Here is a 54,791-nt window from a genome sequence, read left to right on the forward strand (position 1 = left end):
TTGCACTCAGTGTGGGAAGAGTTTTAACTGCTCATCACACCTTAATAAACACACGAGGATCCACACTGGAGAGAAACCATTTACATGCACTTAGTGTGGGAAGAGTTTCAGCCAATTATCATCCCTTAATCTACACATGATGATCCACACTGGAGAGAAACCATTCACATGCACTCAGTGTGGGAAGAGTTTTAACTGCTTATCACACCTTAATAAACACATGAGGAATCACACTGGAGAGAAACCATTCACATGCACTCAGTGTGGGAAGAGTTTCAGCCAATTATCATCCCTTAATCTACACATGATGAGCCACACTGGAGAGAAACCATTCACATGCACTCAGTGTGGGAAGAGTTTCAGCCAATTATCATCCCTTAATCTACACATGAAGATCCACACTGGAGAGAAACCATTCACATGCACCCAGTGTGGGAAGAGTTTTAGCTGCTCATCACACCTTAATCAACACATGAGGATCCACACTGGAGAGAAACCATTCACATGCACTCGATGTGGGAAGAGTTTTAACTGCTTATCACACCTTAATAAACACATGAGGATCCACACTGGAGAAAAACCATTCACATGCACTCAGTGTGGGACGAGTTTCAGAAAATCATCATCGCTTTATAGACACATGAAGATCCACACTAGAGAAAAACCATTCACATGCACTCATTGTGGGAAGAGTTTCAGCCACTCATCACACCTTAATAAACACAAAGATCTACACTGGTGTGAGAGAGTATATGTGCTTGCAGTGTGAGAAGACTTTTATTACAGCTGCAGAATTGAAACGGCACCAGAGGATTCACACTGGAGAAAAAACATACAAGTGTTCACAGTGCAGTAAGAGGTTTACTCACTCAGGAAACCGTAGACATGATCAGTGTGTATAGAGTTTTATTCATTCAGGGCAGCTTAAGATACACAGGTGATGATTTCCGGTATGGCATCGACACGTGTAGCAGCATAGAAAGAGCATTCCCATACACACTGGTATAAATCCTCCTGTTTTTTTTTTTTTTTTTTTTTTTTGAAAATTAAAAAAATTTGAGAAGGACGGGATAGCTGATAGCCTGTCAGCTAGCATTGCAGCAATACATATACACATCAAAGCTTTACGGATGGATATTAAATCTGATTTAACCGCCTTCCAATATTCTATCGCAAAAGATGTGAAAATGGAACTAAGTTACTTTAAACAAGAAGTCAATAAAAAACTGGATGGCCTTATCACAGATCCTAAACGCAACGGCAGAAAAGGTCAACGAAGTGGAGCAGCGAGTTGGAGAATTGGTGGAGAACGTTGCTGAGATGAAAGAAATTCTCAATCAACCCATCCAAATTCAAGAAAATTTACATGAGAAACTGTTAGATCTAGAATCAGGCTCCCGTAGAAATAATATTACGATTTTTGAAATCCCGGAAGGAAGTGAAGGCAATAATATCCAAGACTTGGTCGAAATGATTATCAAAACGGAGCCACCGGTGGCACTCGTACCAAAACCACCCACTGACGCACACCCTAGATCAGTGGTGGTATTCTTCCTGGAATACAAAACGAAGAACTTGGTCCTCCGCTTTGCATGGAGAAAGAAAGTAATACATTGGAACGAATTAATAATTTGCTCTGATAAGAAAAATTCTGAAAGAAAAGGGGATTAAGTTCCAAACACCACCGCCGGCGAAACTTAGAATCTTTCTGGAAAATGGGCCGATCATGTACAATCCGATGACAGAAGAATCAAGAGATCTGAAAGAAAAAGGACTGATAAATGGTAAAGAAGAAACTGTTATAGGAATCTCTGGGAAAGTGAAACAAAGACCTTGGCAAATGGTTGGAGTGACATTGAAGAAAAGTAGGGAAAAACATCAAGCGAAGATCTGGGAACTACGTGAATTTCAAAGGGACAACACTAGCTCACCGTGATCTTCGCAATAACATCTGATTATAGTATATGCAAAAACAGGAGTATAGAGTGATTACTTTGAATATTAATGGGTTACTAAATCTGATTGAAAGAAGCAAACTCGTGACTAAAATGAAAAGAAATCTTCTGGCAATAGACACCTCTTTCTGATACAGAACATAAGAAATTAGAAAAAATGGGATTTAAGTTTTTTTTTTTCCTCATATAATAATGGTCGTAAACAAGGTGTAATGACATTAATCTAAAATAAAATCAACTTCCAATTAATTTCTAAGATTACTGATAAAGAAAGACGATATAACCTAATTAAAGGAACTATCGACCAAAACAAATATATATATATATATGTAGACCACCTGAAAAAGACACAGCATTTCTCAAAAAAAACATTTACTATCATAGCCAAGGAGGCCTCAGGTATGTTGATTTGTGGGGGAGATTGGAATGTACAACAAATAAGAAATATGATTGTAAAAATGGGTTTTAAAACCACAGCGGTTCGAACTGTAGTTCTGCCGAATGACTAAAATGTTATCAGCATTGATGGTAAAAAAACTACATTCTAGTCAAACCATTCTTCTGCAATCTAAGAATCAGTTTTATTGCCAAATGTGCTTCACTCACACAAGGAATTTGTTGTGGCTACAGAAGCTTCCAGTGTACATAAAGTGATAAGTGACAACACAAAATAAAAATGAAAAAAAAAAAAAAGATGATAAACATTAAACAGAGATGCATTTATTCAAAATAAAAATCTGAATGTTGAATTGTATGTACAGAATTGTTATAAATATACAGGTTATAAGGTGCTGTGTACAAATGCGAATAGATATAATTCATAATTGATATAAGGTGCTGTGTACAAGTGCAAAGCAGAAAGTATTGCACATGTTTATTGCACAGTAGGGGAATATTTAACTGTTCATAAGGTAGACAGCCTGAGGAAAGAAACTTTTCCTGTGTCTGGCTGTTTTTGTGCTTGGTGCTCTGAAGTGCCGACCAGACGGTAAAAGTTCGAACAGGAAGTGTGCTGGGTGTGAGGCGTCCAGAGTGATTTTGCGAGCCCTTTTACTCACTCTCAGAAGTCAAGAGCCAGAACCCAAAGGCCGCAACGGTTTGTCTTTACGCCGCTAACGACACACTTTGAATCCGGATAGTGGAATCAGAACGCTGCGCAATGTACAAAACGCCACATTTCGCTTTAGGAGATTGGGGAAGCCGGACTGTGTTAGCCGGCCGCCGGCATAACAACGCCCGCCACGGGACACTTTGTCCGATTAGACTGTAGTCGTCCGCTCCGCTGCGTATTGAGCCTTGAACCAGGACAGCACGCCGCTTTGCCCTTGCAATACTTGGGCCGAAGACGCTCTTTAGCCGGACCGCTAACAGTTTTTATTGGATTTAATCAGAACAACCAACAAAGACAGGCCTTCGTTTGGCCTTCAGCCCCGATCGCTGGTCTTCAACTGGTCATTTTGGCGCCTTAGACTTGATGGAAACCTAGAGCAGGGAGAGAGAACATGTTACCCAAAAACAGTGCACTCAAATCAGGAACAAACCCTGCAGTACTCACCCGTTGGGACTCGGCGCTCGCTGGTTCCCCATCCTTTGTAAAAGCCTGCTGAAACATTCTGCGATGTAACATCGCTTGATCTGGGCTTAAATGTAATGCATAATATCGGTCCGAAGTCTCAGAACTGTGGCCCATGAACGCGGAGAGCTTGCTCCGGTCGTCCACGGTATGAGCGTACTTCACGTGGGTTGCAATTGAAGAACGAACATCAGTATAGGTTGGAGTACCGCTCAGCCCCATCTCAGTCCATGAGCGCTGAAAGTAGTGATTTAAATTCTTACAATGGGTGGGGCGCGACGTGAAGAAAAAATATACGGCTCGCGGGCCCCCAGGCAGCGAGTGACGGAGTGCCATGAAACGCTCAAACCATTCGTACTCGCCGTGGGTCACGTAGATTTGAGCGGCGCCGAAAGCCTGACTGGTCTTGTGATGTTTCACCTTAGATACAGGTTAAAAAAGATGTGAGAAAACGTCCGAAATCAGAACCAACTCTACCAAGGCTACTCACGTCGATTACAATCGAAGAGCCGTCCGCTGACCGTCGCGTTCCAACCACGTCTTGTATGAGTAAGTTCTGAAACACTCCACACCGATGACCCGAGACCGATATTAAATAAGCCAGCAAGTAACCGTAGAAGTTCCACTGAACTCTTGTATTGGGAGACCTAGCCAAAGTATCTGTCCGGGAAAGCATAGCGGGGGTTGGGGTTATGTACATTGGCGCTCACCACCACCACCAAAAACAAGGAAAAATACATACCAAGGAGATGTGGTATTTTTTTACCCGCCGCTTCATGACAGCGAAGCAGGTCTAATTTGGATATGAGCCGGGCCTCCTTCCCACATTTGACGTCCATCTCATGGGCTATAACTTTGCGTCGCATACCCCGAAGAAGCGACCGCAGCTCGCGCTTTATGGAAATCAAAGACCGGTCGGATAGACGGGATGTGGCTGGTGGGGTTTCTGCAACGTAATCCACGAACTGAGCCGCATGTTTCACGTATTGATGCCGCGTTGATTCAACCATGGCGAAACGCCCGAGTAGCGAAACCCACGCCCGAATTCGAGGCAGGTTGTGCAGGAACAGGAGAGAATTCAGCTCGGTCATATTGGACGACATGTAAGCCAAAAATGATCGGATATGAGCGATTTTGGTGGCCCCGTTATTACGGAGCTTCGGGCTTGGCTCACTTCCAAGAACGTAAGCTCGGTATTCTGCGAGTAAATTGTCTGAAAAAGAGAGAGGGTAAGCGGTCAAAAACAGGTTTAGTGGGAGGGGGGAGGGGGGTTAGTGATAACTAAGGTCACGGACCCCGTATTTGACTCACTCAATTCGGGTATATTGTCCGGGAATGCGTAGTCGGCGGGGCTGGGTGTCGCGTTCTCCGTTGGGACATCGCTGGGGAGGGAGCAGCTGAAGGAATCACCGCCTGTTCAGTAGCTTTTGCGGGCCGGTGCCTTCGGAATTTGCGGGCCATGGTCGATAACGACAGCTTCAAGGAATTCACTTCAGCCGTCAAACACTCGACCTCCCCCCGCAATGAAGCTTTAGGCAGATGGCCGGTCGATAGGACCCTGTCGTCGCACGACAATTGAGTAACGACCGCCATCGCCGGATCGCTCGCCCTCAGCCTATTCAACTGACGCACCACCTCACGCCGTTTGCCTGCTTTTTCAGCCTGCTTGCGTTCGAGGATTGACTATTCCACATGCGATTTCAGATGACGATCCATACGCGCTGGTGTTTTAAAACATCCAACCACCGGGCACAGCGTTCGGTTTAAGTCGACGCGGCCCGAAGCCAGCGAGAGCAAAAGCCGCCTCTCGCTGGTATTACCGATCGAGTGGGTTTTCTTTAAATGCTGGGACAGATCACTATACACGCCGTCACAGATCATACACTCGGAGGCCATTCTGTCAATACACAAGCGGCCAAGCAGTGTTGACGTGGCAGCCTGCCTTTTATAGACATCCGAGACCTAGAGCACCACGCCCATTAAAGAAGATGCAGGGCCTCTGGGCAAATCCTTAGCAACCACCTAGCAACACCCCAGCAACAGCATAGCAACACCTTAGCAATCGCCTAGCAAAACCTTAGCAACTACCTAGCAACACCTTAGCAACCGCCTAGCAACACCTTAGCAACTGCCCAGCAACCACCTAGCAACACCTTAGCAACGGCCTAGCAACACTTTAGCAACCATCTAGTAATATCTTAGCAACCGTCTAGCAACACCTTAGCAACCACCAAGCAAATCCTTAGCAACCACCTAGCAACACCCCAGCAACAGCATAGCAACACCTTAGCAATCGCCTAGCAAAACCTTAGCAACTACCTAGCAACACCTTAGCAACCGCCTAGCAACACCTTAGCAACTGCCTAACAACACCTTTGCAACCGCCTAGCAACACCTTGGCGACCACCTAGCAACACCTCAGCAACCACCTAGCAACACCTTACCAACCAGCAACTGCCCAGCAACCACCTTAGCAACACCTTAGCAACCGCCTAGCAACACCTTAGCAACCACCTAGCAACACCTTAGCGACCACATAGCAACAACCTAGCAACCACCTAGCAACACCTTAGCAACCACCTAGCGACACCTTAGCAACCGCCTAGCAACACCTTAGCATTCACCTAGCAACAGCCTTACCAACCACCTAGCAAATATCTAAGCAACCGCCTAGCAACCACCTAGCAACACCTTAGCAACTGCCCAGCAACCACCTAGCAACACCTTAGCAACCGCCTAGCAAACCACCTAGCAACACCTTAGCAAACGCCTAGCAACATCCTAGAAACCACCTAGCAACACCTTAGCAACCGCCTAGCATCACCTTAGCAAAACCTTTTATGTTTTAGAATAGGATATGTCAGCATATTTCATAACACCTTAGCAACACTTAGCAACTACCTAGCAACCACCTTAGCAACACCTTAACAACCGCCTAGCAACACCTTAGCAACCACCTAGCAACACGTTACCAAGCACCTAGCAACCACATAGCAACAACCTAGAAACGCCTTAGCAACCACCTAGCAACACCTTAGCAACCACCTAGCAACAACTTAGCAACTGCCTAGCAACACTTTAACAACCCCCTAGCAACATCTTAGCAACCACCTTGCAACACCTTAGCAACTGCCCAGCAACCACCTAGCAACACCTTAGCAACCGCCTAGCAACACCATAACAACCACCTAGTAACGCCTTAGCAACCACCTAGCAACACCTTAGCAACCGCCTAGCAACACCTTAGCAACCACCTAGGAACACTTTAGCAAAACCTTTTATGTTTTAGAATAGGATATGTCATATTTTATATAATATTAGTAAAGCAAACACAGGCTCTATATGTGCCATTTACATATATTTCAGTTAATATGGATAACGAGTGCATGTTTTTACCAAAACTAATATTGGATTTTATTTTAAATGCTTGTGTAAAACAATATAGTTTGCACAAAGAAATGATGGGGTTCTTCTCTAAAGAAGTTTTATAGTCCACCCTGTTTAGAGTGTCATTATGGGCATTTTACGTTATAACTAACATGGTTCAAGTGATGGATCTGTGACAGAGAAACTAGGGGTTTTGGGAAACACTCCTCATTACATTACAACAATGCATCGTACTATGATAGTCAACCGCGAGTTGTTGTTTGGGAAACGCACCGCTGCCTAACTAACCTAATTAAGCTTTTATTGTCACTTTAAACTGTTTTAAAGTGTCTTGAAAATTATCTAGTAAAATATTATTTACTGTCATCATGGCAAAGAGAAAATAAATCAGTGATTAGAAATGAGTTATTAAAACTATTATGTTTAGAAATGTGTTGAAAAAATCTCTCCGTTAAACAGAAATTGTGGAAAAAACTAAACATGGGGGCTAATAATTTTGACAAACACCTTGGAACCATATGCTCAGTGTGAACATTGTAAAGATTGTTTTCACCCAAGGTGTGTGGGATTCAAAAGCATTGAGGATATTAAAGTTATTACTCCATGGCTGTGTCCTGACTGCTTCCCAAAAAACTCTGACGTCCATTACAGAGGACAAAGCTTTCCTTTGGGAATCCAGATTCACCTCACTTGCATGATGCTGAAGAGGCAGAGCTAGAGGAGGTTGAAGACAAATATGCTACCGCTGACGTTCATCCCAAAAAGTGCCCAAGTCAATTTGAGATAAATTTGTTTAAGGAGGAGTAGAACAAAATAAAACCAGGAGAAGGAAAAGGATACAGAAAACTGAAATATGGCATCTTCCTATAATAGAGCAATTAAAATGCAATGAAGAAAAAGACTTCGTCCATATTGGCATGGAAAGCCCACTTGTAAATTTCCTGGATGCACGAAGTTTAATTTGTTAATTTTGGAAGAACCAGAGGAAAATGCTAACTCTGTTATGGTTACTGTACAAGTGTCAGGCCAAGTGGACCATTTCAATGGGCTTACATTCCGAAGGCTTACCAGTGCAAGTGAAAGGGAAGCACTAAAGGGCAAGTTGGCTGTATTCGCACCCATTCATCTTCACACCAAAAAAAATGCTGCTGCTGATAAGCAAAAGCTAATTAAGGGAAACAAACGAGGTACCTCCACTCACTCACAGTACTGCAAAAGATTTCCAGCGAAATAAACCTTGAAAACAGAATGGACACAAATCCTTTTCTGGATTGCATGAAAATCCAAGAAGAACAAGACCTTAACCATGAGTTCAGTCATCTAAACCATTATTATCTGCAGTTTGTGGCACTTTCCCCATTCATCACTCACATGTACAGAACTGATCAGCTACAACTTTTAAATAACTTACAAAAAAAAGGCACTCTTCGCTTATACCTGGATGCAACAGGAACAGTTGTTGCTAATCCAAGGAATGTTAAGTATGTACTGTACTATGACCTTTGTTCTTCTGCAACATCAACAACAGGGCCAACAGTTGTTCCAGTTGCTGAAATGCTCTCATCTGACCAGAGCACACCATCCATTCAGCACTGGCTAACATGTCATTCACGGGAATTTTAAAAAATTGTTTAAAAAACAGCTACAACCGGAGAAAATTGAAACTGATTTCAGCTGGGCAACAATACATGCATGTGTAAATGCTGTCTGCCAGCAAACAATACACAAATACTTGCAGCAGTGTCTTCTGGTGTGTGATGGAAAATAACATTGCTCAATCCCTGTAGTGCACACATGCTCAAAATATTCTGCTGCAAGGTAGCCGGTATGAAAACATCAAAACCCACCAAACAGCTTTTTATATACTCTATGGTACTGATGCTGAATGCCACAACACTACAGGAGATTCAAGCACTGGTTAGGAACATTTCCACTGTTTTTACAGAGGAAAAAACAACATGCTGCCAGGATAGTCCAAAAAATCTGCAGGATGCAATCCAAAACCAGGCCATTGTTGTGGATTGGGAAACCTCAGAAGTGGAAGAGAAGGATTTCTATGCAGAGACATCACAAAAGACCATCAGGCATGACTCTCCCTTTGTTCAAGTGTTTGAATCTCTCCTCTCAGATAGGAGAAAACATTTGAAACATAAAACCGTTGCAACTCCCTCAAATCCCTACCACTGACCACTTTTAATTAATGTGCTTAGGTCATACATAGGCACATTAACCCTTTGTGTCAAGCATCAGGTTGAAACACCTTGGCCAGACTCGTGACACCAACGCAGCAACCGAAAATTGGTTCAGGACAACAAAAACAATAGTCTTGAAAAATAAACTACACAGGCGGCCAGGAGATTTCAATCAGGTAATGCATGAATTCATCTCTGGTCACCTGCGAGGTATTCGGATAACTGCAATCCAAAAAAATACTACTGAGGACAAAGAAATTGACCAAACACTGAGTCAGGAGGAGAAATCGAGAAGAAAGACACAGAAAAAAAATCTAAATACTACAACCCCCAAAAGACTCAAGAAGTGACAGTCAATGAAGAATCTTTCACATCTCCTCCATGGTCTTTGACACTGACCAACACATGTACCATTGATAATCTGTTGTACATCATGCACCTAACTTTCAGGGACAGACCTCTCATTCTTCACGAAGTTGAGGAAATAAAAACAAAAGACCAGTGGATAGATACATTGCTTGAGGTTCATCAGAAGTTCTTGGCAGGCCAGTGGTCTCAGGGGAAGCTCTTATGGCTAAAGGGAATGGAGGGTTTGAAGGAAAGGATCGATGGGATGCTTTTGGAACAGAAGATGACTTTGTTGTGTGTCGCCTTGACTACATTCATGCTACGGAAAGAATGTTTGTGTGTGATGCACCCAAATGCCCTTCTCCTCAAGTCCCAAAGCCTTCCTGGAATGTTGGTGTTGTGTAAGTCATTAAAAGCATTTTTAAACCAACAATTTTGGTTTTGTTATAATACCAATGGAAATGTTACTTCAAATATTAATAATTCATTTCTATTGTCTTTAAGATTCCATGACTTCTCTGAGCTGCAATTATCCATTGACAACTGGGGGGTTTATGGGAAGACATTCAAGTGTCAAGAAAAGCACAGGTATGCAAAACTTTTAGAAAGTTTCCTTCATTGGAATAACAGATTGCCTGCAAGAAAATGTCAAAATATATTTGACACATACAAACACCTATAAAGCATTGCACAGGATGACATCTATGGTTTTTTTATATTCAGTGTTTTTGATTGTTATTATAATAAAACAACATATTTAATGCTTCTGTTTCACTGTTTGTTTTTGACATGCACAGTAATGGTATGCCCAGGACGGAGAACCTACACAAACCAGAGGTTTATTCATGAAATTCTGCCTTTTGTGGTCATAGCAGTCTATTCTACAGTCTAAAGTAATGGTCATCCGGAACTGCAGCCACCAATGCTTCCTTCATTGGTGCTAAAATGTGGCGAAAGGCAAGACTCCTTTTGACTGACAGAGTATAAATTTGTAACAATAAAATTTTCAACATAAATATAAATAAATACATTTTTATTAACAATAAAAATGGCAATAATTACAAGTTATCTTGTACCTTTCTTTACAATCATTAATATAAAAAAGCTAATTATATAAAACTAAGGTACAATATTACATTTAAATCATATATATAATTATATGTAAATTTTCTATTGTTATAATTAGTAAATGATAACATTTATCAACACCAACTAACCTCCAATAAAAAAATACATTATGCAGCATTAACCTACCACTTATTGCTGCACGTCTCATGGAGCACAGTTGAACTCATCAGTGAACTCAACGGTGATGCAGTTTGACCAATAGCTGAGTGATGTTAAACTCTTCGTTGAATGATGTTGAACAGAGGACACTTTGAGCGGCTTATTCTTGTTTACAGTTTACAGATGCTTTGAACAAAACAAAAATTATATCTTTTTAAATAAGAAAACTGCGATAATAGGCGTAAATCAGGTTTAAAAAATGCATTGACATCTATACGAGGCTTCAAGCATCGTCAAGGGGCACCACGTCCTCATACTGATGCGCTAGGTGCTTGACCATGCTTCAGATTTTGATGCCTTCGGGGTGAGAGTAACAATAACTTCTGCTTTAAACATGGTTTTGCTTCTCACCCTAAAGAGTTTTACTCAATAATTAATGCTATTCCTAAAAACATCATAGTATTGATCAGAGGTATTCTTTCACACTATTCTGTAGTTTTCTCTTCATCTGTTTTTGGCCACTTAATGTTTTAGACACAAAATGTAATAAGTTCTTAAGAAATATTCTTGTTCAAAGGCTTCATCCTAATCAGCTCAGACCTCATTTTATTTTTAAAGATTTTCAACCTCTACCGCACGCATTATAATAAATCTGTAAAAAAAAAATATTTGACTGTTTTTCTTTTCTTAAAATGCCTTAACTTAAAGTGCTGTAAAAAAAATTGGAAAAAAAATTTTTTTTAGGGTACTTTATGATATGTTGCTATATGGTAACAACATCAAACAGTGGATCTAACTTAGAAATTTCACATTTAAACTTTCCTTATAATTAATCATTTTGTTGTTAGAAATGATTTAATTGGTGTTGCAGCATTATAAGCTTTAACACAGAACTTATAAATGACACCTTATACATATTTTTTCACAACTCATATTCCAACAGCTTTCATTTATTCTTTTCTTTTTAGCTGAATATTATTAAAAACAAACCTAATTTTGTATTACCATATATACAACATACAATCTCCAGTAAATACTATAACAAATAAATAACAAGTCTAGTATTTCCAGATGCATCAGAATAATGTAGCTACTAGCTAACAATGTTTATATATTATACTATATACTATACTACGCCTGTCTTATCTGCATTTGAGCTAACTTACCTGAACTGTCTCTATCAGATGTCCAGTCTGCATCATTCTCATGGTCACTTAAACCCATCTCATCCTCATTTTCATCTGCAGGAAGAGCCCTTTTCTTCTTTCACTTACCATAGAACATGGTGGTGTTCGCTAATACACTGTTCCCTGTATTCATCATCTATTCAAAAGTAGTATTGCTATTAAAACTAGATATTATCCATAATGCAAATGATATTAACACATGACTAATCAACATTATATTACTAGCATTCATGTTGTTATTGTTACAAATTAAAAGTTCACAGCTGACCTTGCTAGCTAGCTAACCCATTGCAATATTGCATGTTCCACTATTGCACAGTGTTGCCATTTGGTAACACACACATTTGATCGATTTACAAAAAACTAATTTGATTTAAAAAAAATTGAGTTGTGAATATGTCATCATAACTTACTGGAGGTGATGTTTCAGATTTTTTTTTTGTGGATCTGACATAATTTGATCCTGTTTTTATTGACGTTTACATTGCATTTAGCAACTACTCACAATAAACGTCAGGCTGTCAGAAATCGTGCTAGAGAAAAACACTGCATGTCATGTGACTTAACCAAAGCACATCATTGGCTACTTTAATGTCTTCTCTTTCCAACAACAACAAAAAAAATATGTTGGTCTTTAAGAAACAGTGGCAGGGAAATGAACATAAACATCATGTTGCCATATGGTTAAGCCGTGCAGTAGAGGGTTAATTCATAGGAATAAGAAAAAATAAGAACAAGTTACATTTCTTATCTAATTCTCCCCAAAATTTAAGAGCTTCAGTTTAAAATGATCAATGATGTGTATCCATCAAAACAATTCCTGAGATTAAAATGTGATACTGAGGATAACTCTTGTCAATTGTCAATGCTGTGAGCGTGATATTGAAACCACTGAACATATTTTCTACAATCGCATATACTCATGTCCATGGCAGAATGTCTCATGTCAATATCCATGTAAAAGCTTTTTGCTATAAACAAGTTAAATTTGGTGTAACTAAAGAACATTGTACACAGCATTACCTGGTTAACAACCTTTATGCTTTGCAAAATTCTTCATTCATAAAGGTTTTTGTAGTACTGGTATTAGCATGTAAGCTTACAAATCACTCATGTTCGCATTCACAATAGCGACGCTGAGTTTCCCATACATTTATTTATTTGTAGGAATGTGTGAGTTTTCACATGAACGTATCTTTAAAGGCAGCCAGTTGTCTACAGAAAAGTTTAATTGTCTTCATGAAGAAAACTTGTTTCTTTTTTCAAATTAGTCAATTAAAATAAATGTGTGGAGTTTAAGTCTTCATTTGTTACCCACAACACATCAAGATTAGATCAAAATCTCATAATCTGACACAAATCTGATCTGTCGTTACTGGCAAATGACATTGTGTAGTCTGAACAGGGCTTTAGGGAGTCTGCATCAGTCGGTCACTGTCATTGCCTTATGGCGAGTTCACACCACACAAGTTTAGCCGGACTTTCATTCGCCAACAAGACAATCAAACAATGTGAATAATTAAAAACACAATCTAAGGGTGTAGGACAGTGTTCCCTGCATCTCCACAAACATTTTCTCTTCTCTAATCTTTCTAATTCTCTTTTCAAAGCTGACCATTTGATTGGTAAATTAATAAACGATTTGCAAGTGTGCAATGTGCACAAATATGGTTATTGGTTCATAATAAGTTGAAACACATTGTCAGATTTAGCTGTACTTGGCTAAACTGTTCTTGGGTGGCTCACCAATATGTAAATGACTCTAATACATAAAGTAAGCAAGCTGACCAAAGTTCTTATGGGGAGAAAACTTTATTGAAGACAATAGTGCAGTTTCTCATCAGTGATCTTCAAGTAAGAGATTACCCAACTGCTTTGGTTGGGTCACAATTCTTGAGTTCCTGTAGGTGTTTGCATGTGAAACAAGCCACACAGTCTATCAACATATAGAGTTATTTTGCATTCTTGAAGCCCGGTAGCAACTCTCACAACCCGGTACTGGGCTGTGAGCCCTGATCTACAGTACAAAACAGCTGTCAAAATCTTCACCCCTCTTCAGCTATTGAGTTTACATCTTCAGGTGTTCAAAGGGTTTCATTTCCAGTAACCTGATATGTATTCAAGAGTTCACACTTGTTTGGTATGCTGTCCCGATAGAGAGCCCTAAGCTCATAAGATCCTCAAGCCCTGGACTCCCTTCCGTTAGCAGGGAGAGAGGGAAGTTTGAGCTCTGGTAGATCTTGATGAAACCCCCAGACTTGTTTCTGTTCTAATGACAGATATAGAGATGGTTAAAGGAAGATATATGGCTTCTAAGAGCTTGACTATGGGCAACCAATTTGGCACCAATCTAGAAAGGAGGAAGGGTAGGGGGTGGGAGAGGGATTCTTCAAGATGAAGATAACTGAAGTAAGACACTCTGGTTATTTATAGTGAGTCAGGATTCATCTGATTGGTGAATCATGTGTTAGCTAATGCAGGACCAGCCGTGGACAATCATAAGCATGTGATCCTCTCAAAAGTAGTTTATAAATGAACTTCATGTGAATGAACAGCCAAACTACATGAAAAAGGTTCCATTTTGAATATACCTGTGTTTGTGTGGACAAGGCCTAAATGTTGAGGACTCTGCTCTCTATTGTGAAGTTTCATGTGAGCGCGGAGGCTTCTTTTATGTTTAAAGTCCTTTCCACACTCACTGCATCTAAAACGCTCTCCTGAGTGAATCATCATGTGTCGCTTAATGGCGTCTTTGCGTGTGAGACTCTTTCCACACTGATCACATGTGAACACTAGGGTTCCAGTGTGACCATTCATGTGATTTATGAGGCTAGGTTTGGTTGTGAAGCTCTTTCCACACTCAGCACATGCAAACAGCTTCTCTCCGGTGTGAGTTCTCTTGTGGTGATTGAGTGTGCTTTTACATCTGAAACCTTTACCACACTCTGTGCATCTGTAAGGTTTCTCTCCAGTGTGAATCCTCATGTGTTTATTGAGTGTGGTTTTATTTAGGAAACTTTTACCACACTCTGTACATCTGTAAGGTTTCTCTCCAGTGTGAGTTCTCTTGTGGTTATTGAATGTGGATTTATATGTGAAATGTTTACCACACTCAGTGCATGTGTAAGGTTTCTCTCCAGTGTGAATCCTCATGTGGAGGTCAACGTTTTGTTTTTTAGCAAAACTTTTCCCACACTGTGTGCAAGTAAATATTTTTCGTTCATTGTGAGTTCTCATGTGGACTTCAAGGTTGTTATTTTGATTAAAACTCTTTCCACACTGAGGGCAAGAGTAAAGCTTCTCCCCAGTGTGAATTCTCCTGTGCACTGCCAAGTTTCTTGCATGACAGAAGCTTTTTCCACACTGTTGGCATGTGTACTGCCTCTCTCCAGTGTGAATTCTCATGTGGGCTTTAAAGCCATGGATTTTAGGAAAACTCTTTCCACACTGTTCGCAGGTGTAAGGGTTCTCCCTAGTGTGAACTCTCATGTGAACATCAAGGTTTGGCTTTTGACTGAAACTCTTTCTACTCTGTTTACAGCTGAAATTACACTCAGATTTGGATTTCAGATGTCTTCCATGTGAAGTATTTGTAGTCAGTGTGGGTTTTTCATCAGTCGTTATGTCTTGCTGTTTCTCTTCCATTTTATTCCATTGATGAGTCTCTTCTTTCAGCACCATCAGGTCTTAAATAAACAACAAAAAAAGTTGACTTTAGTATTAAGGCACAAAGCAACAAGCATGAAATGACCTTACCATTTACTCTCCGTCTTGTGGTTTTAAATATTTCCTTTCTTCTGGAACACAAAAGAAGCCAGCGCTTTTTCACAATATCTTCTTTTGCGTTCAACAGAATCAAGAAACGCATAAAGGTTTAAAACCACATGAGGGAGAGTAAATGGTCAGGAAATCTTCATTTCTGCATGAACTATCCCTTTAAAGGGTTCCTATTATGAACCTTTTTTTACAAGATGTAAAGTAAGTCTTTGGTGTTCCCAGAATGTGTCTGAGGTTTCGGCTCAAAATCAGATCATATACCTTGCAGAATATTTAATTTTGGGGGTCAGAGGAAAACCAAGCTCTATTTGTGCCTGTGGCTTTAAATGCAAATGATCAAATGCACTCGCTCCAGATTACTGTTGTGTTCCCTCATGTGTATCTACCACTGGATTTAAACATTTTTCACTTTCTTATAAGACGTGATTGAGACAAATCCTGCATGTTCACAGCACGTACGCATAATTCACGCTTTTATTTGTGGGTTTGCATTATTGTATATAACTTGTGCAAATGCTCCCCAGTACTGGGTTCCAGCTGGAAGGGCATCCGCTGTTTAAAACAAATGCTGGATAAGTTGGTGGTTCATTTCGCTGTGGCGACACCTGATGAATAATGGGACTAAGCCAAAGGAAAATGAATAAATGAACTTATGCAAATGCTTAATGTCACGTTTGCTGTAAACTGGAGCTATGAGGGGATGGCAGGATGACATACTTTGCTATTTGTTTTCATTCAGTTGCACTTTTGTCTTTTTCTTGCCTTTGCGCATGTCCTGAGGCTTAGCTGAAGACTTGCAAGATGACATTTTATATACCTGACGAGATGCAGAAATGCCATCTAAAAAGGTGACCTGCTGTTTGTCCAATGAGGGACAGTGACAACGTAAATATACAAATATTAATGTTAACCTAGAGTTTGGAAATGTGGACCGTCTGTTAATGAACACCAGGTATAGCATGAGCATTGTGGAACGTGATTACAGATAACCCAGGATTCTGTTTATCGAGGGTTAGAATGACCCAGGGTTAAACATTTGAAGTGTGAAAATCCCTAAGAGTACTCAGCATCAGATCTCAGGATAACCAGAGTACAATGATAAACAGCCACAATTGTCAAATCATGTCATAGTAACCTGATCTCATATGCTATTGTTTTAACACTTCCAATTCAGTTGACAATTGGAGAAATGACCAGGAGTTATAAACGGCAGAAAACGGTCGCACTACTTGCTCTACAAACAAGTGTGTTCATGACTATACATACAAAGAAAAAAAAAAACATGAAAATTTGACTTTGCAACATCAAGCAGCATTAGGCATGGTGATCAGGTTAAATCATTCAAATGAATCATTGACTTCTGCTGTCTTCTTTTGTTTCAGAAACACAGATTTCTTTACTATTTAAAACTGCATTTTTGGATATTTTTTCTGCTGGAGATACTGTCCTAAAAAAAACTTAGATATAAAAGGTTTTAAAAGCTTGACTTTTCCAAACTGTGGTATACCTTGTAAACTGTTATCGTCTCATGCCTAAGCAGCATAACACTGTATTTAGGATCCAAAAATTAATTCTTTGAAAAAAACTATTTCAGGCAAAAAGATTCCAATGGCGGCGCCTGCTGGTACATGAAGTATATGGTCAATACTGACGAACTTTACACTCAAATGTTTGCATATCATCAGCATGCTGTAATCCATTTCTTAAGCAGCAAAAGTCATTTAGACTAGTTTGTTGGCCAGTTGTAGTCAGTGCAATGCTAAACGTTATTGTTCCACTATAATTTGTTTGTTTTGTTTCACGTCGTCCCACAGCAACAGCATATAGTTTAGAATACTGTACAATGTTTTATAATAATTAATTACTTTAGTGTCCATTTCATTCAGCACATTTAATATTGGGGGCGTCCACGCTTTCTGACATACTTTAACCCAGGGTTTCTGCAGGTTTCACCAAGTTAAATGCAAGAATTTTATGACATTTTCAAGACAATTATGAATGAAATTTTAGACTCATAAAGGGAATATTTCAAATGCCCCAGATGGAAAAGATTTTTATTTGCCCTATCAAAAAAAATGATTTAATACATTTGATAATACAATAATAAATGAATGATAAAAAAAATTACAATATTTTAGATATTTCTTAGCAAAAGATTTTAAATATTGTGTAAAAACAAGCAAGCTTTACTTGTATCCATACACTTTTCCAAACATAAACTTTCTTTGAAAAAAATCAATAAAAAAAATGAACAAATGTTTTAAAAAGTTAAAAGACTTTTTAAGGCCTAAAATTTAGATTTTGGAATTTAAGACATTTTAAGACCCCACAGAAACCCTGTTTAAACACAAAAGTCCTGGTAATTAGTTATTATAATAATGATGTAATTCTAACTCAGATACGATATGTGAGAACTAGTAACAACTTCTAAAAACAACTTTAAACCCATAAAGAATTTGATGAAAAAAAGGGAAATGTGATCAAAGTGACATATGCAAATGGAAAGTACCAAGCCAACATCACCGTAATAGCAGATATCTTCTATGAGAATACTGTAGGTCAAATATCGTCAGCTCAGTTAAACTTTTTTATTTATTGTTTTCATTTATTTTATATAGCGCCAGTGCTCAAGGACGCTTTACAAACAGTAGAAGAACAAGAAAAGCAATAACCTTAAGAAGGTAGAGAAAATGGGGCACTAATAATACATTAAAATAATGACAAAAGACATGAAAACAAGTAACAGGAAAGCATCTCATTCCTGTCTTTCAATGAGTGCTTATGTGCATTTAGGAGAACTAGGCAGCACACTCAGGGCTGCAAGATGAATTTAATTTAGTATTCTTCTTATTAAAATATATCTGAATGAGGATCAAATGACTGAGTTGGTCTTTTGAGAATGAAAACTAACCTGTTTGTTCCTGCAGATCTTCCTGTTTGACTGTGAATGTTTCTTCAATCTTCACATCTTCACTCTCCTCTTTAATAAACGCCATCTTTATAACAGTGTGGAGATCAGTCGCTTCGGCAGGAGTTTTTCTCTGTGTTTGGACACTTTATCCTGTTTAAAATGAACAAAACAATAAAAAAAATTTAAATGAATAAAACAATGAACAGAAACAAAATAACTTCTCTTCAACAGTTTCTTCAACAGTTTCTTTATATGAGAGTAATTAACAAAAATAAATCCAGTAAGTTCAAACAAGATACAATTGCCACAAATAAGCTGATTAACCAGTATGCTATTCCATATATATGGTGATGTATACTTAGAATGGAGTGACATTATACTATTTAATAAATTAAACCTTCATTAAAACACTTATTACACACATTTCGGTTCAAACAATAGCCCTCATTACTGTGAGTAAAATAATACTACGTTGTATAAAAGGCTAAAATATTATTTTCAACAGCAGAGGTACATAATTTAGCATAGGATGAAAAAAACTTTAATCAATCAGTTTATATCTGTGTAAAAGTTTTAAAACAAACCTTTCTCTAGTTGAATCACAGCATGGAATCACAGTGCAGGAGCGGCGCAGCCTTATGACGTCACACCGCCACGCCAAAATAAAAGTCTTTTTTTAAAAACTTTTTTGCCACTTAATTTCAGTCATGACTTATTGATAAATTTTTCCCTCGTTTTCCACTTTCCACTATATCTGCTCTCTCGCGCACACGCACGCACGCACGCACGCACACACACATTCAGTATTTGAAGCTGATCAAAAAACTTTAAACATTTTTAAGACAATTTTGAAAAACATTTTTAATCCACCTTATGATAACTTGCATGTCTAAAACACATTACTTCCTATTAATATGAGTCCAAATCTCCTCCTCGTAATTATGACCTCTTTCTTCCTATTTTCACAACTTCATATCTAAGATTTATTTTTTACAGAAGCATATAAAGGGGTAGTTCACACAAAAATTACAATTCAGCCAGAGCGGCCCACTGCAGATAATCAAAATGCTACCCATCATCATGCCCTTGAATATGTTTACATAAGCACAAAAGCCATACACACAAGTCTTCACACAAGTAATCAACATTTTGTTCCAGTTCCTGTCTGACTGCTTGAATCTATAAGTGATTCTTCTCAATTTACACACCAGTTTCTCTTTTCTTTCTGATTTTACCTCAAAATTAGGCCCAGACAGAATCTGCGGACATTTTTTTTGCAATTTCTGTGGAGAATCTTAACAAAAAACTTAACACATGAAATGAAAAATAATAGTTTATATATATATATATATATCTGTGTGTGTGTGTGTGTGTGTGTGTGTGACATTGATAACTTTTACATTGTAACACAAAACATAAAATAACAGTCAAAATGCATGAGTACTTTTGGGTTAATTAAAAAAAAAATTGTTTTAAAGCACCAAATCATTAGAGTGATTTCATGTAGGACACAAATGCCTCAAATGCAGCTTTCACATCATTGGAATAAATTATATTTTAACATATTCAAATGGAAACATTAACATATTAAAACGGAATCATTATTTACAAGGTTACTTTTATATCTGCATCTTTATAAAATAAAGCAGTCGTCTCGAACCTTTAAAAAATAGTCCATGTTGTCTTTATATTTTTAGATAGCTTCATTTATTACTGACTTCATGCGTTCAAAAATATGTAATTATGCCGTTTATGAAGTAATATTGTGCTACATAGTGGAAGTGAACTAATTTTGTTTTGTGTTAAAGCCACAATGGCCCTGCATGTTCATAACCACACTTCTTTGTATGAGTGCTTTATTGGGACCTTATAGGCACATTTTGTGCCTGGACTCAACTTAGTATTAGTGAGACCTAACTATTTTGTTAATTACTTAATACCCACAGAGCATGCTCATAGGGCATACTTCTGACCCAGATTCTTTGCTCCAGTATACCTATACTTCGCCCAGTGTGGCCATATACACATCTTATTTGACGGAATGCAAACTGGCATCGAGATCCTAAAGTTCAGTTTTCCTGGTGGGTTGTTCAAGATCCATGAACAAAACTAACAACCGAATCATTGCCGCTCCTTTTTTTGTCTGTATAATTGTACATGTTAGACTGATTTAGATCAGAAGTCCAATAAATGTTCATTAACTATAGTCACAGCAAAAGCAGCAACAATTAACATAGAAACACCACAGATAGCACAGCTCTGCTGCTTTGCCTATGACAGGCGTAGGGCTCGTCCGGGATTTGAACCCGGGTCCTCTGGCACCCGAAGCGAGAATCATACCTCTAGACCAACGAGCCCTGTTGAAGCAGTCTGCAGTGCCACAAAAAATTCAGTGAGACTGATCCAATCTACTCTTTGTTCATGTTGTTTTGGTCATGTGTGTCAGCAACTCCCTGGAGGCATATTACAGTTCACAGGCAGTAAAAAACAGCCCAGTGGCATAATGGATAAAGCACCAGCCTTCGAAGCTGGGGATTGTGGGTTTAGAGTATCAAATGGGTTGTCTTTGATGCAGTTCCTTTAAGTTGGCTGTGCAAGACAATCCAGTGTGACCTTTAAAAAGCTAGGTTCATACCCTTAGGCTGCTTTGTCATCAGGTGTACACACCAGATCGTCTAAATGCAATATAGCATAGGGATCCTGAAGTACTGTTTTCTGAGTTACAAGAACTCCCTGAGCCATACAACAGATATGACAAATGCAAGTATTGACCCAGTGGCCTAATGGATAAGGCATCAGCCTTCGAAGCTGGGGATTGTGGGTTAAAGTCCCATCTGGATTGTGTTTGTTGGGTTACATTTAAGTTGTGTGAAACAATTCCGACTTGTTTTCTCAAAACTTAGGTGTGATGATCTGAGGACAATCATTAGCTTCGAATTCTTAGGCTTGCTGCACACTTCAAATAAGACTCAGCCAATCTTGCTTGAATCTCACTGTCACGTTACAAACCTAAATGGTTCCGCTAAGCTTTGGTAATGGAGATCTTGACTTCAAGTACCCCGTGGCTTTCAACTAATGGTCTCTTGTTAGGTGGATGATGATGAAACACAAAGAAGAAAATAGCTGCAGAAAGGTTGTGATTTCAAGTTAATGAGAGTGGCCTTGTCTGGAATTTGAAACTCAAGACCAGTCACAACATACACGAGAACCATACCCCAGGACCAATGAGACACGAATGTGTATGATTGCACAAAGAGAATGTTTGTCCATTAGTTGCACACATTTTATTTGACGGAATGCAAACTGGCATCGAGATCCTAAAGTGCAGTTTTCCATGCATTGGCATCTTGTTGAATGCATACAAGAGATCCATGACAAAAGATTGGCGACATAGTCCAGTGGCCTAATGGATAAGCCATCAGCCTCCGGGGCTTGGGATTGTGGGTTCAAGACCCATCTGGGTTGTCTTTGAAGGTCTCACTTCGATATGTTAGCAATGTTTGTGGATGAAACACGCTAGCTGTGGAAAACCTTCTTGAGATGTGTTTGCATGTCATTAAAACGGTGCTTACATATAAAGCTGGTGGGTTGTTTGAGATCCATAAACTAATCTAAGAACCGAATCATTACCGCTCCTTTTTTTGTCTGAATAAGTGTACATGTTAGACTGATTTAGATCAGAAGTCCACTAAATGTTCATTAACTAACGTCACAGCAAAAGCTGCTACAATTAACATAGAAACACCATAGACAGCACAGCTCCGCTGCTTTTTCTATGACAGGCATAGGGCTCGTCCGGGATTTGAACCCGGGACCTCTCGCACCCTAAGCGAGAATCATACCCCTAGACCAACGAGCCCTGTAGAAGCAGTCTGCAGTGCCACAAAAAATTCTGTGAGACTGATCCAATCTACTCTTTGTTCATGTTGTTTTTGTTACGTGTGTCAGCAACTCCCTGGAGGCATATTACAGTTCACAGGCAGTGAAAAACAGCCCAGTGGAGTAATGGATACGGCACCAGCCTTCGAAGCTGGGGATTGTGGGTTTAAGGTACCAACTGGGTTGTCTTTGATGCAGTTCCTTTTAAGTTTTCTGTGCAAGACAATCCAGTGTGACCTTTAAAAAGCTAGGTTCAAACCCTTAGGTCAAAAAGACATGACAAAGGAAAACTCCTCAGAGAAACTCTTTTGTCATTACGTGTACACACCAGATCGTCTGAATACAATATGGCATAGGGATCCTAAAGTACTGTTTTCTGAGTTACAAGAACTTCCTGAGCCATACAACAGATATGACAAATGCTAGTATTGACCCAGTGGCCTAATGGATAAGGCATCAGCCTTCGAAGCTGGGGATTGTGGATTCAAGTCACATCTGGGTTGTGTTGCTTGGGTTACATTTCAGTTTTGTGAAACAATTCCGACTTGTTTTCTCAAAACTTAGGCGTGATGATCTGAGGACAATAGTTAGCTTCGAATTCTCAGACTTGCTGCACACTTCAAATAAGATTCATCCAATCTTGCTTGAATCTCACTGTCACATTACAAACTTAAAAGGTTCCGCTAATATTTGGCAATGGAGATCTTGTCTTCAAGTACCCAGTGGCTTTCAACTATTGATCTCATGTTAGGTGGATGATGATGAAACACAAACAAGAAAATAGCTGCAGAAAGGTTGTGATTTCAAGTTAATGAGAGTGGCATTGTCTGGAATTTGAAACTCAAGACCAGTCACAACATACATGAGAACCATACCCCAGGACCAATGAGACACAAATGTGTATTATTGCACAAAGAAAATGTTTGTCCATTAGTTGCACACATCTTATTTGAAAGAAGGCAAAGTGGCATCGAGATCCTAAAGTGCAGTTTTCCATGCATTGGCATCTTGTTGAATGCATACAAGAGATCCATGACAAAAGATTGGCGACATGGTCCAGTGGCCTAATGGATAAGGCATCAGCCTCCGAAGCTGGGGATTGAGGGTTCACGTCCCAGCTGGGTCATCTTTGAAGGTCTCACTTCAAGTTGGGTGGATGAAAGACAGTAGCTGTGAAAACCTTCTTGAGATGTGTTTGCATGTCAATAGGCTTGTTTGAGGTGTGCCTCACCTTGTCTGCAGTAAGAAGAGGGCTCAAATAATACACCACAAGTTGGACACTTCCCAAATCTTGCTATTTTGCCGCCTGGAAATGTTACCAGTGGCGGAGATTGCGTTCGCATTTATTATCGCGGAAGACCTCATGAAAAAATAGTATAGTAATATAGTTAATATTATAGTAAATATTACAGCGTTTTTGAACATGTTTTTTCAGTATTGGGTTATGTTTATAGTTGTTGTGATACCAGAGCAACTTTAGAATTTAAACAGGCTATTTTTATAATATGGTTCAAAAACACTATAGTATTCCTATAACTCATTATAGTATTTTTTATTGTGGGAGTGGATGCAATTGAAATATCAATGTTTTTACAAAAAAAAGATGGTCATAATCACAGAAGATGAACAGCTCATTACTTAAAAGGGTGTATTTAAAATATAAATCTGTATATTCAACAAATGTTTAAAGAATGACAAAATAAACAGCTTATACAGCAAGAAAGCTTTCAAGAAATCTCATTTGGCTACATTATAAATTAAGTAGCTATAGCAAGATGCTTTTGAGTGACAAGTCCTGACAAATGTTTGTTTGACATAAAGAAATTCTTTAGGGGTTTATTATATTGACATGCTTATTAGGCCTATCTGCTTTTACTGCAGCCAGACTAAAATAAATAGCCCAAGACCTTCTCCAGAATAAAAACTATTAGACTCTAGGAAATACTGTTCTTGGTCTATTAAACATGACTTTGATTTGTTTGTATACATTTTAACAACATGTTATTTTTAATAGAAAGTAAATGTTTTTAGTTTAGAAATTAAAATGAAGTATATAAAATATATAAAATGACATACAAAGTCACAAGTGACTATTTAATTACTGTACAGCATTACATTACATGTCTATACGCACAGGCCTGTGTGTTTCCATTCATCATATTCATTTACTCGGCGACCGACTGTTGGCATCGTGCATCGAGTGGTCTCGCCACTAACTGAGGGACCCAGCGCAGTGAGCGCACCATGGGCGTTGCTTGGCCTGTTTTAGGGGGACTGTAGCCCTATATTTCTACTCAGGATTCAGCTCCTCCCTGTCTTGTTATTCATTTGATCAGCAAACCACAGCCATGGACAGCGAGAGAACGAGGTGTGTGATGAATTGATAAATTGTTATAATATCTGCTTATTTGCAATTCTTTGATATAGATACACTTGTATCACCCGTATCCTCCAATGCCACGGAAAAGCTGTCGGGTTTTCTCTGCGTTCACCTCATCAGCACAGCTGTTTCCTCCAGGGAAAAATGTAACTCTTTATGAACATTTCGCTATTTTTATTTCAAAATGAACTACCAATATTAAACACTTTACAGTTCGTGTAACATTAATTATACAGTCTTGCTAAGAAAGGATTAAACAGAGTGACAGAACCACTTAGAGAATGTACCCATTTTAACTGTCACTGAGTCACTGACAGAGACAGAAACATCAAGTGTTGTCTAGTATTAAAAAATACTTCTTATGCATTATTATCATTCAGATCGTGAAATCTGTGAATTAGCCTTTAAGTTTAAAAATATATATTTATATGCATGTCATTTAATTAGAAAAGTGGCAGTTTGTTTATTTAATATATGAAAACAAAAAATGCACTTAAATATAGAAAGTGTTTTTTACTACAGTAAACTGGTGGGTTGAGCCTATTTGGCTTATTCAGAACTCAAACGGCTATGCCTGTCTATGTAATAAGTGGAATACTAGTATACAACCCATATTAAACAAACATTAAGTGTATTACTATTAAATTACTACTTATAAATGTAATATTACATTTATATATATATATATATATATATATATATATATATATATATATATATATATACAGGGGCATAGATTTAGGGTGGACAGAGGGGATGTGTTCCCCACCAATGTCCTTCAACCATTGAAATGTCCCCACCAATAATTTAATCCACAAAAAAAAAAAAAAAAAATGGCGCTGTCAACATATAACCTAGACATGCAGAAAGGGTTCAGTCACGTTCACTCCTCCCGCCCCAAAAGACATATGGGCATTTTGATTGGCTGTGCCTTTCCCTTAAAAACAATAAACACCGGTGGAGGTTTAAAATGTGCTTATTAAACAATTATAGGTGACCTAATGAATATATATTAATAATCATGACCTAATGTACAGTTTCTGGCTGCATGAAACCAGGCAGCCATCGCCGATTGGGCCAAATGCTTAACATTTATTATTATTATTTTTATTATTATTATCCTCATCATCATAATATCACATCTAGCAAGAGATAAAAACTGCCTGCATGTAAAAACAGTACACATTTAAAAAAAAAAAAACTGACCGGCCCACATTTAAAAAACAGTCCGGCCCTTGCCAGATGGCCAGTCCGCCCCTGGCAGGAACTATCATTCATTTTCTTTTCGGCTTAGTCCCTTTATTAATCCGGGGTCACCACAGTGGAATGAACCAGCAACTTATCCAGCACATGTTTTACGCAGTGGATGCCCTTCCAGCCACAACCCCTCTCTGGGAAACACCCATAAACACTCACCCACACTTATACACTACAGACAATTTAGCCTACCAAATTCACCTGTACCACATGTCTTTGGACTGTGGGGGAAACCAGAGCACCCGGAGGAAACCCACGCTACGCAGGGAGAACATGCAAACTCCACACAGAAACGGCAAATGACCCAGCCGAGGCTCGAACCAGCAACCTTCTTGCTGTGAGGCGACAGCACCACCTTCTGCACCACTGCGTCGCCCCTGGCGAAAATTAATACTGCTTTATTAATTATTTATTTATTACATAATTTAAATTAATTATTCAACAGTATACACTACAGCTGCTTTTCACTGGCACACCCACCACATTCTTACAAACATATTTTATTTATATTTGGTTATTAGCCAAAGTCATTGACTTGAATATAATAAACCATGTATAATATAAATACTACCCGTCATCTAAATTCTTATCTTTATATAAAATCTTAAAAACTTTATATAAAACTAAAAAATACAATAAAACGTTCATGCACAAAAAAGCAAATACAGAAAAAAAAAAAAAGTTTTAAATGCATTTAATATGTTTCAAGAGCTGTGAAGCGAGCGCTTTCGCCTGGTCACACCAACACAATCTCATGGCAATTCGTAACTTTTTGACTTAGTGGCTAATTCGTATGAATTCGTACGATCTAATTCATACAATTTAGTACGATTTGCTCATCCCCCAATGACGGTTGGGTTTAGGGGCGGGGTTGGGTGCCACGCCTCCTTTTTAAAATCGTACAATTTTGTACGACTGAACTCATACGAATTTGTACGAATTAGCCACTAAACTGACAAAACGGAAAATACTTACGTTTTCTCGTGAGATCAGGCTGGGTCACACACACATGCATACAAAAACATGCATATAAAAAATGTGTTCTATGTCCTCAGACAAATGTTTATGTTTTTATATGACGTGGTGAAATGTAAAAATGAAATTTTAAATGTAGAGCTTTATGTTCGTAAGAATGTGGTGGGCCACTGGTTTCTCCCCAACCGTTTGTAAAGCTGCGTTGCAATGACAGAAAAGAAGGTAGCCTAGTTTCTGATGATTTCACTCTCTTGACAAATCTAAGCTTGTTACTAATAATAATAACATTATTCAAACGGAATCATTTGCCGGCTGTTGCTTCGGCGGGACTATAATCTGATGTAAGAGAAGTCTTCTTTCACTACAGTATTGTTCTTAAACAGAAAGCATTTTACAGGTAACTTTATTCTAAATCTTGGACCTTATTTCTGAAATAAAAATGAGCAATAAAAAGGTGTGAAGCACCAGAAGCGGACTATATTAAAGTCATTTGAATATATTTTGGCCATTGTTGATTTACAGGAATTTTCAAATGTATTTTATTTTAACCAAAGAGGCTAGAAAAAGAATTAATTATTATTGTATTATTATTATTATTATTATTATTATTATTATTATGTTTAAACTATTATTTTTTATTGAAATGGCCAAATTGTTACTGAGGACTGTTGAATGTGCAGTTTTTTGTCTAATAAATGATAGTAGGCTACAGTTTTTTTTTACTGTAAAACTTGAACAGATTGCTATTTTTTCCTAATGATGTAATGAATTTGTAATTTACAAATTAGTCTTGTTTTAATTTTTTTAAATACAAATTTTAGGAAATATTTAATATTTAATAACACGTACTGTATGAGAACTACCTGTTAGTCAATGGAAAAGCAGTCATTCCTTGCGCCACCTGGTGGCTATTGCGTAAAGCACAGAAATGTTTTATTTTTTAATGAAAAGGCCATAGTACTGCGCGTGACTGCGGTTGACCAATTGCAATTTTGCGCGTGCAGAAACGCGCATTCTCAGTAGCCATATCTGTACTGAAGTGGAACTAGAACTGAATCTGTACCGTTTTCTGCTCACAATAAAGGCAGAAATGGCCCAGATGACACTTCTAACCAAATATTACAAGCGAATATTTCAGAGGAACTTCAGAGTTGAATGAATGAATGAATAAAAATAAATAAATCAAAATTAACAAAATGTATTACTTGCGATAAAAGGTAACTAAGTAATGCAGCTACTGACTTTTTGGGGGAATAACTCAATATTGTAATGCATTACTTTTAAAAGTGACTTTCCCCAACACTGCATGTTAGGATACTTAAATTTAATTAATTTCAGGTTGAACATATAACACCTGATATTATAATGTAAATATTAAACAGGCACTGTTCTATGGAGGACCAAGAGCATCATTTAAAAATAAAGTGAATAATCAAATGATCAATTTTCAATAATTAAAGCAGAAAATTATTTAAATGAATCACATTTAAGTTAAACAAATAAACAGTTAAACAATGGATAAATTAATATACAATTTTAAAAGTTTATTTCACGTTTTAAATGTTGGTTATTTAAATAATAAAAAATGCATCAATAAGAAATCGACTATAAATGGACAAAGCATATTTAAATTGATTTAATTTGTGTTTTTAAAACATATTAATATATCAATAATATATTATTATATCAATAAAATATTACATTTAAAAATACAATTAAAATTTGTAAATATACTTATTTAAAACTGTTTATTCAATTCATGTTTTCTTATGCTAATTAATCAAAGAATAAAAAAGCATATTAAATATATATAAAATGCACATATTAAAGAGCTTTAAAAAAAAAAAAAAACATTTGCCAAAAGCATTTTTTAAAGAATTTAAGGTAACTTCTTAATAATACTTTTTATTGTTTGATTAATCAATGTTTTAAAACAAATTGTATTTATTTATTTAAACATTTAAATGTGATGTATTTATGTACACTTTTATGTTTGAATTTTTTCATTGATAAAATGATTTTTCAGTGTCACTCCTAGTCCTTCATACTGATTATTAACCAGGCATTTCATTTTTATATAGACTTGTCTTATCGCCATTCTCCCATTTATAAATTTAATTTAAACGATGAAATTCTGTATGATCACAATGGTTCAACTCATCAAGTATAAAATCAGATGTCACAGATTTGGTTGTGTTAAGCAGGTCGCACACCGGAAGCGCCGCTCAGTGCCGCGACATGGCGTGCACATGACAGTTAAAAATATCACACACCAGATGTGGACACCATATATATATATATATAAATGTGTGTGTGTGTGTATATATATATATATATATATATATATATATATATATATATATATATATATATATATATATATATATATATATATATGTGTGTGTGTGTGTGTGTGTGTGTATGAACATGAACATTTTACATGAACAAATACGCAATTTGATTTCTTAAATGATATTTAATAAACAAATTAATTTAAAAACGGTTAAAACTGTTCAAAATTGTTTATTACGGTGACCAAGAGAGCTTAACATGCTGCAATTTCAGAAAACGTGCAATTACAAAAACACCAGCAAATTAAGAAAAGATCTTCATCAGTTTGACAGCACATGTACTGCAAATTGTCCCAACATTAACACATTTTTAAACATGCTGTATTTTCACACAATGCAAAAAATGTGTTGCATTTTCTCACAATGCAGACATATTACAAAAACTTGCTGCATTTTCTCACAACACAATGCAAATATTACAAGGAGACCCTAAAATGTGACGGACCCGGCAATTGAGGTTATGGTTATTTAGACTAAAAAATACTAAATGCACAGGAACTGGATATTAAAATAAACAAACAAAAAACTCACATTTCAAAGATCATCTACAACTTCACTGAGGAATAGTAATGGCACAGTGGCGTCGGTCACATTTTTGGGTCCCCTTGAAACGTTTCCGTTGTGTTCTGTTCTTTTAGTGTTGTGAGAATATGCAGCACGTTTTATTAATTTGTGGGAAAATGCAGTGAATTTTTCATGTGCGTTGTGAGGATTTGCAGCATGTGTGCTGTTAAATGGATAAAAATCTTTTAATAATTTACTGGTGTTTTTTGTAATTGTACGTGTTGACTTAAATTGAGCATGTTAAGATCTCTCAGCCACCATAGTTTTTAATCCACTGATTAATCAAAACATCAAACATATTAAATAAAGATTTTAAAATAGCATTTGCTGAAATGCTTTTATTCTTTTTTTTTTTTACATTTTAAGACAGTGTTCAGGATCGAGCTGTGCTGCTTTTAATTTGATAACGCAATGCAGTTAATAAGGAATGTATGAATATACAATATAATTTGTTTATTCTGATTACTCTATTATAAATATTTTAATAAATCACCTCTTAACTTAATATACTTCATATTTTTAATTGTTTTGTTTTTAAAGAATTTGACATGTGTAAACATACTATTTTAAAACTGTTCAGGTTTATTTTAATACACTACTCAGAAAGCATGAACAAAGTAAATGCTCATTTTAACTTTTTAAAAAAGGGGTTTTCACCTTTTAATTTGGACAGCATAGTGGAGGTCACAGACAGGAAAGTATTGGGAGCAGAGTGAGGGAAAGGGTTGGCAAAGGACCTCGAGCTGGGAATCAAACTCTGGTTGCTATGAGCACCAGGGTGCTATATGTCAGCGCACTTAACCACTAGGCTATTGGCACTGACCTGTTTAGGTTGCATTGCACCTACATGCCAACTAATTCTCATTAGATTATAGACAGACTGTTAGGTTAGGGTTCGTGTAAGTTGGCATGTACTTGCAAAGTTACTTATAGTCATTTCAATGTCTGTTGAAGGAGCAGTATTAACAGATATTAAGCAGACCGTCTACTAATACTCAAATGGCCCATCAAAACAAAATGTTATCCAATAATTATTTACACTTAAGTGTGTGTGTGTTTTTTTTTTTAATGATTAAATTTTAAATTTTATTTTTAAGTGTCACTACTGGCTCTGTACTTTTCACAATACTTTTTTTTTATTATTAAAATATTTAATCAGATATTTCATTTTTACAGACTTGTAGTATCCCCCTGTGATGCGATTTTTCGCAGGTCAGAGTTCATGAAGCTTGAACTTTGCACTGCAGCAAACTGCGAAACTTAACTCATGACCCTGCGTTTCCGGTCTGATTCATTCGCATGCGTATGAATGGAAGGCTATGGGGGGAAAAGCCCAGCATGACTGTAAAGTCAAATCGCGGATTTCCACTTCATATTAATCAATGCATTAAGCTCTCTGTACTTCAATTTCAGAATATTTATTGTTATAATGTTTTGTTTTTTTCCTTTTGTAGGTCTTTTTTACCGTTCCGTGTTGCAGTTATAACAATTACATTTTTTTTTCTTTTAATGAACAATAAAAAATTCTCAATGCATTAAGGAATTAGACGGAACTATCAAAACTATAAGTATTTGGCGGAGGCAATTGGCTGACGGAGCTTGCCGAGGAGATACGGAAAGTGCCGAGTCAACGCGGAAGACGGAAAACTCACATGGCAGATGCATGCAGACAAGCGCTGAAAGCTGGAGAACGCCATCGCTGCATTAATAAACACTCACGATTGCTTGCATTAAGTTTAAAGCTGCAGTGAGTGAGAAAAGGGAAGCACATCAGCACTTGGTCATCTCAGGGACACTGATGGTATGAGAAATGACTTTTTCTAATTATACAGGACCGTCATATAGAGGTAAAGTTGGTTTTATATTGGGATATTCAGACATTCTCTCTAATAATTCAGTTTCATAAAAGTATTATTTGCAAACTCTAAATAGAGAAATCATATTAGCAGCCAATAACTATCAAAGTACAACATTGTTCACAGTCAAATAAACAGTGTTAATGTTGTTTTCAAGTCATACTTGCATGCTTCGATAGAATATTCAAAGTAACATGGTAAACAACATAGAGACTTCTAAATGAACGAATGTGCGAATATAAAACCAACTTTACCTCTATAGGACCGTCCTATGCATCGCCTTATCCATAATTATGTGCAATATAAAACATAACTGCTATTTTGTTGCACTGTAGTTGATTATTTTGTGCATTATAGTATTTTGTGCACAATATTCAGTTAATTATACTGTTCATTTGTTTAAATAGTTCATGTAATGTGAAATGCTTGCATTAATACTGGAAATATTACTTGAATATGCAAATTATCGGACACTGAGACCAAGTTTGTAAAGTAAACGTCTTTATTTACATTATATTGTGTTCTGTTTAAGCCAGTATTGGTAATAATGTATATTTTGTTTTCTAAGGTTATCAACCTATTGCTACTACTACTGTTACACCGCTACAGTGTTGTATTATTGGACAAACTAAATGCTTGTCAAATCTGACAAACTTGAAAATACAAATGCTGAAACAACTTTGGAGTTGTTCCCTGTTATTGGCTGAAGCTCTTTCGAGTTTGAAGCAGATACTGATGTGTGAAACCCATAATAACTCGACAATGACTGCAGCTTAGACCGGAAACAGTGGGAAAGATTGATTGGTTAAGTAATTTTGATTTGATTGACGATTTGATTTGTAAATATTCCAAGAAGCAATTACTCCCAATGCTGTATGTCTGGGATATAAGGGAAAATGGTGCCAGGTTATTATTATTAAAGATATGCTGAAGTTGTGTGATTCCCTTATCTGCCCGTGTGTGAAAGTTCAGTGGCTACTTGTTAGCTAGGAAATCAGGATTATTCCAGATTGGGGCGTATTTAAATGGTGTGAGTGGGGAATTTGTGACCTAATGGAATTTGCTAGAGTTGGGGTCAAGTCCACCTTTGTCTAGTCCAAGTCAAGACCAAGTCCTTAACCAGTCGAGTCCAAAAGGGGTCGAGTTGGACTTAAGTCCGAGTCCTTAACATCCGAGTCGAGTCTGGCCGAGTTCACACAGTCATAAAACTCACTCATTAATTTTCTTTTGGCTTAGTCCCTTATTTATCAGGGGTCGCCACAGTGGAATGAACGACCAACATATGTTTTACGCAGCGGATGCCCTTCCAGCCGTAGCCCATTCACTCTCATTCACAGACACACTCACAAATCTTGGACATTTTAGTAAATTCAATTCCCCTAAAGTGCATGTGTTTGGACTGTGGCTGAAACCGGAGCCCCCGGAGGAAACCCAGGCCAAAACGGGAAGAATATGCAAATTCTACACAGAAACACTCCTGGCCCAGTCGGGACTTGAACCAGTGACCTTCTTGCTGTGAGGCAACAATGCTAAGCACTGAGCCATGGTGCCACCAAAGTAAAAAAAAATTGAAAATAATAGTAATAAAAATAATAAATCAAATAAAAATTTCAATTAACAATTAAACTGTTAAATTAATATTTTAAACTTTTGATACATTTTACAAAATGCCTTGTTGAAAATAGGAGAATATATGTAGAACTTTTATTATTTTACAAGACCCACACATTTGACATTATTCTCATGCCACTTTCTCACATTTCTTCTGTTTAAATTACGCTTGTATTACCAAGGCAACAATTAATTTTAATTAACATTAATTCCAGAGAACTCTGTTATCAGCCCCAGTGAATGAAACCATATTCATGCCGACTGACCCAGATCTGCACAGAACATAAAGGTTCAGCAAAAAGAGACCATTCGGCTTCGCTCTTGTCTTAACAGGGAATTAACAGTCAGAAGAAATTTGTTCCAAATAAACAGAGTGAATAAATAGTGGGGGCGATTGGGTGCGAAATAAAACCCAGCGGGAATAAGACTGAAAAAACTGTCCAGTGCAGATTTCTAGGCTGATGATCTGGGTCTGCCTGTTAGTGATAGCCTAAACAGGGGTTCTCAATATCTATATTAAAAGGTCCAAATCTGAATTTTTATTAAGGTCAAAGGCATGAAACAATTGATATTACATAACTTGTTTTTATAAACATTGATAAGATGCATCACAGGCAGCACGGAGGAAACAAATCATTTGGCATACAGAAAAACAATCATGCACATATTACTCCAGATTTACTCTGAAGAGGGATGACACTGAGGTCATCATATGATCTAGACTCTTAACCATTCAACTTTATTAATAATCATAAGACATAAGAAAGGATATGTGTTCCTCCATCCTGGAGCAGACATCTATCAGAAAATCAAATATTCTATTTTATTTATTGTATCTATCACCAAACTAAGTATAAATCAACTTTAAATGTGTTACAAGTCTTTTTTTTTATTTGAATTTCAAGACCCTAACACATACTCTTATGGATAAACAATTTTATTGACAAGCTTTTTATTTTTTCATTTAATTGTCTTATTTAAAATTACACACACACACAAATATATATAAAACCATATAATCGATTATTACTGAAAATTATATTTTTATTTTAGGTTTTATCTTTAAATAAAAAAGCTCATTCCTTTGTTCCTGTACCTGGAGTTGGGGTGGGCTGCAGTAAACCCCAAACCTTCACAAAGCTGCTCTTGGTCTTTTCATTCTATAACATGTTGTTTTATTATCCACACAGATCCTTTCACAGCAGCATGTTTTTCCTCTGCCCTGTGTGCAAAAAGGCTCCTCACTCTCTTCCTGGGCATCTCAGGAAGGTGTGTATGAGGAACAGCACAAAGACAGAGATCCAGGCTGTCGTCATAGAGGCCAAGAAGGAGTTGTCTGAATTCTGCCACAGAGGACGTTTCTGGGAGTTTGGAGAAATTCGTGACATATTGGACTCTACTAATCCTCTAGACAGGTTTGTAACTTCTATGATTTGATGTATCTGGCTTCAAATCAAACATCTACACATTAATAATTCTGCATTTTTGGTATTGTTTATTTGACCTTATTTTATGTTCCTTGTTTTAGGATGATTGCGGAGATGCAGTCAAGGGGGTTGGTCATTAATAACTTACCTTCACTCCTCCCGGAACCAGCTCAATCGACTACATCTTCTGTGTCTCAAAGCTCTGGAGAAGGTCCAGTTGAGCCTCCAAATGAGCCCTTATCTGACGAGAGCTCTGGAGAGTACTATCAGAGGTACAGTTTCACATCGGCATTCCCAAAAATTAAATGTACACTGGATAGGATTTCTCTTTCATGTACAGAGTCGTTTTGATCACCTGCTGTTTATTGTTTTTATTTCAGCACTGTTGGACCGAAGTGGACCTCTTCCGTGAGGGTGGAAATGGTCAAAAAAGGCTTTTACAATAAGCACTCCATTGATCACCCCCTTCTAGCAGGATTTAATAAGGACCTGCACATTGACCTAGGACATAAAAACAGCAAACAAGTAGTAAGTTAATTAAATGAGTGAAGGTATACATGCAAAAAAATGTACATGCAGGTCTTGTTTTATGCAGTAGAGTTTATTTAATTGTGAAATGTGTCATTTCAGGTGGAAACAGTGTCCAGGTTCTTACATTACATGGACCCCACTGAGCCAAACTTGATGTTTGTTCGTCAGGTGGAGAAAGTGCGAGAGTACTTTAACATCTTGTCAGATACAAAGCTCTCAAAATGGACAGTGTTCAACTACTGGAAGAGTCTCAAGAGGTCGGTAATGTGGAACAACCACAAGTTTGCCATATACGTGTTAACTAATAATGTCAGCTGTGCTGTGTTCTGACTGTAACAATCTAATTTTGATCTCTTTTCAAGGTACATGAAATACATTATTACCACCACAGACATTCGCCACAACAATCCATCTCTGTTCCAGGACTGTGAGAGTTTTTTGGATGTGCTGTATGAAATAGAGAGTGCTATGTCCAAAAAAGTGAGCATGGAGGTCACAGGGAAAAAGTCAGAGCTTGGGAATGGCAAAGAAATTTTGCCAAAGGACTGCCTTGCTGTTTTGGAGGCTGCATTCAAAGATTTCCAGGCCGTGATATGTAAAATGCAGGATCCAGGAGCCATCACAGGGGACTGTTTGACTAAAAATGAACGGCTGCTCGTCCTGTACTACCTGGAGGCTATTATCATGCTGAAGCTACTTCAGCGACCTGGTGTAGTGACACAGATGACTGTAAGTGTTTGTTTTTCCCTCCCTTCTCTTCTTTCTTCCTATGCTTCATCAATGTGCAAAACTGTCTGTTTGCAGGTTGAGGATTGGGAGGGGAGAAGCCGGATAGAGAATGGTGTCTGTGTTGCAGTGAAGGAGCACAAAGTACTGTTGTCACACGAACAGGAACTTGTAAGTTTATATTGTACTTTAAATTAACAGCAATAAATATATTGTGGTAAAGTCATACTTATTTTTGACCCTTTCTCTAACTAGTGGTTTGACTTGTACTTCAATGAGGTGCGGCCAGTAATGCTGCAAGAAAACCGCACCGGCGACGATGTGGCAGTTGATTCATTTTTTGTGTCAAGCAGTGGGAGATCGATTTATAATCCCTCCAATGACTTAAAAAGACTACATGACAAGTAAGCAACATTACACCTGTCTTTAACTCTACGTGTTCATCCGTCCAATTTTTGCATTCTTACGTTGCCTTGTGTTTCAGATACAGTCTCCCTAGTGTGACCTTTGGTGATGCCCAGAGAGTGTTTGAGGCAGCAGCACAAAACCTGAAGTCAGAAGTGGAGAGAAATGTGTTGGCACGGCTGTTTGGGCACATGCCAGAAACAGCTGAAAGGAACAACATGAGGAAAACGTCTTCAGATGCATTTCTGGCTCTAAGTGTGCTAGATCAGCTTGCTGGAAAAACACGGTGAGATTCTAACAACAATGATCCTTATTCTTAAATTTGCAACCCACAGCCTTGTCTTTCCTTCCTTTAATATTTATTTTTTGTGATCTTATAGACAAAGGTCCAGTAGAGCTTCCAGCCAAGAGACAAGGGTGGACGAAGAGACAGCCTACAAAACTCTTGAGCAGTTCTGTCCAGTGACTCTGGAGGGGCCTCCTCCAAAAAGGGCACGCAGGAATGAGCTGTGTGGCTCAGAACATGAGAGGCACTGCTATGACCGCTGGTGTAATGAGCAGCTCAAGCTGCGTGAACAGCATGCTCTTGGTGAGTATACAGATGATTAATGACACAAACAGTGAAATTGAGTGAGAATAGCCAAATACTGATGTGTTTTGTGTTTCTAGAACATTTTGCTGGACAGCAGCCATCAGAGTCCAAAATAAACCGCTGGATGGACAAACAAGGGTGGACGTCAAATGTCCCACAGGCTTCAGTGGTTCTGAAGCAGTGGAAGCCTGTTGCCAGGTTGGACTCAGTCATCGACAGCAGCTTTGTGCATAAAATGATTTTGTCTCAACGCTGGAAAGGACTGACTGTCAGACCCGTCCCTGACAAGGGTGATGGTGTTTTCACCAAAAGACCCTTTCAAATTGGGGAGGTTGTCTGTGAATACCACGGCCAGCTGGTTAGCCATGAAGATGGGATGGCAATTGTTTCGACCAGTGGCATTAGACCTGGACATTTGTTTTTTTATAAGAACAAGCAACATGAAGCCATGTGCATTGACGCACATGAAGAAAGTTGCCAGTGCCATCCCATGAAGTTCAATTACGGACGCCTGATACGTCACTCCAGCAAAAGAGCCAATATCCGGCCCAGGCTGTATGTCCTTAATGATAGAGACATCATTCTCTTCATTGCCACAAAAGACATTTTGAGTGATGAAGAGTTACTCTATAATTATGGCTCAAAGAGGAGATCTTTTGCCGGGAAAGGGCTGGAATTGGACTGAATGTGAAAGAACATCTTTCCGTCCCCCATTCTCACTCACTTCTAGCATGTCCAACTCCAAGTTTCCACCTGTGGCCATATTCTCTCCTCACTCTCTGGACTCTGGACAACCATCCCTGCTCTTCTCACCCTGAAGGATTCTTCCTGCAATGTCAAGCGCCAACACTTCTCTCTAAATAGAGACTTGGTTGTAATAGGCTGAATGAGTGGGTCTTACAAACCATTCACCTTTACTTCCAGAGAACTGTATTTTCTCTTACTGACTTGTCTTTTTTCACTCTTTTTTTCTCATAAGTTTCCTTTATGCAATAGTGAGAGTGTGAGTAGGGTATTCCATATTCTCTCCTCTCTCTGGATTCTTTGCAACACATGTGGAATTACAGCCTGGTAAGTATGCTGAAGCTGCTCGTAACCCTACCTCCCACGAACCCTTAATTTCAACCACAAAAAAAGCCATGGACCTCACTGCCAAGAATTAACCAGGCATGTTAATTCTTCAAGCAAGCTATAGTATATTCATCCTAGGATTCACCACCATTTTTAATTTAAGACATTACCTATGTTGTCTCTATGTTGTTTGATTAATGTTCAGATTTTGTTCAGTTTTCTGTGGTATACACAGAGACCAGAAAGAGGAACGTCTGGTTGCTGAATGGTCAAACGGTCAAGGCGACACCATATAAATCAAGAGGGTTGGGATTAGATAATGTGCGAAAGACAGTATAAAAGCATGAAGGAGAGCCTTAAAAAGAGCTGAACTGAGGTTACATCTCTTCTGCGCAGAACTTGTACTCTCTAACTTCTTGCATTCAAAATAAAACTTCTTAATTTTCAACTCAGATCTACGTCAATTTTTGAACATGCAATGGACCATTAGAGTCCTACAGTATGTACTGGAAGTTGTTTATTTTCTTTAGTGTGGTTATTATTTGATATTACTATTATATATAGTCTTCCACTGTACTGTTATTTCACATTCATATTATGCTTTTTAAACTAAATAAAGGTGTAAACACAGACACAGTGTTTAGGATATATTTAACAATAATTCTAACTATTTATTTCATTTAAAAACAAGTAATCCTTTAAAAAAACCCACTTTATTATTTAATACATAAAAAGGTTTTTCAGATAAGTGCAACACTTTTCCCCTTCACCTGAAAAGTGTGTGATAGTTTAAATAAATAAGAAAAAAAGGAAAATGACCGGGAAAAACAATTCAATGATCAAATTCCAAATTTTCCATGTGATCAGCCGAGGACTAGAAAGAAGGAATCCACAATATCCTGGAAAAAAACACTGAAATAACAGGCTCTGTATGAGAGCTGCTCTTTGAAGAGAATAAGGCAGCTAGCCTAATTCAAAAGAGATAATATACAGTCAAATACAAAAGAATTTATTTTAGCAAAAGAGAAAAAAGTCAATATATTTTGGACAAAATTCAGTGTAAAATGTAAGACATTATTTATAAAGACAGACAGGCCGACAGAATTATTTTTACAGTGTATGAACATGAATGGCAGCTGTTGTTTTTGATCTAACAGCAGCAAAACTACATGCTGAGTTTGCGTCAGGATGATGATGATACATTTTTGTTTTTTTTCCTTTTTCAAAACAGTTTAGAACAAAAAAAACAAACAAACAAACAGACATTTTTAAAGGAACATGGAAACAAAAAAGACATACAAGTGTCAAAGGTCACCGAATACAATCTTATTTACATTCATATTTATCTTTGATAAAATGTTGCTGTATAAAATTTTGTTAAGGGTTACGTGTCAAAGATCAACAAGCTCCAAACATATATAAAATTAAAGCACCACAATGAAATTAAAACAATCCTTTTCTTCTCAATCATTTACCCCAGTATGCAGAATTTTATAGTCTTGTTGTCTCAAAGTAAATGTCAGTACTTCCATGTCATACACCTCTTTAACAATATCATACCATTCGCCTACAGATGGAGGATCTTCCTTGAGCCATTTCTTTGTAATGGCCTTTTTGCTAGTTGTTAGTAGTGTGTTAAGAAGATACACATCATTTTTTGGTATTTCTGCAGAGTAAATTCAGAGGTACATAGTTTTAAAATTACATTCCAGATTCAATCCCATTATTACATTTATCTCTTTATTAAAATCTTGCCAATAGGTGTGTATAATATTACAGTGCCAAAATATGTGGAAATGATCTGCCAATACATTTCCACATTTTCTCCAGCATTCACCATTTCTTGATCTCTAGTTTGAAAGTATTTTATTTCAGGTGTCATAAAGAACCTGATTACATTTTTCCAAATAAATTCCCTTCATGAATCTGAATTAATTGTGACCATCTGTGTTTCCCAAATAGTTAACCCATTCCTCATTTGTTATTATTATATTGGCTTCCCTTTGCCATTTCTGCTTTATATACATTGGTGAGTGTTGGGGAACAATAGTCTGTTACGGAGGGGGAAGAGAGGGAAGAAAGGGAGGAGAGGAAAAAAGAGAAGAAAAGGAGGAAAAAAAGAGAAGAAAAAGAGAAAGAAGAGAAGAAAAGGGGGCGAAAGAGGAAAATATTTTTCATTTAGTTTTTAATAATTTATTTACAGGTAAAAAAGTTACTTTGTACTATTAATGTTTGATTAATACTACATATTTTATTAGCTTTTTTCTTTGAAATATATTTGCTTTTAAGTACATTTCTGCTAAGTATTTTGCTAAGTATAGAGAAACTACAAACTAGTTTCTTTATTGAAACATTATTTTCTGGACTATTTCATTTTGTGCCTATTTAATTTTTTGAAATATAGTATAGCAAAACACAACCAACTAAAGAAACAAGCAGAGAAACAGTTAAAATGACCAAACATTTATTTAAAATTAGTCATAGCCAACTATTTACATTTACAATATAATAGCTCAACAGCAGTGCAAACAAGTGCAAAAGAAGAGAAAAAACACACACATAAATAAAGCAATTTACATAAATAAATGTTTCTTGGAATAAATAAAAATAATAAAAAATGTGCAAATAAATTAAACAAAAATAAATAACACAAAATGAAATGAGCAAAGATAACTTCAACTGTAAAATGATAAAAACAAATAAATTAGAAATTTACATTTTTTTAATTATAAAGTAACAAAAAACTACAAGTAAAACAAAAGTTATAATTTAAAGTAAAAAAAAAACTACAAGTAAAATAAAAAGACTCGTGAAAATATTTAAATGTCAATATTAAAAATAAACACTTCAGGAAGTGCCCAGGTCTTCTGGAACATTTTTATTATTTTTCTCCTTTTTTAATTCTTTCCAACCACTGCTCCTTCGGCAATGCCTCTACGGAGGGGCAGTATATAATGCCCTTGTACTGGCTGTGTCCAGTCTCCGCTGTTCTAAACTGCCCACATTTCTTACATGTATTATGCTGTACTTTGCAGGTCAGATTACAAACGGGAGCAACAGCAGTACCAGGTGTGGATGGAATGGCAGGAGGGGCAGAAGAGAGGCCAAACCCAAAAGCCGGTGGAGCAGAAGCCAGCAAAGACCCCTGTGAGGCCACTGGCATCAGCATGACCAGTTGAGTCCCTGGTGGTGGAGCAGGAATAAGTTGCCGTTGGGCTTGCTGCATCTGAGCAGGTGGCAAAGCTGGTGGGTCTGACAAAATGGTCCTTTTTATTTTTAGTTTAGCCTGGCCCACAGTGCTACTGGGCAAGTGGTACTGGTGAGCCGGGCCTGGCTGAGGTGGTGGAGATGGGGGGCTCACATTGGCAGGCAATAGGGGGTCAGCCGCCACAGACAAGCGGCTTGGAAGTTGCAGCCCCTGCATCACAACTGCTGTGTCCTGCTGTTTAACTTTTTTATTATGCCACTGTACCAGGGTGGTGTGACTCACATCCAGCAGTTGAAGGTTAGTTTGCTTCATCACTATAGCATTGGCCAGAATGCTGCGCCTGATTTTCCTGTAGTCTGCCAGGATGAGATCCCATCTCGACACTGTGCCGGTCCCCTTCTTTTTGGTTTTTCTATGTATGGCACAGAGCCTGACAAAAATGGTCTCAACCAAGCAACAGCAATCTGGCCACTGTGCAAGTGGAGCAGAGATGGTCAGGGCATGCCTCTTCAAACTCTCCACTCCTGGGGTAAACTCCTGCTTCTTCTTTGGAGACCTAAACCTCCCAGTGTCCAGCTTTGCTTGATGCCTGGCTGCAAACACCACCCTCTGCTTGTCATAGTCCAGCAGGTTCTGCCAAAGAGCAAAAATATTGCTCACCTAAGCAGAGAAAGCAGATAATACATGCTAATGAGTAAGCAAAACGTGCAAAAGGTAAGCAAGTATGACAAGTTAAAGAGTGAACAAAGAGTGGGTTTATATTCCTTACCTGCTGGTTGGTGAGGACAAGGGAGGGCTGATTCCTCAGGTCCACAAGATAATCTGCCAGGCTGTCCACTCTGTCCATACCTGGTACACCTGAGCCATCCACAGCCTAAAAAAATAAAAATAATAATTATAATACACACACACATACACACACACACACACATATATATATATATATATATATATATATATATATATATATATATATATATATATATATATATATATATATATATATATATATATATAAATATATATATATATAACAAACATAGGCACAAAACACAGATTGTTGATGCGTTAGATGCGTAAACATAGATAGGTTACAAGATATTTACATACACCAGACTCAGATGTCGGAGTGCTTTGCTGCAACATGGAGGCAGCAACCAGGGTGGCAGAGGCATCAGGCTGGGTGGAGGGTTCAGTAGGTTGGGTGGAGTGGGCAACAGGTTGAGAGGAGGCATCAGAGAAGATGGTGATTGCAGCAGTTTGGGAGGAGGAAGCATGCTTGATGGAGGGGGCAGGGGGTTGGGTGGAGCGTGGAGACAGCAGACTGGGTGGATGCAGAAGCAGGATAGGCAGTGGAGGCAGCAGCCAGGCCGATGAAAACAGCAGAGGAGGTGGCAGTCAGAGTGGTGAAGGCTGGAGGGTGGATGGAGGAGGTCGCAGCCAGGTCGGTGAAGGCTGGAGCATGGATAGAGGAGGTAGTTACCAGGGCAGTGGAGGCTGGAGGACGGATAGAGGAGTTAGTTTCCAGGGCGGTGGAGGCAGCAGGGTGGATGGAAGAGACAGCAGCTGGGGCAATGGCAATGGGCTCAGAGGTGGGTAGGAAGTGGGAGGAGATGGAGAAGTTTGGGTCATCTGAGAGACTTGGCAAAGTTATATCATATACTTCGTCCTCCCCGAAGCCCTCATCTTCTTCCCCACCTTCATCCACATCCTCCAACATTTCCTCTGTTTCCTCTGAGTCTGGGTTCAATGCCATGGGCTGTCCAGTCTGACTCAGGAGGTAGTCAACACCAAGCAGCTCTCCTACAAATGGAAAACAAAAAGACACAGACATATACGACTTATCATATTTATAGCATTCCATAATAATACTACAAAGACTTTCAATAATATCTAGACTTCTGTATTTGCCACTCACCGCATGGTTGGCTTTGGTGATACAAATAATAAAAAAATAAAAATAAATAACAATGAACACCCCAAACCAAAAGTATTATGCACATAGTTAAGTGTAGGACATACCGGTGTATATATTTTTGTGTAAACTTTATTTTGTTTTTGGCTAAGAAATACGGGGGGAGGGAGCTGTTGACGCATCCAAACAACCGTATATACAGTGTATATGCATGTATATTTAGATACAGTTATTAATTTAAAGACACGTTCGAACAAAATCAATGATTTCTGCAAGTGTATCAAAAGTCTGCAATGTTAAACAGGGTGCGGGGTCGTGAACTTTGACACTATGCACAAAAACGTGAACTTAGGGTGACTTTTGTTAAAGTTCTTGTCATAAAATTATAAATCAGCGTTAGGAGGCCAAGACTGACATAACAAAAAGACTACAATTGACAAAACAACTTTTATCAGTAGATATAGACGTTGACAAAAATAACTTACCTTGATCGGTTATATGATGATGTGCTCTCGTCAGAAGACAGCGGTGTTGACATTCATTTGCATATGCCGCGACGCGATTGGCTCTCATCCATTCTCAATATGGAGAGCGAGAGCGGCGATTGGCTCCCGTCCATTCTCACAATGGAAAGCGAGTGCGGAGATTGGCTCTCGTCCATTCTCACAATGGAGAGCGAGAGCAACGATTGGACGAGGAGAGAGACTGAGACAGACGATCCTGATCCAGGTAGCGCCACAGAGACTCAGACACCAATCCAACTGTAGTAGAAATGCTGAACTTTGTCACAATAGGTATGCTTGAAGAATCCAAATGATAGCTGCCGAAAAGAGAGAGAGAAAGGTAACAGAAACGCCCAACGTGGGGCTCGAACCCACATCACTGAGATTAAGTGTCTCATGCTCTACCAACTGAGCTAGCCATGTTTATGAAACTCTCATTCTAGTCACTGTTTTGATCATTACCTTCCCTACCTGTGTAAAGATTGAAGCTGTGTTTTAGTCAACTGGAATAAGTAACTTGGCCAATCCAGGTACTGGACAACAAACTTCTGCTAAATCCTGATGTCATCTTGTAACGCCAGACAGCACGTGGCCCAGGCTCTATGCCCAGTGCATGTGTTAGTAGTTGCAAGGTAGAGAAAAGCTTATTTCGTCCCTGGGTGGGCTCGAACCACCAACCTTTCGGTTAACAGCCGAACGCGCCAACCGATTGCGCCACAGAGACTCAGACACTTATGCAACTGTGGTAGATATGCTGAACTTTGTCTTGATAGGTATGCTCGATGAATTCAAATGAAAGCTGCTGAAAAGAGAGAGAGAAAGGTAACAACTGAAATAAGTAACTTGGCCAATGCAGGCACTGGACAACAAACTTCTGCTAAATCCTGATGTCAACTTGTAATGCTAGACAGCACATGGCCCAGGATCATTGCCCGTTGCATGTGTTAGCAGTTGCAAGGCTGTGAAGCCTTCGTTCGTCCCTGGGTGGGCTCAAAGCAAGAACCTTTCGGTTAACAGCTGAACGCGCTAACCGATTGTGCCACAGAGACTCAGACTAAACATACCAACTGTGGTAGAAACGCTGAACTTTGTCTCACTTGGTCTGCTGGATGAACCCAAATGAAAGCTGCCGAACGCACTAACCGATTGCGCCACAGAGACTCAGACACTAATGCAACTGTGGTAGAAATGCTGAACTTTGTCTTGGTAGGAACGCTCGATGAATCCAAATGAAAGCTGCCGAAAAGAGAGAGAGAAAGGTAACAGAAATGCCCAACGTGGGGCTCGAACCCACGACCCTGAGATTAAGAGTCTCATGCTCTACCGACTGAGCTAGCCAGGCTTCTGACACTTTTTTTCGAGTCACTGTTTTGATCATTACCTTCCCTACCTGTGTGAAGATTGATGCTGTGTTTTAGTCAACTGGAATAAGTAACTTAGCCAATCCAGGCACTGGACAACAAACTTCTGCTAAACCCTGATGTCATCTTGTAACGCCTTGGAGAGGAGAGAGTCTCCGACCCTGGATCTCAGGTCTTCTATGGAGGGACTGTCAGGAATCCTGTAAGAGCATCCCATCCACACAACGTCTTGCTATAAAACGAAGCAGAATGTGTGGTGATGGAACTCCAGGTTGACAGAGCCTTGTCCTTGTTTCAAACAATGTGCTAACAAGGTGCTGAACGGAGTGCCAGTGGCACAAAGGATAACGCTAATGACTATGGATCAGAGGATTCTAGCTTAGCAATCGTAAACCCAGCCTACTTGCTGCAAAAGTCCCTACCAGGCCCAACCCTGCTTTTCTTCCGAGTTCAGATGAGATCAGGCATTGCCAGGGTGGTATGGCCGTAAGCGAGAGCAGCCGTCAAGAGTTAGCTATTTAAAAATAGGCGCAGCACCAGGAGCGGAGCGCAGCTCAGCTTGCATTGACACAGCACCGACAGAAACAAGGCCCTTGTCCCCTCAATTGTTTACCTGTTTTTTGTTTTTTTTATGTTTCTGCTCCGGGGCACCAACAGCTCTTGCTAAGTTAAACCAGCCAAGTCACTGTACCCACTTTCCCCCGAATGGAATCAGGGGAAGTGGGTACACTGACTTGGCTGGTTCCAGAGTTCATAGAGGAATTTAGAGTTTTTTTTTTTTTTAATTATATTTTGGGAAGTGTATTAGCTGCCAAATGAAGGAATTTAAAAAGCTTACAGCACCTGGTATTCCCAGGTGGTCTCCCATCCAAGTACCAACCAGGCCCAACCCTGCCTTGCTTCCGAGTTCAGATGAGATTTTTTTTTTTTTTTTCATTAAAATCAAATATTTACATTTTTACAAAGAAATGATCACATCACACAAAAATCACATGATACTTACAACACTCATTATTAGACTTCATATTTTTCCCATAACCAACTTAAAATGTTGTCCTTGTATTCAACCATTAAGTTCCCTTTTACCATTATTTCTATAAATACATCCTCCTTTTCTTGTATTATAAAATACTTGAATATCAATTTTACAGCCATCTCCATTCTGTTTTTAAACATACGCCATATATCCACTCTCTTCCCATCATGTTTAGCCATATTTCTCCTTATCCAAATCACATACTTAGCAATTGTTATACATAGATTAAAAGCATACATACCACATTCATTTTGACCAAATAAATGTTTTTTTCCCAGTTCTTTTGTTCATCCACATATTTGTCCCCTATTAACGATTTAGCAATTTTCTTAAATTTTTCCATAATTCCTCCAACTTTTCACAATAGAAGAACAAATGTAATAAACCTTCCCCTTCCTTCCTAAACACCTTACATATTATATCTTGTTCAATTCCCATTTTACACAATCTCATTTCTGTTAATATGCAATTATGTTTCAATAAATAATTACAATTTTCTAAAATTGGTTCCATATATTTCATTCTGACATTTGCGAATATTTCTTTTTCATTTAAATCCTCATATCTTTCCTTCCAGTAGTTGAATGCTATAGGTCTTATAAAAGCCTTTGATCTAAAAACAACATAAAAACTCTTAACTGTACATAAGCTCATATTGACCTCTTCTCCATTTTTCTTCTTAAAATAGACCTCTGGTAATTCTTCCTTATCCCGCAACTCTTTTTTTTTTCAATTATTTCAATCCAATCTTTTGGTATTGGTTTTTTCAAATCATGATATTGACTTTGTAATTTTGTTTTAGAAAGAACTGAAGTTTGTGCCAAGACTGCCCTCATAAGTGGCAGCTCCCATATGGTCTAGCGGTCAGGATTCCTGGTTTTCACCCAGGCGGCCCGGGTTCGACTCCCGGTATGGGAAGCCTAGAGCATTTTTGCCACTGCCCTTTTTTTTCCAGCAGTCGGACTGCAGCAACTTTAAGGGGGTGGGCTTGTGTGGGACTCTCATAAGCCTTCGATAGCTCAGTTGGTAGAGCGGAGGATTGTAGGTGTGTTGTTGGCAATCCTTAGGTCGCTGGTTCGACTCCGGCTCGAAGGAGGTCTTTTGCCCTTTCATGCCTGTGCAGTTCACATATATCTTCATAGCTAGAGCTCAAAAGGAAGTTCCCTGACCGGGAATCGAACCCGGGCCGCGGCGGTGAGAGCGCCGAATCCTAACCACTAGACCACCAGGGAAGGTCCTGCAGAAACTTGCCCTCAAGCCTAGCTGTGGGCCTCTACGCAAGTATGTTGCAGCTGCTCCGACAAAAATAAATCTAATGCTTGTAACCTCCTCCTGGAGAGGAGAAAGTCTCAGACCCTGGATCACAGTTCTTCTAGGGAGGGACTGTCACATGCACTGTAAGAGCATCCTATCGACACCAGAACTTGTCATAATAACGAAGGACAGCATGTGTTGAACGAACTCCGTGTTAAATGAACTCCATGTTGACTGAGCTGTGTCCTTATTACAAGCAACAAGATAAAGATGAAAAGCTAAGCAGACAGGGCCAGTGGCACAATGGATAACGCGTCAGACTACGGATCAGAAGATTTGAGGTTCGACTCCTGGCTGGCTCGCTTCTGTCTTTTTGCTTTGATGTCAGCCAGTGCACTGCAGTCGCTTTTCGCCCCCACTGGAGCTGTTCAGGTCCACTCTGGAGTGAGTCGAGTTTAAGGGGCCGCAATCACAGAGCCCGTGGGGTGCTCCCCTGGTTTCAAAGGCTGCCCCAACTGCTAGATTTTTATTAACGTCTACTACAGCTACACCAATCGTAAACCCAGCCTACTTGTTGCAAAAGTCCCTACAACTTAGAAGTCACCCAGCCAACCTGCAGCGTAATCTCTTCCACTTGTAAGTCTCTGAGCTGTAGCAATACCTAAGTGCTCTGATAAAACATGTATAAAAGAAACTATGGCTTTTAACCTCCTCTTGGAGAGAAGAGAGTCTCCGACCCTGGATCTCAGGTCTTCTATGGAGGGACTGTCAGGAATCCTGCAAGAGCATCCCATCCACACAACGTCTTGCTATAAAACAAAGCAGAATGTGTGGTGATGGAACTCCAGGTTGACAGAGCCTTGTCCTTGTTTCAAACAATGTGCTAACAAGGTGCTGAACGGAGTGCCAGTGGCACAAAGGATAACGCTTATGACTATGGATCAGAGGATTCTAGCTTCATCTCCATTCTGTTTTTAAACATACGCCATATATCAACTCTCTTCCCATCATGTTTAGCCATATTTCTCCATATCCATATATTTCTCCTTTTTCCATAATTCCTCCAACTTTTCACAATAGAAGAACAAATGTAATAAACCTTCCCCTTCCTTCCTAAACACCTTACATATTATACCTTGTTCAATTCCTATTTTACACAATCTCATTTCTGTTAATATGCAATTATGTTTCAATAAATAATTACAATTTTCTAAAATTGGTTCCATATATTTCATTCTGACATTTGCGAATATTTCTTTTTCATTTAAATCCTTATATCTTTCCTTCCAGTAGTTGAATGCTATAGGTCTTATAAAAGCCTTTGAGCTAAAAACAACATAAAAACTCTTAACTGTACATAAGCTCATATTGACCTCTTCCCCATTTTTTTTCTTAAAATAGACCTCTGGTAATTCTTCCTTATCCCGCAACTCATTTTTTTTTCAATTATTTCAATCCAATCTTTTGGTATTGGTTTTTTCAAATCATGATGTTGTCTTTGTAATTTCGTTTTAACAACTCATTTAGAACCATCCTCCACAGCATCTACAATTACTTGTAATGGTACAAATCCTTTTATCACTTCATATAATACATCTTTAACTTGTCTTAATCCTCCATCCCACCTTTCCTTAAAACATATTTTTTTCCTTCTCTTAAAATATTTGGATTCTGAAAAAGTGGTTGTTCTACAATCTGAGCCCTTCCTTTTGGTATAATCAACACATTTTCTAAAAATTCTGCCAATGATTCTAAGACCTCAACATAAAATCTTGGCAGACCTGCTGTCATCCATTTTTTCATTTTCATCCATAAAACATTACATCCCATATCAAAATGTCCACATTTCTTCAAATAATAGTCTAACACACTTTTCCAAATCACATCCATTTTCTCTTCCAAAAACCTTTGAATAATCTTAATTCTTAATGTTTTCATTTTTAAAAAAGCTATCTAAAAGTCCCAGACCTCCTTCTTTTACCTCCACAATCAAAGTATTATAAGCAATTTTGGCTCTTCCATTTCCCCACAAAAACTTTAAAACTACATCCTTAATTTTTTATAGTATACTTCAGGAAATGCAGTTACACTTAACACATACCAGACCTTTGACAACATTAAAGCATTTAAGATTAATACTTTCCCTTTTAACGTCAAATTTCGAGCTTTCCAAAATCTAAGTCTTTTCTCAATTCCATTTAAAACTCCCTGCCAATTTAAAATATCTGCTTTATTAGAATCCATCCCCACCCAAATTCCCAAAAAGTTTGTATGTTGCTTTTCTTCTTAAAAGGGTATGTGTTGTGTTATTTCTTCTACTCTTCCCACCAGAGGTGTAGTCCTAAAAAAAAGGTGGTGTACTATTACCCCCCCAACCCGCCCATGCTATTTTATTATTTTACCTGAACATTTCAGCGAGACATCATTCAGACTTTGAAAAACTCACGAAATTTTCTCACAGCTGCTGTGGTCGTCAGGGGCAGGGAATGGCGCAAAATATGAACAAAAATGCACCAATTGCAACAAATTAAGATGAGAGTTAAAAAAAGCACTTGGTATACAGTTAAGGGATGCGAATACACGTAAATTAGGGAAGTCTAATCAGCAAAACAAGTGAGTATACTGAGGGTATACGCAATTATTGATCCTCAGAAGTCGTAATACCCAAGGAGCTAGTGGAAAAGAGTAGGCATACTGAGTATACGTGCGTATAGCCCCGACTACACCACTGCTTCCCACCCTCATGCATATACTTTTTCCAACATTAACCTTAGCTCCTGATGCTTTACAATATCGCTTTAAAATCTCAATCGCCTCTTTAATACTCTGAATATCTTCAACCAACAATGTAGTATCATCCGCGTATTGATACGCAGCTTCTCTGTTGTCTTTTTTATTCTATTTGTATCCCTTTAATGCTTTTATCTGATTTTATTGCCAATCCCAGTGGTTCAGCTACCAGCGTGTTTAATAAAGCAGACAATGGGCATCCCTGCTTTATTGATCTTGTTGGTTGAAGACATTCTGTTAAAAGCCATTACATTTTATACATGTTAAAATATCTGAATAAAAAATCTAAATCCATTTGCTAAAATTTTCCCCAAATCCAAACTCTTTAAGAACTGCAAATAAAAAATCATGCTCTACCCTGTCAAAAGCTTTCTCTAGATCTAAACCTATTAAAAAAACCTTTCTCTTTTTCTTTTATATAGTCTATTGTATCTCTTATACTTTTCACCACATCTGTTATGTTTTTTCCTTGCACCCCATAAGCCTGTGTCATTTTAATTATCTTGGGTAAAAATATTTTAACCTATTTGCTAAAACTTTTGCTAAACTCTTCATATCTGTATTTAACATTGTTATTGGTCTAAAATTCTTTAGATCTTTTTTGTCCCCTTTTCCTTTGTATATCATTCCTATTCTCATCTTTTCACTCAATAATTCTTTAATAAAAACCTCTTCAAGATCTCTTTTAAAATCGGTACTAAAATATCTTTAAATTCTTTATAAAACTCATTTGTTATGCCATTTACACCTGGACTTTTTCTTGGCATTAATTGCTTAATAGCCACCTCTATTTCTTCTTTTTGAATTTCTTCATCACAAAATTTTTTGTCTTCTTCTGTTACCTTTGATTTGATCTGTTTTATAAAATATTCTTTCTCTTCTTTATTTGTTCCTTGTTTTTTAAACATATCACTATAAAAATCCTTTACTGTTTTTAAAACCCCCTCAGTTTCTGTTTCTACTTTCCCGTCTTTATTTAATACCTCTTTTTATTAATTCAGCTCTTTGCCTATTGCTTTCCAAATTAAAGAAGAACTGTGTAGATCTTTCTCCTTCTACTGCATAGTTTGCTTTACTTCTTATTATTGCATCTTTGCATTTTTCTTCTTCTATTATTTTTAACTTATCTCGTAACCCTACAATTTCTTCAATATCTTTGTTTCCCTCACCCTCTGTCCCTTTTCTTAACTCTTTATCTAGCTTCTTTCTTATTTCATTTTCTTTTTGTTTTTTACATTTTTCATACATTTACTATATTCTATTGAAAATTTTTTAACCTCCCACTTCACATTATCCCACCAGATAATTTTCTCTTCTTTATACAAACAACTCATTTTATTTTCTTCTATAATCTTTATAATTCTCTCCTTAAAATGTGCGCCCTATAAAATCTCTGAATTTGAAATCCATATCCCTCTTCCTCTTTCAACTTTTGTACAATCTATTGTCATCTGAACCAAAGAATGATCACTAATACCAACAAAGTCATAAAACACATTCTTGATCACCCCTTCAGGATTATCCATACATAATATATAGTCTATTCTGCTTTGTTTAATTTCTGTTAACACCACCTATCGTCTTCTTGTTCCATTTCTTTCCCTCCAAATATCCTTCAATTTAAAATCCTCCATCTTTTTTTTTTAGTTCTTCTCTCCCTTTATCTTTTCTAAAAACCATGTTACTTGCCAAATCTAATTCTGTAAAAACTGTTTTAAAATCTCCAATTAAAATAACATTTTTCATTGTTTTATTTTGTCTTATATTTTACTAAAAACATTTTCTTCTCTGTCTCCTCATTTGGAGCATGGATGTTGAAAATAATTACATTTTCTTCGCCTTTTTCTATTTTCAGTGCTATACTTTTCCCCACCCCATCATCATATATCACTTGTTCTTTTTCACTTATCCCTCTTCTAGTTAAAATAGCGACCCCACTTCCCACCTTATCCTTACCATTGTTGAAATAAAAATTCCCATCCCGTTCTTTTTATACGTATTTACGATTAGATTTTTCCAGTTTGTTTCTTGTAACACAATTATATCTGTTTTTTGCATAAAATTCCCATCTTCTCAAATTTTTCTATATTCTGTAAACCCCTAGTGTTCCATGATATCACATTTAAAACATAAAATTATAAAAGAAAATAAAGAAAAAACATAAATACTTAAAATCAAACATGTTTAACTATTCCCCTTCTCCTCCTCCTCCTCCATTAGCACTTGAAATCTATTGTCCCATTTATAATTTTTTAATTTTGTTCTTTTCTTAAAAGTCTTTTTTACTTTGAAGCTTCTAAATTTGGTATTACCTTAAAGCTCCTTCTTCTTATTGTCTCTCTTCTGTCCATTCTAAAGTCAATTTTTTCAATTTCTTTCTTTTCATCCATTGTGTCTTTACTTTCCTCTTCTTTATTTTCCAGTTGTTGCTCCTCCATTCCTTCTAAAGTTCCTTGTGATATTTCCAACGGTGTCCATATTCCTTCAGCCATTGCTCCTCCCAGTGAATTATCTTCCATTTCATCTCGATTTCCCGCATAATTCACTGTATTCTCAACAATTACTTTCTCAACTTCACCAATCTTTCCCAACTCTGTTTCATCCATCATTTGCCTTGCTTCCTTAACAGTCTCTGGGATTTGTGTAACATTTTCTTCCTCCATCCAACACTCACATCTTACCATCACCTTTCTGCAATCCAGGAATTTAACTGCACCGCAATCCATTGTGAAATGTCCTTGCTCCTCACACTGAAAGCATTTAAAATCAGGACAGTCTTTAAACACGTGTCAAGGACCCATACACAAGCGACAAGTTTTCACTTGATGGTCATGCATAATTTGGAAATATTGTGTTCATTCTTCAGTATCAAATTTTGCACTGTTTGGGAGTGATATCATCTCCTTCTGGAATTTAACCCTTAAATACCTTGTACCATCTGCAATGTCTGTACCCGGATACATTCACCTTCTGATATTAGATGCAGGTGTTACTCCCCAAAACTTAAGTTTATCCAGAATTTCATCATCCTCAATATAAGCCGGCAAATGTATAAAAAAATACAATATACCCTCTTACTTTAGTGTCCATCTTCCAAATCCTCGCCGTCCTCTTTACTTGAGTTTTTTCATATTCCTTTTCCTTTCTTGGTCTTACAGCCAGAACCTTCCCTTTTCCTATCTTCTCAGTCAGAGCCTTTATGATGTCTTCTGCTCTAGCATCATTCACTTCTGTCATATCATCAATCACTGTAGCTTCTTTAGTATATCCTTTTATCGCCCATTTGTCCGTGTCCAACGTGTTGTCCTACTTCCAGTCCATTATCCAGTTTCCCTCTTCGTTTTCTATCCATGTTCATATCTTTACCTTTTACTTCTTTCGCATTGGCACTCATAGTGTGGTTTATTTATGAACTAGTTTCGAGAGGATCACGTGCTTATGATCAACACGGCTGGCTCCTCATTACCTCCGTAATGTGACCCATCAGATAATTACGGAAGCATTATAAATAACCAGAGTTTTTCACTCCAGTTATCTTCGTCTTGAAGCTCGCTTCCCGCTACAAAACGCTCCAGCATCGCACCATTTAACCCATCGAGACAGAAGAAAAAAACAAACAAACAAACAACAACTCCAGCCAGAGCCCCGCTCTCCCTGAGAAATTCAGCCGCAGCCTCGCCAGCTTTCGAGACTGGATTCCCGCAAAACGTCGTACCACAAGCTCTTCCACCTTCTACTTCAAACTGCCTCACACAAACGCAGTCTACAAACTCCAACTAAACTCAAGACGTCTGCGATCCAAGCCATGAAATTAAGCCGAACTCTCACTGCTCTCATAGCAGTGCACCCTCGGTAACGTATATAACACGCTTTAAGAGGAAGCCTCGCGAAAATAACTTCTCTCCAACAAAGACTAAACCTTTTATAAATATTTTGGAAAACAAGACTCGTGTGACTAGAAAGATTTCAAACTAAAAACTCACCCTTCAAGCCTCCCGCCCGTCCACAGATCCATAAGTATTTGACTGCAAGGATCCAGGCAACATAATCCACAAACAATAGTCCACGACTATTCATACGTCGATAAACATCGCTGTTACCATCCAGTCTAGTCACCGGCGTGCAGTAGCGTCTTTTACACAAACACTAGTATTTGGTAAACAAAATGGCCGCCGATCTTTTGATTGACACTCCATCGAGCCAATAGCGGAAAGGAGAGGCGTCACTATCCAATGAGCTCTAAAACTCGATACGGTTCCGCCCTCCCTCGATAAATTATGAATGAACTCCGCTGTAAAAGACTTCGTGAATTAATCGGGCTAGATATGCTTGCAACTTTAATCATGTAAGATCCCTAACATGTTATTTAAACATAGATTAAAGTAAAGCCCATAACAATCATTCCATTAACACAGTTTTTACTAAGTGGTGACTTTTAAAGTTCATAGTTTGTTGTTGGCATTTGATATATTTAATTTAAATAAATAAATAAATAAATAAATTAAAAAAAAAAAAAAAAAAAAAACCTGCCACATCTGATAG

General features: G+C 38.0%; 3 protein-coding genes, 7 non-coding genes and 1 pseudogene across 10 annotated transcripts; 4 read left to right on the forward strand and 7 right to left on the reverse strand.

Moving 5' to 3' along the window:
• The window catches only part of LOC130222131 (gastrula zinc finger protein XlCGF8.2DB-like), an 11,406-nt pseudogene extending 10,375 nt beyond the window's left edge, over nucleotides 1-1,031 (forward strand).
• A 12,616-nt stretch (nucleotides 1,032-13,647) lies between these two features.
• On the reverse strand, nucleotides 13,648-19,185 carry LOC130222108 (gastrula zinc finger protein XlCGF52.1-like). Its single transcript, XM_056454741.1, has 3 exons — nucleotides 19,142-19,185; nucleotides 18,558-18,707; nucleotides 13,648-15,555 (listed from the first exon to the last, which is right to left on the reverse strand). Exons 2-3 carry the CDS (start codon nucleotides 18,640-18,642, stop codon nucleotides 14,396-14,398), a joined length of 1,245 nt encoding a protein of 414 aa, XP_056310716.1. The 5' UTR covers nucleotides 18,643-18,707; nucleotides 19,142-19,185; the 3' UTR covers nucleotides 13,648-14,395.
• A 1,657-nt stretch (nucleotides 19,186-20,842) lies between these two features.
• Nucleotides 20,843-20,914, reverse strand: trnap-cgg (transfer RNA proline (anticodon CGG)). The gene has a single exon. It is a non-coding gene; the product is annotated as a tRNA-Pro (tRNA).
• A 1,430-nt stretch (nucleotides 20,915-22,344) lies between these two features.
• On the reverse strand, nucleotides 22,345-22,416 carry trnap-agg (transfer RNA proline (anticodon AGG)). The gene has a single exon. It is a non-coding gene; the product is annotated as a tRNA-Pro (tRNA).
• Nucleotides 22,417-31,584: 9,168 nt separating this feature from the next.
• On the forward strand, nucleotides 31,585-38,630 carry LOC130222081 (uncharacterized). Its single transcript, XM_056454705.1, has 11 exons — nucleotides 31,585-31,764; nucleotides 34,621-34,845; nucleotides 34,959-35,129; nucleotides 35,238-35,385; nucleotides 35,488-35,645; nucleotides 35,780-36,117; nucleotides 36,193-36,285; nucleotides 36,370-36,518; nucleotides 36,599-36,805; nucleotides 36,900-37,108; nucleotides 37,189-38,630. The coding sequence occupies exons 6-11, from the start codon at nucleotides 35,857-35,859 to the stop codon at nucleotides 37,794-37,796; spliced, it is 1,527 nt and encodes a 508-aa protein (XP_056310680.1). The 5' UTR covers nucleotides 31,585-31,764; nucleotides 34,621-34,845; nucleotides 34,959-35,129; nucleotides 35,238-35,385; nucleotides 35,488-35,645; nucleotides 35,780-35,856; the 3' UTR covers nucleotides 37,797-38,630.
• Nucleotides 38,631-39,145: 515 nt separating this feature from the next.
• Nucleotides 39,146-42,625, reverse strand: LOC130222700 (uncharacterized). The gene is made up of 4 exons (XM_056455228.1): nucleotides 42,503-42,625; nucleotides 42,160-42,264; nucleotides 41,195-42,050; nucleotides 39,146-39,150 (listed from the first exon to the last, which is right to left on the reverse strand). The coding sequence occupies exons 1-4, from the start codon at nucleotides 42,623-42,625 to the stop codon at nucleotides 39,146-39,148; spliced, it is 1,089 nt and encodes a 362-aa protein (XP_056311203.1).
• A 1,833-nt stretch (nucleotides 42,626-44,458) lies between these two features.
• On the reverse strand, nucleotides 44,459-44,532 carry trnan-guu (transfer RNA asparagine (anticodon GUU)). Its single transcript has one exon. It is a non-coding gene; the product is annotated as a tRNA-Asn (tRNA).
• Nucleotides 44,533-45,077: 545 nt separating this feature from the next.
• On the reverse strand, nucleotides 45,078-45,150 carry trnak-cuu (transfer RNA lysine (anticodon CUU)). Its single transcript has one exon. It is a non-coding gene; the product is annotated as a tRNA-Lys (tRNA).
• A 1,901-nt stretch (nucleotides 45,151-47,051) lies between these two features.
• trnae-uuc (transfer RNA glutamic acid (anticodon UUC)) lies at nucleotides 47,052-47,123 on the forward strand. The gene has a single exon. It is a non-coding gene; the product is annotated as a tRNA-Glu (tRNA).
• A 90-nt stretch (nucleotides 47,124-47,213) lies between these two features.
• On the forward strand, nucleotides 47,214-47,300 carry trnay-gua (transfer RNA tyrosine (anticodon GUA)). Its single transcript is given in 2 exon segments — nucleotides 47,214-47,250; nucleotides 47,265-47,300. It is a non-coding gene; the product is annotated as a tRNA-Tyr (tRNA).
• A 65-nt stretch (nucleotides 47,301-47,365) lies between these two features.
• Nucleotides 47,366-47,437, reverse strand: trnae-cuc (transfer RNA glutamic acid (anticodon CUC)). Its single transcript has one exon. It is a non-coding gene; the product is annotated as a tRNA-Glu (tRNA).
• Nucleotides 47,438-54,791: the final 7,354 nt, after the last annotated feature.

The sequence above is a fragment of the Danio aesculapii genome, chromosome 4 (genome assembly GCF_903798145.1).
Source record: "Danio aesculapii chromosome 4, fDanAes4.1, whole genome shotgun sequence".
NCBI lineage: Eukaryota > Metazoa > Chordata > Actinopteri > Cypriniformes > Danionidae > Danio > Danio aesculapii.

Coding starts and splice junctions, on each gene's coding strand:
- LOC130222108 (XM_056454741.1), bottom strand. CDS start 18,642: ATGGCGTTTATTAAAGAGGAGAGTGAAGATGTGAAGATTGAAGAAACA. Junction 15,556..18,557: donor AGATCTGCAGGAACAAACAG/GTTAGTTTTCAT, acceptor TGTTTATTTAAG/ACCTGATGGTGCTGAAAGAA.
- LOC130222081 (XM_056454705.1), top strand. CDS start 35,857: ATGTCCAAAAAAGTGAGCATGGAGGTCACAGGGAAAAAGTCAGAGCTT. Junction 36,118..36,192: donor GTGTAGTGACACAGATGACT/GTAAGTGTTTGT, acceptor GTCTGTTTGCAG/GTTGAGGATTGGGAGGGGAG. Junction 36,806..36,899: donor CAGCTTGCTGGAAAAACACG/GTGAGATTCTAA, acceptor GTGATCTTATAG/ACAAAGGTCCAGTAGAGCTT.
- LOC130222700 (XM_056455228.1), bottom strand. CDS start 42,625: ATGCCTCCTCTCAACCTGTTGCCCACTCCACCCAACCTACTGAACCCT. Junction 42,265..42,502: donor CACTCCGACATCTGAGTCTG/GTGTATGTAAAT, acceptor TTATTTTTTTAG/GCTGTGGATGGCTCAGGTGT. Junction 42,051..42,159: donor TTGTCCTCACCAACCAGCAG/GTAAGGAATATA, acceptor TTCTCTGCTTAG/GTGAGCAATATTTTTGCTCT.